Source organism: Gastrolobium bilobum, unplaced genomic scaffold (genome assembly GCF_033153095.1).
Source record: "Gastrolobium bilobum isolate Gb01-03AN ecotype WA unplaced genomic scaffold, APGP_CSIRO_Gbil_v1 utg1204, whole genome shotgun sequence".
Taxonomy (NCBI): Eukaryota; Viridiplantae; Streptophyta; class Magnoliopsida; order Fabales; family Fabaceae; genus Gastrolobium; species Gastrolobium bilobum.
Window position 1 is genome coordinate 1 of NW_026895683.1, and position 72,089 is coordinate 72,089.

At 36.1% G+C, this 72,089-nt stretch overlaps 4 protein-coding genes and 1 non-coding gene across 5 annotated transcripts in view; 4 read left to right on the forward strand and 1 right to left on the reverse strand.

Moving 5' to 3' along the window:
- Positions 1 to 6: 6 nt before the first annotated feature.
- On the forward strand, positions 7 to 1,753 carry LOC133289654 (increased DNA methylation 1-like). Its single transcript, XM_061487646.1, has 2 exons — positions 7 to 44; positions 338 to 1,753. The coding sequence occupies exon 2, from the start codon at positions 434 to 436 to the stop codon at positions 1,730 to 1,732; it is 1,299 nt and encodes a 432-aa protein (XP_061343630.1). The 5' UTR covers positions 7 to 44; positions 338 to 433; the 3' UTR covers positions 1,733 to 1,753.
- A 15,571-nt stretch (positions 1,754 to 17,324) lies between these two features.
- LOC133289598 (uncharacterized protein At2g29880-like) lies at positions 17,325 to 18,313 on the forward strand. Its single transcript, XM_061487585.1, has 2 exons — positions 17,325 to 17,633; positions 17,744 to 18,313. The coding sequence occupies exons 1-2, from the start codon at positions 17,325 to 17,327 to the stop codon at positions 18,311 to 18,313; spliced, it is 879 nt and encodes a 292-aa protein (XP_061343569.1).
- A 769-nt stretch (positions 18,314 to 19,082) lies between these two features.
- Positions 19,083 to 19,204, forward strand: LOC133289662 (small nucleolar RNA snoR77). Its single transcript, XR_009748516.1, has one exon. It is a non-coding gene; the product is annotated as a small nucleolar RNA snoR77 (small nucleolar RNA).
- A 2,629-nt stretch (positions 19,205 to 21,833) lies between these two features.
- LOC133289572 (uncharacterized) lies at positions 21,834 to 26,952 on the reverse strand. Its single transcript, XM_061487555.1, has 13 exons — positions 26,911 to 26,952; positions 25,925 to 26,174; positions 25,028 to 25,237; positions 24,623 to 24,703; positions 24,438 to 24,524; positions 24,247 to 24,342; positions 24,062 to 24,115; positions 23,542 to 23,971; positions 23,343 to 23,456; positions 22,891 to 23,119; positions 22,683 to 22,731; positions 22,548 to 22,587; positions 21,834 to 22,222 (listed from the first exon to the last, which is right to left on the reverse strand). Exons 2-13 carry the CDS (start codon positions 26,165 to 26,167, stop codon positions 22,071 to 22,073), a joined length of 1,785 nt encoding a protein of 594 aa, XP_061343539.1. The 5' UTR covers positions 26,168 to 26,174; positions 26,911 to 26,952; the 3' UTR covers positions 21,834 to 22,070.
- Positions 26,953 to 69,915: 42,963 nt separating this feature from the next.
- Positions 69,916 to 72,089, forward strand: part of LOC133289606 (GDSL esterase/lipase At2g04570-like) — a 2,861-nt gene continuing 687 nt past the window's right edge. The window contains exons 1-2 of the mRNA XM_061487596.1: positions 69,916 to 70,278; positions 71,596 to 72,085. Coding sequence (XP_061343580.1) covers positions 69,916 to 70,278; positions 71,596 to 72,085 — 853 coding nt within the window. The remainder of the gene's footprint in view (positions 70,279 to 71,595; positions 72,086 to 72,089) is intronic.

The window sequence follows — 72,089 nt, forward strand, 5'->3', positions numbered from 1 at the left end:
ATGAGTGGACTCCGACAAAGACCCTCCAACCTTATGCAGTGCCGGTACAGTTTTCTTTAATTATCTCATTATACTTCCTTAAAGATTGCAAAAAGAAACAATCTATTAATTATATGATTTGCTGTTTCTTAATTTCCTTTTATAAATTCCTTTTAAATTTTGTTGTTCCTGGTAATAAATTTCCTTTCAACCAACGATTCATTAGTTTGTTGTTTCTTAATTTTGTTATAGTTATGATTTGCTGTCCTCAAATTTCAATTTTTTTGTAGATATTAATTATATTAAGTGTCACGCATTTTCAAAAAATCTAACCATTGCAATTTCATCTTCTGCACAGGAACAGAAGCAGCCAAGAAAATGCAAGAAAGCAAGGGTGCATCCAAGAAAATGCAAGAAAAGAAAGCAAGTGTCAGATGATGAATACTCTCAACCCATGAGTCTCGTAGGTGGTAAAAGAGCTGGTAAGGTCCTCCGATCGAGCGAAAGGGTAAGGAATGGGGATGAGGCACAAAGTTCTGGGAATCAACGAACAATCATCTCTTGGCTGATAGACAACAATGTGGTGCATTCAGAATCCAAGGTATTCTGTTACAGTAGAAATAATGTGGTGAAAAATGGGAGGCTATTGCATTGTGGAAGAATAGCTTGTGATTGTTGTGGTTCGGTTTTCTCCATCGCTAAATTTGAGGCTCATGCTGATTGTACAAAGCACAGACCATCTGCCAGTATCTTCTTGGAAGATGGAAGGTCACTGTTAGATTGCAAAAGAGAAGCACTGAGTTCGCAACAAAAAAAGAATGATGTTCTGATGCAGAGCGAAAGTGGTTATGAAGACAGGAACAACAACATTTGTTCCATTTGTAGTTATGGGGGTAATCTAATGCTATGTGACCGATGTCCATCCTCATTCCACCTTAGTTGTCTTGGTCTTGAGAAAGTTCCTGATGGTGATTGGTTCTGCCCCCCATGCTGCTGCAAAATCTGCAACCGACCTTCATGCATAGAAGATTGTGCAGATAATTATCCGGATAACTGTTTTCTCTTCTGTTATCAATGCGAGAGCAAATTTCACCTTGGATGCGCAAATAATAATAGCTTTTGCAGTGTTGATTGTGGGGATATATTTTCCAGTCTACAGAAAATGATAGGAAAACCAATTCCAGTGGGTGAGGATAACCTAACTTGGACATTGTTGAAGACCGTGAAAAGTGATAACTGTTGCGAAGATCTTGAGAGCTTAAGTCAAATTGAAAGCAAGCTGAGTATGGCTCTTAGTGTATTCCACGAGTGTTTTGATCCAATTATTGATGCTCTCACCGGAAGAAATATTATATCAGATGTTATTTTTAGTAGAAGTTCAGAACATAAGCGTTTGAACTTTCGTGGGTTCTACACTGTGATTATGGAGAGTAATGATCATGTGGTTTCTGCTGCAACCATAAGGATTTATGGTCAAAAGGTTGCAGAGATACCTTTTGTGGCCACTAGGAGGCAGTTTCGAAGACAAGGAATGTGTAGCATCTTGATGAATGAGCTTGAGAAGCAATTGTGTCACTTAGGAATTGAGAGGATGGTTTTGCCTTCCACTGATAGTGCGATAGAGACTTGGACAAACTCATTTGGCTTTGCAAGGATGACAGATTCTGACAAGTCTCAATTGCTTGATTATGCTTTTCTAGACTTCCATGACACCACTATGTGCCACAAACCATTGATGAAAACTTCAATGTAACATTTTGATAGGATGTAAAGAAATCACAACATATGCAGTTTTATCATAATTAGATTGCTTCATATTTTTCTTTCATTTGTATGAGAGTTGTAGCTAGATATCTCAATTGTGTTATCTCTCCATGCTGCGATACTGACTTGAAGGGAACATCTCCATTTCCTACTTAATCCTAGTGTGTAGCGTCATAACTGCAACTTGAATAGCATGTACTAGACAAAAGAAAATGCAGAGTAAGAGAGCAGTTCTAAACCAAGGATGGTTTTCGATTTATTATGGTTTTCGATTTTAATTATACCTCATTACTGTTAGATATTTAGTTATGTTGAATGTGTGTATTTCATTGGGTACGAAAATTATACTAACTATTGTTTGTTGAATAGTTTGTTCCCTATATGTGAGTACTTCATTGTATGTTTATTTAATTTAGATTGAATGCTTACCTAAGCCAAAGAACCTAGGCTGTTATGTTACTGCCATGTTGATTTGAATTTGCTGCCAGGGATCTTCTTTATAACCTTGGCGGTTTTACGAGGGATATTACAGTGTAATAAGGTTAAGACAATGCTTGTTTCTTTTGCAATGTGAATGGGAAGTTGTTATTACGACACTGTTTATTTAAAATACACATGAAAGATTGATTGGGCAATTGAATGTAGAAGTATTGTGGTTGACTTGATTGTGTATGCTGCAAGAATAAGGAATGAACCCCTTGGAGAACCAGCTTGGTGCCGCTGTTTGGAAAAGTGGGGCTGCCCACTTGTATTGAAAGTGCTTTATGGTGAACAATTGTGTTTATTGTGGTGATTGCTTGTTCGTATGGAAAATTTGTGTGCAATTGGTTGTTATGTGAATAAATTGCGAAGATATTTTCTTGCACTGTGTCTACTTTATCTTGGACTAACCTTGTGCAAGGAAAGGGAATAAGATTTTTGAAAGAATCCATATATTGCTATTCAAAAATACGGAATAAACTTGGGATTCTTCAGCTTACTTAGTTTTTTCACCCCTTTTTGGGTTACTATTTTAGGGGGCTTGATAGTATGGGATATACCCCAAGAGAAGAGAGTTGGTTTATGTACATCTGCCCCGAAATGGAGGATAGATCAAATGATTGTTTAATGGCTGATAGGCAGAGTTTTTACATGCATTTAGATGTTATGATTCTGTTATGGAGATATAATGTGGTTATGATTATATTTTGATATGTTATGTAGTGATGTATGTATATATCATACATGTCATGATCAATCATGGTGTTGTACCTAAAACAGTTTGGGAAAACTTGAATTAAGAGTATGTTACCTTATTAAATGTTCAAGTATTGGACAACATCTTGTAGGCTCAATTTTAGAAGGTATATTGGATAATGTTGCTTGAAAAATTAAATGCTTGTGGTTGTTTGAGACAATGGCTTCTTTCAGAAACGATGTATTTGTGATGAAGTGAAGTAAGCTTGAAACTTGCATAAGTTTCCAAAATTGTTACCTATGTGATGGGTTGCTCTGTGTGTTGGTTAAATAAATTTAATATACACCATAAATTGCTATTTTTCCATTTGGGATATCATAATGTGAATGCATGTACTATTATTGATTCGGTTAAAGTACCATCTAGTTTGCTTTTGCATATTTAAGCAATGAATATGTGAGTGAGGAAGTATTTTTGCTGTATTTTTGGCTTATGTGGGTATTCGATTGCTTATGGATTCAAAGATATTGGATATTGTATAATATGTATTTAGATACTTTGTGTTATATATCTGGATACCACATTGGAAGAAAATATTTAGATAAACAAGATAACTCATCTTGTATTTCAGATCTTTTTCTTTCCTAATCAGAATAGTCTAACGTTCCCCTTTTATAGTTAGAAGTTTAAACTTGTATATTTGTTTGAAATGTTTGCTGTATTTAAATCCTATTTGTTTGAAATGTTTGCTGTATCAATAGTTTAAATCCTATTTCACAAATATAAGGGTCCATTTGATTTGTTTAAACATAATACAATGGAAAGCAGAAAACTTTTTGTCCAACATTTTAAGGAGATAATTTTATTTTTGACATATATATAAAAATATTAAAAATTATATTTATTTTTTTCGTTTTTCTTTCTTTTACATGGCCCACATGAAATTTCCACGTATATATCTATAAGATAAAATTATCTTGTAATGTTAATCCCTAAACATTACGGGACAAAACAAAATTAAGGGCACTGCACAAAATAAAAAATATTTTTTCCTTGCCAAACCATGGGATACTTTTCGTCCCAAAAATCAAAATCACCCTCTCCACCCAACAACTCTCTCAATCCGGCATGCCTCTAGAGCTGGCAAATTGGAGAGCTCGCCTCGCCCCATCTCATCTTATCCCACCATCAATTCGTAAAAAAATGAGCCAGTTCATTCGGCCACGCTTTTGAAATTAGACTGAAAAACTGCCCGTCCCATTTGGCGGATTGGATGGGTTGGCCTGCCAGCCCGAGCCAATTTTATACTGACCTGCCTCGGTCCTCCTATGCCTGCCATCAACCCGCCAAAAAATAAGTCGGCCCCGCCTTGCTCTTCTTTTGAGATGGATTGAAAAACTTAGCCGCCCTACCCCATTTAGCAGGCAGTGTGGGTTGGCCTACCGAGCCGAGCCCGTTTTGCTCTAATGCCATCCCTTTTTTCTGGGCTCTTGCAACGCTGCATACTATGTAACACCGATATCGACACGGGATACATGATACGATACGACACGACACTCCGACACGTTAATTCTAAAAAATATTAGATTTCGACACGTTAGGACACGTTTTGATATTGAATAATATTTTTGATTTATGTTGCGTATATTATATTTCATATTCAATAATTTAACAAAAAAGAAGAAGCTAAACTTATAATACCCATTAATTTTGCAAAGAAACATAAGATATCGCAAATATTTATATTAAATTCAATAAAATGGTAATAGTAATTTAAAGAATCTAATAGTTAGAATTAAAAATGCAACGCAACGCAACTTTTGAATCCTTTTTTAGGTTTCTACAACACACGTTGAAGTGTCGTGGAGTGTCGAACTCGACACGTCGGGATTTTTTCCAAAAATCAAAATCACCCTCTCCTCCCAACACCTCTCTCAAACCAGCATGCCATCTAGAGCTGGCAAACTGGACAACTCGCCCTGCCCCACCCCACTATCAACCCGCCAAAAAATGAGCTAGTCCATCCGAATTGGGTTGAAAAACTTGGTCCGTAAGCCCGAACCTATTTTAAAATATTTAATTTAGGGGTTCATTTTTTCTAAAGTTATTTTAGATAATTTTGTCTAATATTTCCCAATGCAACGTCATTTTAGGACAGAAATTACGGTGTATTTATAATTTTAATTTATTTTAAGTTTATAATAGTCTTTATCATTTTAATTTTTTAACCATAAAATGTCATTACGACGAATATTAGACAAAATTGTCTATAGTAATATTAGATATTTTTTCCCTTAATTTAATTATGACTTGTGATATTTTTACAAAATTTAAAAATAAAAATAATTGATTAGAAATTAAATTTGTTAAATATCATAATAAATGAAAAACACTTGATTGAAAAGATGTTATATTGTTAAAATTTATTTTCTTGGCAAAAACTACATACCTCTATCATAATATATTACACATTCAAAATAAATATTTTATTTATGGGAAATGTTATACGTATTATGTATTTTTTTATTATTAAATTTTAACCGTTAATTTTTGTCAATTTATTGGTTGTAATTTATTATAAATTAATAATTAATTAATAAGTATGACTCCATAAATTACAACCGTTAGATTGACGAAAATCATCGATTAAGATTTGATAGTAATAGATAATAAGAAAAATACGTAATAAGTATAACCTCTTTCTCTTTATTTATAATCATTTGAAAAATATAAAATTTAATTAAAAAGTATTAACACGATTAAAGAGTTATAAATAAAATTAAAGTGCCCAAATAATAAATAAAATTAAATAATATATTATATTCTTAAGGATTAATATGTCTATAACCAAATTTTTCAAAAATGAATTTAAGGTTTTTTTTTTGGTAATCTGAATTTAGGGGACTTACTCTTTTTTTAAAACTGTAAAGAAAAACTTATTATAATCTTCTTCTTCTTATTTTATTTTTTTTTAATCTCCTCATTCAAATGCATTCTAGCTTATTTAACCTAAAAAAAAATGTTTCACAATTTCGTTTCTTTGTTTTAATAGATTTTTTTAGTTTTTTAAAGTCATGATCTTGGTGGGGAAAGCCTCTCATAAGAATTAATGTTTTTATAATATAAAAAATAATTTAATCTCTTATGCATATAAAAATGTATGTATCTATGAAAAAAAAAAAAAAACAGCAAGAACATACCTCCATACATGTGTAGTGTTATCTCCTGTTAAATGTGAAATTAATCCCATAGTTAAGGGTGCTAAACGAGCCAGGGGCCTTGCAGGGGCTTTTGGCTCGACTCGTGAAGGTCTGCCTGAGCTTTTATGTCTAAAATTGATTGTTAGAAGCAGGCTAGGACTTGTATAAAAGCTCGTTTAATAAAAAGGTCTCAGGCTCCAATTTAAAAGCTCGGTCTTGGAGCCTCTCAGGCTGGCCTAATATATTAATTTTTATTTTTATTTTATACTCTTTTATACTACTTGTGATAGCTCTCTCTCATCAATCCATTTCATTCCATTTTATTAATTAAACAAACTTTTTGAATGATTTTGTTTTATATTATGCTTTTTGGATATACATTAAATTTACGAATATTTATGAAATTACTAGTATTGTTGACTGTATATTTTGTTTGGATAAATTTTTGTTGTCTTGTTTTGTTTTAAACAGGCTAAATCAGGCTTTAGTTTTTTGTAAATAAGACAGGCCGCAGGCTGAAATTATATTCATAACAGGTAACAGGCTTGGTCAGGCTGACACATTTAAACACAGGCTTAGCCTTTTAAGACTAAAGCTCGGTTCGGCTCGGCCCGTTAACATCCCTACCCACAGTGAGTATAACAGACAGACACTTAACGAGGGCAAAAAAATTAAAATAATGATTTTTAATTAAATAATTACGCATTTATTGCAGTTTTGGGAAAAATTACGGATCTATTGCACACTGTGACGCCTCTTTTGGGCGTCATGTGACGCCCCATTGAGGCGTCTCACCCTAAGCGGAAGACGCCCAAATGGGGCGTCTCTCATGAGGTGTTGACACGTGTCACTTTTTTTTCCAAAAAAAAAAATTAATTTAATCATAAAACTTCTAAAGGCCATAACTTTTGACTCGAGGATCCAAATCAGGTAATTCTTGTTTTGATTCCACATAAATTTTCTAGATTTACGCAATGACATCTTATTTGACATATTTTATTTCTCACAAACACAATTTTAATTTTCAAGAATGGTATTATAAGAGCGGTTAAACCCAGAAGCCTCTGAGTTCTGGATTTGTGATTTAATAAAAAATAAATAAATAAAATTTTGATTTGTGATTTAAATTTTTTTTATTATAACAAAAATTTGGTTTGTGATTTAAATTCAAAATAAAAATAAAAATTGTTATTAATAAGGAAAACAAAATAAAGATTTGATTTGTGATTTAAACTAAAAAATCAATTTGAAAAAAATCTGTAGAAATAAAGGAAATAATTAAATAAATATTCTAAATTTCTAAGGAAGAAGGATATTATTTTTAAAATTAATGATTAATGCTATAAGCTTCTGGGTTATTATTCGTGGTCTGAAATTAATGATGGTTAATGAATTTTTTTCAATAATAAAATTACCTAAATTAGGCGTGATTGCCTCTTGATTGAAACTCAATTTAGACGTGATTGGTGATGTGTTAGGTTTTGACACGTGTTGACACGTGTCACATTTTTAAACTCATAAGCCTATGAGTTTTGCGTTTGTGATTTAATGCAAAAAATAAATCAAGATTTGATGTGTGATTTAAATTAAAAAAATATTTTTTTTTATTTTTATTATAAAAAAAATTTGGTTTGTGATTTAAATTTTATTAATAAGGAAAAAAAATAAAGATTTGATTTGTGATTTAAACTCAAAAATCAATTTGAAAAATCTATTTTAATAAAGGAAATAATTAAATAAATATTCTAAATATCTAAGAAAAAAGGATTACCTAATTTAAATTTAAATTATGTTGGTGAGAAATAAAATATATCAAATAATATGTCATTGCGTAGATTTCAAAAAGTTATGTGAAATCAAAAAAAAAATTACCTGATTTGGATACTCGAGTCAAAAGTTTTATGATTAAATTAATTAATTTTTTTTTTTTAAAAAGTGACACGTGTCAACACCTTACGGTTGGGCGTCTCCCCCTTAGGGTGAGACGCCTCAATGGGGCGTCACATGTGACGCATAAAAGAGGCGTCACAGTGTGCAATAGATCCGTAATTTTTCCCAAAACTGCAATAAATGCGTAATTATTTAAGAGGATGAATATTCTCACTACTAAAATTTTTCACTACCAACTTACTACCTATCTAATCACTATTAGATTAACATTTTCTCTCTCTTCAAAAACTTTTTAACATTCTCTCTTTGATCCAATGGTGATGTGATGAGTAGTAAGTTAGTAGTAAGAATTTTTGGTAGTTATAATATCCTTAATCATTATTTAATTAAAAAACATTATTTTAATTTTTTTTGTCACTTAACGGGTGTTCTTTTTTTTTTTTTTTGGTATAAATGGAGGGCCTAGCCCAGCACAACTACAAAGACAGATGATGCATGTTAGAGTTCACATGCTCTAACATCAAGTTCACACTGAAAGTATTCCACACATCCACTATACTACCAGGGGGTGAAGCAAACATTCTTGCCTCATCATCCCTGTAATACAAACCTGACTTGGCTAAAAGATCAGCTACACCATTACAATCTCTAGATAAAAAATCAACCTGGACATGCTTGAAAGCAACAACACTTTTCCTGATTTCACCTAACAAGGAAGAGAACCTGTATGCTTCAGATTCCTCCCTAAGGCACAATATTGCTTCTTGGCAATCACTTCCCATCCAAACATTGGATAGCTTTAAATCTGCTGCCAGCTTCAAACCATGAAGAATGCCTATTAGCTCAGCTTCCAAAGGAGAAGATTTTCCTATAGTGTAGGAGAAACCACGAAGCCAGTCACCACTAGTTGAGCAGGCAAAACCACCACAAGCACTTTTCTGATTAGCTAGGCAAACAACCCCATCTACAAAAATTTTCACCTTGCTATTATAAGCATGCTGCCCAGTCCCACTCAGAGTTACAGAATGATTACAATCAACAGCAGCAGGTTCCACTCTTTTACTCATCTTCATCTCCTTCAAATAGCAAAGAATCCTATAAACTGGATCTTGAGGTCTAACAAACAGAACCTCATGGATGGAAGCATTCCTCCACTGCCAAATGGACCAGCAAGTAACAACAAAAATTTCAGACCATGATTGCCAAAGATGAGAAGAGAAGCTTGTGCCTAAATTCAACCTGAACCACTCCAGATCATCAGTTTGAAGGAATGTCCTAGGGATATTGCCCTTAAACCAGATCTCCCAAATTCTTCTAGCAACCGGGCAATCTCTCAGCACATGCATCAAGGTTTCATGCCCCACCACGCAAGTTGGGCAATGAATCTCTCCCCCACTCCATAACCCAGTAATACTCCTCACAGGCAGTTTGTTGAGGCAGGCTATCCAAAGAAACACAGCCATCCGAAATGGACCTCTCCAATGCCAAACAGCAACCCAAATTTTATCCTTAGCACAATTAGAATTCAAGAGCATGCAGTATGCATTCCTCACCAATGATTTTCCCGAGGCAAGGTTTCTCCATTTAAGCCAGTCTTCAGAGCAATTACTATCAGGAATAATCATCTTCCTCAACTTGCTGCAAGCTGACATGTCCATAAACTTACTCAAATAATTCCAGTCCCATTCTCCAACATTATAATCAACTACCTCACTCACCGTGAGCTTAAGGTCAGATTTTGGAGGTTTGGATAAAGCTTTCTCCAACCAAGTCTCCTGCCAGCCACCCCACAAATCTGTCCAAAACAGAATTGATCTACCATTCCCAACAATCCATTCCAGATTCTGACCAATCTTGCCACGAGCTGAGACAATGTTTTTCCAAAGAACTGAATCACTGTTCTTTGCTATTAATCCTCGGTTAGGATCCATCTTCCTCCCATACTTCCCTAGCAAAACTTGAGCCCAAAGACTGTTCTTCTCATCAATAATTTTCCAAGCTAGTTTATGCATAAAAGCCTCATTTTGAGTCCTCAAATTGGTAATTCCCAACCCTCCACACTCCTTTGGTTGACACATCTTTTCCCAAGCTACATAATGAGCTTTTCTTTTGTTCTCCTCATCACCCCATATAAAATTCCTTTGCATTTTTTCAACAGCATTGCACACATGAACTGGGATTATATTGTTTTGCATATGGTAACTAGGAATGGCAGAAATGACACTCTTAGCTAATGTAATCCTCCCAGCCATTGATAGACACTTGGATTTCCAGCCTTGCAATCTTGCCTGAACTCTAGCAATGACATCAGCATAGTGATCCCTATTTATTCTGCCATGCCTCATAAAAGCTCCTAAATATCTGCCTAAGTTCTTAACCACCTTGGACCCACTACCATCAGCAATGGACTGCACAGTTTCCTGATCAGAATTTTTGGAGAAGTATATACATGATTTCTCAAAACTAACACACTGACCAGACATCTTGGAGAACTTGTCTAAGCAGGAAGTTATACAATTAAGCTGGCATAAAGATGCTTCTGCAAACAAGATAATATCATCAGCAAATAAAATATGAGATATGTGTGGCCCAGACCTTCCAGCTCTAAAAGGAATCCAAGCTTTACTCTCCACTTCATCCAAAATCAAGTGAGATAATTTTTCCATGCAAAGAACAAAGATATAGGGGGAAAGAGGGTGTCCTTGTCTAATACCCCTCTGAGCACAGAAGCTGGGGGTTCTAGACCCATTCCAAAGCACCTCCAAAACAGGGCTAGTTACACAGCCCATGATAACATCCACTAGAGATCTAGGAAACTTCAACTCCTCCAAGACTGCTCTAATAAAGTTCCAACTCAGCTTGTCATATGCCTTTTCTAAATCAATTTTAATAGAAAAGAAACCCTTTCTCCCTTTCAACCTATGCATAGAGTGGATCAGTTCCTGGACAACGATTATATTGTCCTGGATGTTCCTTTTAGGCACAAAACTTGCTTGATTTGGGGATACCAGCTCCTCAAGCAAAGGTTTCACTCTATTAGCTAGTATTTTGCTAAAACCCTTGTAGATGGAATTACAAAGAGCTATAGGCCGAAACTGCTTCATCAAACAAGGTCTCTCAACCTTAGGGATTAAAACTAACAGAGTTTGGTTTATCTCACAGATCTGGTTCGGGTACAACAAATAATGCTGCATACTGTTAAAGACTTGGTCTTTGAGCAACTCCCAATTCCTCTGAAAGAAAAAAGCTGGATACCCATCCACACCTGGAGCCTTCAAAGGAGGCATTTGGAAAAAAGCCTTTCTCACTTCCTCTACAGTTAACAATGAGTCTAAACTATCAAGTTGATCCACCTTTAGCCCCGACCAAGAATTATTAGTTTGAAACCAGCAAGCTTCCCCAGCCTCATCCTTAAAAAGCTTTAAGAAAAACCCCCTAGCAAGGTTAATTAAGCACTCCTCATCAGTCACCCAATTGCCTTTATCATCCTGAAGCTTGAGGATTTTGTTTCTTTTTCTGCGAATAATTGTACTAGTGTGATAAAATCTTGTGTTCCTATCACCATCTCTTAACCACTCACCCCTAGACTTTTGAAACCAGATTTGCTCTTCTTGATCAAGAATAACATTAAGCTCCTTAATCAAAACAGCCTCCAACTTCTCTAACTGCAAGCTCATACCAGAACTGATCCTTTTTTGTATCCCCTCTAATCTGGCAATGATTCTGTTTTTTTCTAAAATGAGTGAATCCAAAAACCTTTTTATTCCAGTCCTTTAGCAATGGAACAAGAGACTTCAAATTATCTAGCAAACCAGAAGAGGGAACCCAACTGGCTTTCAGAAAAGGAGAGAATCTGGTATCATTTTGCCAAACATTTAAGTATCTAAAAGGTCTTTCCCTCCAGCAAAATTCCTCTCCCACCATTCTGACCAAAATTGGACTATGATCCGAGAACAACCTAGGCAAAGTAAGGACATCAGCCTCTTCAAAGGCAGCCCTCCAAGCCTCATTCCCAATAGCCCTATCAAGCCTTTTATAAACCCTCTCAAGATGGAGGAATTTAGGGCCTTTCCAAGTGAATCTGTTGCCTCCACCCCCCAAATCCATAACCCCACACTCATTGAGCACCCCAGCAAATTGAATGCACCTGCTACCATCTACAGGACCCCCTCCTTTTTTTTTTCCGAAGACATAGCTATCTCATTGAAATCACCAGACAGCATCCAAGGCTCATCCGAATTTCTGCCAAGGTCTTTTAATTCCTCCCATAGAACCTGTCGTATATTGAAGTGAGGACTAGCATACACTGTTGTCCAGTAAAAGCCTTTCAAGCCAGGAAACTCCACCCAAACATGAATATATTGGTCATGTTTAGAGATGAGAGAGATCTTAACATCTCTATTATTCCACACCAGCCATATACCACCAGCAAAACCATTTGCTTCAACAACTATAGAATTAGAGAAACCCAAACTTCTAATTATTTTATTAGCTTTAGCACCACTAACTCTAGGTTCAAGTATAGCAGCCACACCTACACTATGCTTTCTATAGAATCTAGTAAAAGTACTCTTGAACTGTTTTTTGCAGCCCCCCTACAATTCCAAGTTAAAACATTCATGATTAAGATTGATTTAGTTGCAAGTTTTCTAAGTACTTGCTACTTAACTCTTGGTTAACAAAACATAACCCACTATTACCAGAAATCTCCTGATCACAAACAAGACTGCCATCAACATTCATAGAGGACAAAACAGAAACACCTGAGGTTTTATCAACTTCTATACCTGATTGGATGCCTTCCTCCTTGACTTCCTTAAGCTGGTCATGGTCAAAAGGATCCGGATCTTTCATAATTTCTTCAAAGATCACCTTTTCTTCTGTTATAAGACTAGCATTACTCTCCTCCAATGAAGTTTCAACTGCCATCATCAAATCTCCCCACATCAGTCCTTTACCCAACCCCTCATTAGTCGGCCTTTGCACAGGTGTAGGTACCTGCCCTACCAAATTACTGGCAATGGAATTATCAGTAGGAGACAGGATAGCAACACCCTTGCCATTACTACTAGTTTTCTTGGGGTTGTGTTTTCTGGTAGTCAACACAGGATTTTTAGCTCCTGTAAATTTCCTAGGATGGCTTGATGCAGCAGCCGCGAAGCTCATCCCCCCAGTTTCTGACTTGGTGGCACTTTTCAAATCCTCATTCTCCTTAGACATATTACCCTTCCTACTAGCTGCCATGCCTTGATGACTTGATGTCACTTTCGCAGACTGAACCTCATGAGACTTCATATCAGTCTTAGCAGCAACCTCCACTTCCTTAGTGTTACTCTTATTGGAAATGTATTCTCCAAATTTCCTACCAACAGTTGGTTCCTTTTTCTGATAGTTCTGCTGAAATCTTTTTCTTCTCTGGACCACCATCCAAGGACCTACTCCTTGAGTACACTGGCCTCCAACTGGTTTCTCAGGGACCCCCTCTTCCTTCTTGGTATAAACAGGTTTGGCATAGTCAGGGCATGAATCTGCATTATGTCCGTATTTCCCACATCGAAGGCATATTAGAAACAGTCCTTCATACTCCACTGTTTTCCTACATCCATCAAGAATGTATTCTCCTCTCAACAGCCTAGACAAATCCACCTCTATACAGACTCTAGCAAACCTGGCCCTGTCACCAGTTGATGTCGTTCTATCCACCTTAAGTACCTTTCCTATTACAGTGCCCAGTTGGCTGAGGAATGGATACTCGCAGTACTCCTGAGGTACACCAGGAAGCCTCACCCATGCAGCTACCTTATGTATGTTTGCCTTGTCCGGGTCAAAACACGGTTCCCACTTTCTAGTGGCAAGGTAGTGTCCCAAAATAATCCATGGACCACCAGTAATGGCCAGATTAAGATCTTCCAGCGAGCTAAATCTTACTGAAAAAAACTCGTTACCTAAGTCAGCCACAGTGATGCTACCGGATTTAGCCCAAAAGGATTCTAGCTTCTTCTTCATGAAGCCCACTCCTATTTTCTTCCCCAGCAACTTGACTATAAGAGCATTTCTCCAACGCTGACGCATCCTCAACCTTGCTTCCCTATTGCTTTTAATTTCCACGGAACCGTCTTCCCTGAAGATCGTCTGAAAGCCCCATTCGGAAATTTCACCCAAGCTTGGGTCCAAGGGTTCCAGATCTACGTCCTCTTCGCCAGCCAACCAAGGAATAGATTCCCCAGCCACACCATTTTCCGTTCCAGTGACATCAGCAAAAGACCTTTGTTTAGCTATCATCGGAGAACCAGCTTGGAACTCCTTCACCACATCCCTCATCCGAACCTCAGCCACAATTTCTTCCCCGTTCTTAGTTCTCTTAGTACTCTTCCTCTCCATACGCAAAGACTCAACACAATCATCAGGATCTTCCTCCATCGCAAACCCTCACAGAAAAGAGAAATCAGAAACCCTAGCACAACAGAAATTTTCGCGCGCGTGAGATAACGCGCCTCAAAATAACTTTTTTTAGAATCCAATCCAAACACAACGGGTGTTCTTTTAGTTTCGATCTAAAACTTTTCTATAACACAGAGAACACCAGTTTTCAAATTCTTCCCCTTTGCGGGTTTCAAATTCTTCCTCTTATGGTGCGTTGTTTTCTGCTGCTTTCCCATTTTGTTGAATTTTGTGCATGTTGCTGATGATGGGGCTTCTTGAGCTTGTGTAATATTTAAATGTTTCTGATAACTGCAAACGTTCTCGCTCTGTTTGATTTAACAATATATTCAAATGCTCTTTCCTACATTCTTAAATCTTGACTTTAGGTGGAATTGTTTTTAAAATGAATAAATAAGTACATAATACTGATGGTGGGGAATAAAGTAGGAACGATTGATTTGTATTAAGACGGAATAAAGGACACTTATTTGCATTTGGGTTGGGAGAGTAGAAGTTAGAAGTTGTGCGATTAATTTTTTCTTATTTTACTCTTTCTAGTTTATTTGTTTGTTTTTCCCCAAAGGAGGAGGGTTAGTGTTAGGTTGTTTTTCATGTAGATACTAAGAAAATAATTATTTTTATGAAATGAACCCGTTTTATTATTTGTTAGGGCATACCTTTCTTAGTAATGCATTGCGACAAAGCTTGGCTACAGCGAAAAATTTGCTCTGCTCCTTGTCTTAAAGCAAGGCACCACATCAGTATCCAGATATGGTGAATAGTGAGCTAGTATTCTCACATTTTTATGAGCGAGCGTTGTGGGCAAGAAATGCCAAGGGTAAGTTGGCATTTCTTGCTTGCAAGAAATTATTATGGTGAATATGTTATTGGGAAGCTGGAATATCGGGTAAGCTGAGGGAGATGTTTTTGTTAGAAGCAGAGTGAATATCGCTTGCAAGAGACTAAGTGTAGCAGAAAAGGCTAAAGAAATGGAAGGCACCAGATTCAAGCTGTGTTCCATAGGTACCAGTAAGAGTAAAACTAGAGTTAGGATCATGATTGATAGAAGTTTGAGTAAAGTTGTTGATATCATAGGAAAAGGGGACAAGACTATTTTGGTTAAGCTTATTATGAGTGATTTAATTTTGAATATCCTTAGTATGTATGCTCCCCAAGTTGGACTGCAAGTATTTGATAAGAATCGATTTTGAGACGATTGGAGAAGGTTTTAAAGGGGATACCACACGAGGAGAAGATTCTCATATGAGGAGATCTAACTGGAAATATTAGACAAAATAATGGAGGTTTTGACAGAGTTCGTGTACGTTTTGGCTATGGAACTAGAAATGAGTTTGGCAAAGATATCTTCACGTTTCCCTAGCTTATGATTTGATGTTGGTGAGCACCTTCTTTGGGAAAAGAGAGTCACATCTAATCACTTTTGGAAGCGGTTAGATTTTTAGCTAGATTGATTTCTTTCTTGCTATAAGAGAGGAAAGAGCCTTGTACGTAAAATGCAAAGTCTACCCTGGAGAATGCGTAGCCATGCCACATAAGTTGGTGGTTTTAGAGGTTCAGTTAAACAAAGTACAAAAAATGTGAAAAAATGCTCAGAATCCAAGACGAAGATGGTGCAAGTTAAAGGAGGAGAAATGTAGTTCAAGGAAAAAATGTTTCAAGAAGAACCATGACAATTAGATGGACAAGCAAATGCGATGTGGAACGAGATGTCTATTTATATTCAAATTGTGGCAAGAGGGGTGTTAGGGGATAGTAAATGAACAAACATCAAACAAAGGAAACTTGGTAGTGGAATGAAGAGGTACAAGAGGCAATTAAATTGAAGAAGTTCTAATGTTTGCATAAATGTCGTAATGATGAAATTTTGCAAAAGTTTAGATTAGCTAAAAAAATGCCAAGAAAGCAGTGCAAGAGGCTAGATGCAAGGTATTTTCCGATTTGTACAAAAAACTTGGTAGCGAAGAAGGTGAAAAAGGTATATAAGGATGGATAAGATAAGAAATGAAGATATTTACCAAAAGGTTGGAGTAGTACAAATGGTTGAAAGGATGAGAGAACATAGATTAAGGTTGTTTGTGCATATTATTCGAAGACCCCTATAGCCTCTTGTAAGAACCAAACCAAGAGTATGGCACGAAGAGAGGAAGAGTTCACAAACTTACTTGGTAGAAATAGTGTACAAGACGTAGTCAAGTGTGAAATATATATCGACGTACGATTTGTCTTAGGACGGATTGAAGAAAATCTATTAGCATTATGAAGGAGTAGACCTGTTATGTCCTATGGTTCAAGACGACCCTTTTAAATCCTTTTTCCCTATGTTTATTTATATATTTACTTATTTTTCTCTCTTATTTTTTATTTATTTATTTATTTATTGTTTTACTCTGTTCTTGCTTTTATATGGATTTATTGACTTCCGACTTCCATTAGTTTGCGATAAATGTGACACTATTGTCTTTGTATTAAAGGTGGGGAATGATTGATTAGGTGAGAATGGAATTAGTGATTATGAAATGCATATGTGCTTATTTTGTAAAACAGTCTACTAATAAGAAGCAAATTATGCAGTTTTAGGAAAAGTGTCATTCACTTTAGAAAAAAATGTGATTGAGAAACATTGTAGACTGGCATAATTACAAAATATATTGATTAAATAAATGCATACTTTATTTCAATTTTATTGATATAAATATGTGAGTTACTTGTTTGGCATGCAAAAGCTTATATGATTATTGGGTTAGTGGTAGCATACTTAAGATTCCGGTCCTCACAAATTCTGATTAGTTGAACTTATGATCAAGTTAAACTTTTTGAATGGGATTGTAGTTCTGTATTAGAGTATTTATTAGGGTGATTATTTTTTATAGATGGCAAGTCCTGGCATCTGGAGTCCTGGTAGATGGAGTCCTGAAGTGGAAAAGGTTTTTATCAAAGTTCTAGCTGATCATGTTAATAAAGGAGGGATTCATGATAACTTTGTATGGAAACTGATTTTGGATGAATTAAATATGAAAACTAGACGAAGTTTCTCACTGATACAAATCAAGCTAAAGTTTCATTGGTTAAGGATCAAGTATCATGCTTTTTCTGAACTCCTCCTTACCACTGGCTTTAGTTGGAATGTGGAAACTAACACTCTAACTGCTGAGGATTCTGTATGGCAAAGTTACATACAGGTATATCTTATTAGTTCTTATATTGAACGTGAGAATAGTTGGATATGATATTTACTTGCATATGGTAATGGATGATTATTAGCAAATTGTTCTTATCCTTGTTCCTGTAGAAACACCCTGAAGCTGCACCCTTTCGTAAATGGGGCTTCGAGCATTTTAAACTAATGGCTAATGTCTTTAATACAAGCACAACAACTGGTTTGCTGCATCATGCCTCTACCATAGATCTTCCAAACTCAGATGAAGAGCAGCTTGATAATGAATGTGTCAATGATAGAGTGCATGTAGATGTTGAGGATGAAGCTGTAACTACACATGCTGTTGAGCATACTACTTGTGGTGGGAAGAGAACCACTACTATGGCGGAATGCAAACCAGAAAAAGTGTTCAAGTCTACCCCAATGGGTGATGCTTTGCAAGCACAAGCAGATGCGTCTAAAGCAAGATTGGAGGCTTCACTTGCAAATGAAGGATATAAGTCCAAGAGTGTTGAGGCAACTAGTTCTGTTACGTCAGTTGATTGTTCTGTTGACTATTGTGTTGACGCATTAAATGAAATGGAAAATGTTAGTGATGATGCATATATAAAAGCCTTAGAGAAATTTACTAGCCATGAGTGGAGAAGGATGTTTCTGAAAATGCCTATAGAGAGGAAAAAAGCATGGGTAGAAAGGCTCTAATAGTGTTCTCCTTATTTTTTATTTTTTTCCGACCTTTGATCTTTGTAAGCTTCTTGTTACTTTCTGTTTTGGAATTATAATTTTCATTGCTGAAATCAAAGATAGTAGCACTGGGTTTGTTAGATTTCTTCGTGTGTTTCATAATGCTTTTTATAATTTCTTGATCCCATTCGCAATATATCAGCTTGATTATGTTATGACTTATGCCAGTCTTTCCTTTAGCAAGGGAACTTCGGAGGAGCATCGGAGCTACAATTTTGATTCTGCAATCAATGTAAGAAATCTGGTAGTTCCAAAGAGTGCATGTATGTTTTCATGCTGTTCTTTTTGAGTTGGAAAAATTTAGTTCTGTGCATTTTGTTGTCCATTGATTTTGTTTAGCAAAAGGCGTTCTGAGAATCCTTTCCTTTATAGCATATTTTAATGCTTTGTGAGTGCAAACTGAATCCGATGTGGTAAATATCTGTTTAGTTTTTCGTTCCCTATGAATTGCCTTGAAAGTTTGTTCTTCTTTGCTTAACCTAGTTTGCAATGTATCAAGATTTATAGGTGCCGTTGGAATGATGGAAGTTTATGCATTCAAATGGAGTTGTTCTTGTTTTGATTCTTGCTCCATGGTGTTGTCATTGTAATACTCTAACTCCTACATGAGAATTTGACTAAAATGAAAGGGAAATGCTTTTTTGCACCCAAGATTGTGTTCAGAAGTCTGAGCTGCAAAAGAAGTGTACAAAGTAAAAGTAGAGCATAAAGAGGTCTGCAAATTGAATGGCTTCCTTGCCACAATTGATTAGTTGGCAAGGTGTTGAACTGCTCATAAATTAAATGCATTTGCAGTTCACAGTTGCCGAGATTCTCTTCTGAAGCTGGTCCAGTAAGCTATTGCACATTTTTTGTTGTCAGATTCCCTCCCTATAATCTATTGTTAGAGATTTCAATACTTTCCTTTCCCAGTTGCAAAGTCAACAAACTATTGGTAAGGGAAGGAAATGAATGATATGAATAAGACAAGTTAAAACCCAAAGAGAATAAAAAAAATAATGGCAAATGTAACTCCAGCAAGTAAAGAGAAATCACAGACTTTAAAATGCATTTTTTTTTTCAGCAAACCTACCGTTTGGATGAGTAGGTTTTCCTAAGCATCATGCTCCTTATCGTCTTGCACTAGCTTATTGGCTTGGGAAACAAGAAATGAAGAATAAAAAGTTTGAGGTTTAAGACTTTAGAAGATGGATAAAATGTAGGTCCAGCAACTTTGACAAGGCTAGCAAATGTCAATGAGAGTGTAGAAACTTTGAGATTTTCAAAATCTAATCCCAAATTGAAGAACACTTTGATGATAAACCATAAAGTGGTAGGAGCATTTTATTAAAAGCGGATCGGTTACACAATTAAATCAGTATCAATCTGGTGAATCGGCAATGAACCGCGGGGTGGGAGTCGAACGCTCTTCATGGAAATAGAAAGAATAACAATTACAACTAAGTTACACTGTTGTTAATTAAGACCGCACCATTTAATATATTTATTATATAATTTAATTTAACCTGTTGAATCAATAATTTATTGATCTAATATCTCGACCGAGTCAATAACGAGTTCGAGTTTAATAACATCTGCTCGGAGAACAAACAATGTACTTCTCAGTTCAAGCTTGATCCATCTGGATTTCTTTGGCTGAATCACAATATTAATGTTGAAACTACTTTAAGGATTTGGTGCAGCATCTCCTTAAGTCTTTAGGGGAACAAGATGAGAGGTATACTAACAAGATACACTGACATTTAAGTCACAATTTGTCTAAGTAAAATGGAGAAGATGATGTACCTTGGGACTTGCATACCCTTATTTATAGTATGCGAGATCATGTTGCTTTGAGGTTCTTGAGAATAGTCTCAACAAGTGGGTAAGGCTGTAGAGTCTCCCCGTTGGCTTTGGACAGAGGTGGCATGAGATAACTTGGAGTCCTGTACTGCTATTATCGAGGTATCAGAGCAGTTGCAGACATCAGAATAGTATTGTGTTGCTTGAAAGTGCTTTTTTTTTTTGGGTACATAAAAGTGTTTTTTTCATGGTAAAGAATTAAGGATTGGGCTTTGGATATTTTGTGCAATGGACCTGATATATTGGTCCAGAACAATAATATTTCTCCAAGGAGGAAACATCTTTTGAAGTTTGAAATGAAAGCCTGAGATTTTCCCAAAGGGGTGGATCTGAGTACCTTTACGTGATATATTGGTCACAACAAATAGCATGCATCGCAGTATATCATTGCTATAAAGCTACCCCCTGCTTCAATATTGTGTAATGTGATATTTGTGAGTAAAATATTTGTTTCAATTATATGAGTGAATGATTTGCTATATCAAACTACATAATTGAGCATCAATTTTCTCCCGTCTCTCAACCGTTAAAGGGGAGATTTGGCATAACGGTTACTGTTGTTGCCATGTGAAATTCACTGGTTAGTATATGTAATCAATCTCTTGCAAATACAAGGTGAGATTACCTAAATACTAGAAAGCACCGACACACAATTTTTTTTTAAAATGCGTGTTGGACATCGACATGAGATCAACATTTTTTTTTTTAGATTTAAATTTTATTTTATCTTTTTAATTAAAAATGAAAAATTAATTTATAAATCTAATATTTTCTGTTATGAAATTTGACTTGAGAAATTAACAAGGCATGAAATTTTATTTTTGTTTTGTATTTATGTTATGGAATTTGAATATTTGATTAATTACATGACTTATTATGAGCTGCTATATGTATTAAATATAAACTATATTATATATATTAAAAATATTATTTAATATCAAAACGTGTCCTAACATATCAAAATCTAACATTTCTAATATTTTAAATTTTTTAATATTTTTTAGAATTAACGTATCGGAGTATCATTTCGTATTCCGTGTTAGTACAACATAGCCTAAATATAAACGCATAAAATAGATCTGACCCTTCCCTCGACCAGCACAGAATGGGAGCTTCATATCTTTAGGATGCGCTTTTATCCTCGTCCTTCTTTGTCAAATGTTCAGCATACCCCTAACCTAGGAGCCATAACTTATTGTTAAGCGCTGATGCAACGTAGTTGCTTCACCCAGCTTGTCTCTGCCGATTCCGGAAAAAAGAGTTGGTGAACATGGGAGTATTGCCATAGTCCTAGATCTTTTACTATTCCTAGTTTCATTATATCATTGTGATTATTGTAAATATTTTGTTTCCATATATTATCATTATTTTAGGCAAGTAATTATTTAATGAGTTAACTTTTTCTACAATTACTGCTGATAAGTTATCTGCAGTAAGCCCAATATAATATCATTTTAGAACAAAAATCATGTTATTTTTGTAATTTTAATTTATTTTAAGATTATTATAGTCTTTATAATTATAATTTTTTAATATTTTAATCCCAAAATGAAGTCGTTTTGAAAGTAAATACAGATAACTAATCTGCAATAACTACAAAAATATTTTTCTGTTATTTAATTTCATATAAGTAATTTGTTATTAGGTAGGTAATTATGCTCTATAGATTACAAATCTATATACAAGATTGTTCAAGCAAAAATATACAAATTTCCACGTATTACAACTCTACTATGAGCAACGGTAGTTGAATACTTTGACCCGTACATAATGTCAACCTTTACACCCCCAAATACAACACAAAGGATATCTTCTGTATACTACCATACTTCCACATACAACTTTGCTTTGTCTTTCAGAACTGTATATTGAGCTAGCAAGTTTTGCTTGACTCAAGAATGGACTTAGCTAGCCACAATAATCCAGGATCATCCCGCTTCAGCACCAGGTAAGCTTCTTCCTTCCCAATATCGTCAAACATAACATCTTCGCTGAAGCCAACCAAAAAGAGAATTTCCAAGGCAGCTGTAGCAGTAAAAATTGGAAAAAGTTAGCAGCCCAAATTTGAGCATATACAATGTTAGCATAAGCTGCTGCAAAAAGTTGTTAATTTAACAAATTTTAATCATTGCTTTGGCATTGCTATCTAGAAATACAGCACGTCAAATGATATATTAGTTCTAAGTAGCCTATTATCAGGTTTTCGCCATTCAAATTTTACCAGAATCACAACAAACCTAATATCTAGGATCTTTCAAAAATATTGCACATAGGAAATTTGATGTGTCTGTATGGCAGTTTAACAATATGCAAAATTTATATCAAAACCCAATGGTCAGAATATGCAAACCTTTATTTTTTAAGATATCCCTCTCAATGACCGGATTAGCCTGCAAAATTCATTATGTAGAAATAGAAAATTTTAAGGGAAATCATAGGATAAAGAAATATCCCAGGCAGTATGACAAAAGGTAAAATAGATTACCTTTCGCAATCTCTTATATTTTGTCACCTCAGGGTGTTCAATCACATTCCTGCAATCAGATGGCAACAATGATAAATGGAGAACATAATCCTTAGTCATGACTACAAATAGAATTACTTATTTTCTGGAACTTTTTAAACCTAAAGCCTTAAAGCGAGAGCATGTCCATTCAACAATGACAACTCAATCTTCTTCTGTATAAGCATACCTAATTATTTTCAAGAGACTTTGGAGGATTGAAGCACTTTGCAATGGACTAGCTTCACTTCTTAGCATTTCCAGGGCCTTCGACAATCGGTTGCAAACAGTAGTCACGGAATCATTGATCCTCTGAAATTCTTGGTCATCAGGATCTGGCTCATCAGTTGGCATTGTAGATAATTTTGATGTGGGGACTGCATCATCATCGGGATCAGGTTCTGCCATCACATTTATTTCTGCATAAGATTCATCAACAGAAGATTCTTTATAAACATGGCTTTCATTAACCTGGCGTCCAACATCTAAGGATTATATGGAACCAACTGAATCAAGCAATATACTGTTTCCATGTTTTAAATTGTTCTTTTCTGTTTCCAAGACATCAATGTCAGGTTTATGAATGCCAATCCTTGAAAGAATATATGCCTATTTAGCTACTCATTTCTGAAGAACAATTACCTACAGCTGGAGCAATAGACTTCAAAGATGTTTCTGAATCATCTGGACAAGGTTCTTTAGATACATATGTTGCACCCAAATTCACGGTACTTGTCTGAGCATGCAAAATATGTGCTACACCAAAATCAATAGGCTTTTGTTCAAATACAGTTCTGCTATCAGTAATTCCTAAAACAACATCACAATCAACAGCTTTTACCATAACAAGAATCATCTGGATCAGGCTCATGCTTCATTCCATTGACAATATGATCATCAGGGTCAGGCTCACCATTAAGTCCTTTCTCAACAATGATGGGCATGTCAATGTCTATGATTTCTTTGGAGGCAGATGTCATATGATCTGGTTTTTCACTCATATTCAAACTAGAATAATCAGGATCCAGCTCTTGATTTGCTCCAGACTCTCCTGACTTGTTGGCAGAAATATTAGCCATCCGATGGTAAGCAGCAGCAACTGAAGATTCCCGAGCATTTAGTACCTGACCTGTCCTGTTACCTCCAAGCTTCTGAGAAATATTTCTACTGTCTGCTATAAAATCATCTTCATAGATTTTAGAATTCCTTACTCCACTCAAAGTGTGACTTGCAGATCTAGTCCAATCTAAACTAGCAGCTTCTTGATTTAACTGCCAAAGAAACAAATTAAATCAACATTCGGCACTAAATCGAAGCATAATAATGGACTGAGAGCCAAACACTCAAGCATGTGCTTCCACCTGCTTATCCAGAGCATAAAAGTTTGCATCATGTTCAGAGTATATCATGTGAGCCTGAAATAAAACAGAAGTTAATTCGGTAACTTTCATTTTTAAATACACAACTGTACTTTATTTTTTTTTCATTTAAAATACTTAAGGATCAAGAAAAAACCACGACAGTTGTGGTGCATGTTGTATCTTACGAGTTCATGCAGTAGAGTTTTCTTGATGCTTTCATATTTCCTGAAACCTTTGAGGTCATCAGTTCGAAGACGCAATGATATTTCCTCTCCTTGATTCTGTAAACAAGAATGAAAAGAAGAAGAAAAATCAACAATGGGAAAATGCTGGATGCTTAAAACGTTATGCTCCCTCATCCTGAAGAATACAATACCTTGTTAAAACCAAGAATGCATTTTGGGCTCACACCAACATAACCGACAGGAGCCATCTCAGTCATAATTCCTACACGCCAACGATGCTATAAGATGCAAATTGAACATTTGTCAGAACATGCACCATATTGCCATTATGGCAATCATATATTACCAATGAAAAAGTTCATTTGTTTGTGTGTACCTTGTTCATGACAGCAACAATTCCAGGATCAGCAGCAAGCATGTGCATTATTTTCAGTGCCTCAGGAGGTGGAGGATTCAGCTGAAGATAATGGAAAACAAAATTCATCCATGATCAGTTTACAATTAAAACTTTTACATCATGAGATGGTCAGCAAAGAATATGATGGAAAATCATTAATAATTAACACTATAAGTTAACAAAAACAAAGTGTCATGCATAGGCTACACTTTCACAGTCCAAAAGCAATGTATGATTTTTTTTTTAAAACCAAAATCCCATATCACTTCTTCACTAGTAACAAAGTAAATGCAGAAACATAAGGAGCTATAAAGAATAAATATCAGAGATGCATGATTCTTTGCTTGAGCACAAATATTAATAATCATGTAGTAAATTAAATACCTCTACTCCTGGAAGTTCAAGTGTGCGAAATTCACAAAATATATAAGGCCCTTGTGGAAGTTTTGGTGAAGGACGAGGTCCATGTGAAATTCTCTGTTTCAGTCTCTTTTCCTCATACTCAAATCCAGCTATTCTTAAGTTCGCTTTTGCATTGTGTAAAACTTCTTCAACCTCATTTTCTGACACACCCATCATTTTAATTGACCTGGCCTGGAGATAAAAAAGTAGTAACTTAGGGGAACAATAAGCCAATTATTTTAGTGAACAAATCCACCATTTCCAATGTTAATATAGTGCTAACTACAAGCAAAATTTGAATGAACAAGAAGGACTTTTTATTTGAAAAAACAATTCAATGAATCCTTATGAAGAAATGAATTAGGATAAGAACAAAAGGATCACTGTCGTTACATTCTAAAGTAAATCCTAGCTCCTCAACAGAAAGGCTAATCAGAAGAGAGTGATAATACTTGACCATTAATTCAAATAACCTAACATGACATACCAAGTTCTTTTCATATTTAAAAACTGAGTGCAATTGCAATATAAGATTGAAGGAATAAACATACTATAGCCGGAAGAATAGCATATAAAGAGAACCACAGCCACTCAAGTCTGCTAAGAATATGTGTCCAAGAACCACTTGGATATCATGGGAATAGAGGTTGTCGCTGAGCACTCAATGAAAGCTTAGTTCAAGTAGGATAAATCATAAATATTTAAAATTGTATTTTAGAGAAATAGATCGCAAAAGTATTATCAAATTATTAGGGAAGACCAGCTAACATAATGCGATGTTTTCTAGAACAATAAAAACTAAACTTATGTGAACCACACTAAGAACCACAACTTCTAAAATCTTAATCCATATTATAAAGTATATGTTAATGATAGTACCTCAGTAATGGAAGTTTCCTGCAAACTTAAATGGGAATGCTCCATAGAAAAGGGAGCCAGCAGTTTCGAGGTTCTGCCAGAAATCTGTGGAACAATGAGCCGCATGGTATCTTCTTTGACATTTGTTAATTTTTGCAATTCCTGCCCCAGATCCTTCACAGTGGCACTTACATTCATCTCTGCAACAAACTTCTTTCCCCTCCATGTAACAGAGATGTTGAGCATGCTTGATGCAGGTTGCATGTTTGATCTACAAGAATCAAAACATGTCTTGTCATTTGCCAATGATTATTTATTGTTGGTGGTACAACCAGTGCCCCAAAAGGAATCCGAGACACCTAACATATATATAGGTGGACCCCTTAAAGGTGAACTTTCCATGTAAATTAGCTCCAATAAAAAGCTTTAAAAATTTTCCCCTTCCCCTTTCCAATATTCTATCTTACTCCTTAGCTCTTTTATTATGAGCCCAATCCCAGAACCATTTCGTCCTTTTAGCATTTGTGCCAAGATTTGAGTGTAAATACTTAGGGAATTTTTTTAACTAAAATAGTAAGATTCTTACAAGGGCACGTCCAAAACTCTATACGAACGCAGCCAGGGATCCCCACACAAGGAAATTCTCACAAATTCATAAAGTTAACTTAACTACTACTTCATATAAACACATAAACAACCAAATTTTGAGGAAAAATCTAAGCACACCAACAAACCAAACTCAATATGAGAATCCGTAATTCCACAAAATTTCAAAAGAAACTCTCAGCTTCAAAAAACAATTTCTTGAAATTAAAGAATCCCATATGAGAATCTGCAATTCGATACCATCGTTAAACCACAAACAGGTAAAATGAAAAAACTAAAAATAAAAATAAATGAACCATAACAATTTTGAAACAAAATCAGCTCCAAACATTGATAAAAAAAGAAAAAGAAATCACAATTGAAATTGCAGCATCAAATAATGAAGAAGAAAATCGAATTACCTGAAGGTAAGGAGCAGAAGAAAACGAAGGTGAAAAATGAAAAATTGGAAGTAAGGGCGAAGAAAAAGTGAAGGAAGGTCAATGAAATAATTGGAAAACTTGGGCGGAAGATGGACGTAAGCGCTGACGCACGACCCCACCAAATCGAAAGTTCCAGAATTATTTTGCATTGCATATGGCATTGGCTACTAATTATCAATCTTTTCATTGGAGCAGACGAAATATATAATGTATTAAAACTATATTATTAATTTAGTATGTACATATTAATGTTTATTTTAACACTTTTTAAAAAGTAATAGATAATTGTAGAAGAAATAAAAAAAAAAATTTGTAAAATTAAAAAAAAATGTTATATTTACAAACTCTTACAAATTTACCTATATATGAGTACTAACAAAATTATAAATATAACATGTCCCAATTAAAAATTAAAATTAAAAATTAACTAATTTTTTTTAAAAAAAAATACGTACTTTACAAAAAATATATATTTTACAATAACTTCAAAGAAGGATGTTAAATATCTTTAATTTAGATCGCATTTGTCATCAAATATTAAGAAAGAGGAAATAAGAATAATTATATATTTTTTAACAATATTAACAATTGATTATGAATTAATTATTTTATATTAATTACAATTTTAAAAACTATTTGAATTGCTCTTATGATTTTGAGTGGGAATAATAGATAATGGTTTTGAGGAACTTTGACAGTAGACAAATGAAAATAAATGTTAAAACATAAATTAACTGTAGAGAATCAATTTCTGATAAGAATTAAAACAAAGAATCAAATACACACGATTCAATGAATCAAAGAACCTGGCAGTGAAAAGTAAACAAGCACAGGTCTTTAATGGCGACAACAAGGTCGACTGGAGACAACAACCACGCATAGGTCTGAAACATTGACAGCAAGATCGACCACCGGCAGTAAATGTGCAGAAGGGTTGGCACGACGATGGTGGGTGACAGACAGGGCTAAGACGACACGTGAAAGGGATGTGTGTGGAAGATAGTCGCGATGGAACGGCGTGGACGCAGATGAGGCAATCTACTGTGATGGAGAGGCGAGGCTTGACCGAAGGAGTGGGAGAGGGTAAGAGAAAGGGAGAAAGTCATAGACATAAAGAGAAAGAGACGTACATGTATACGACCTCTCGAACAAAGGTTGTGAGCCTCATAAGCCTTGCTCCAACTTGGTGGTGAAAATCCGGAATCTGATTAATCGTTCCTGGAATGTGGTATTATCCCACTCTTTTAGGGAAAGCAACACGGTTGCTAACTGGATGGCAAATAGCTCCCTTGAACAAGGCTGTATCCCGTTATTGATTAACGATTCAGCGGGTGTTTCTACTCCCAGGCTTGTTAGCCTGTAATTTTCCTTTTGTTCCTTCATTTTCAAAAAAAGAAAGACATATATATATATATATATATATATATATATATATATATATATATATATATATATATATATATATAGGGTTTTACTACTTGACGTTTAGAAAATAAATTCGGAAAATCATAACAATCAATCTTACCGTTGATTGTTATGATTCCTCAAATTTATTTTTTGAACATCAAGCAGTAAAGGCTATATATATATATATATATATATATATATATATATATATATATGTATATGTATGTATGTATAGGTAAAATCATATCTAAAGTTGTTGTACGTGCAGCAATGACAGGTGTATGGTTATGATTCCCCAAATACTTTAACCTATATATATGAAAAATTTGTTACTGCTATCTTTTTTTGCATTGAACGGAGATAAGTTATCTGCATTGAGCCCAAAATAATATCATCTTGGGCGGAAATCAAGGTATTTTTGTAATTACAATTTATTCTAAGGTTATAGTAGTTTTTATAATTATCTTTTTTTAATCTTTCAACCCAAAACGACGTCGTTTTGAGAATGAATGTAGATAAATTATTTGCATTCACTGTAGATAACTTTATCGGTGTTTCAGACCTATGCGTGGTTGTTGTCTACAGTCGACCTTGTTGTTGCCATTACAGACCTGTGCGTGTTTACTTTTCACTGCCAGGTTCTTTGATTCATTGAATCTTGTGTATTTGGTTCTTTGTTTCAATTCTAACTAGAAATTGATTCTCTATTGTTAATTTATGTTTTAACTTTTAATTTCATTTGTCTACTGTTACTTTTTATTCAGAAGACAATGGGTTAGAGAAGAAGACTTGACAAAGGACATCAAATTGCATACGAAACAACTTCATCGAACTTTGCGGTTCTTTGAAGAAGAAAATATCACCTTGTTTCAGGATGGTTTAAATGCAGATAGACAAAGGCAGTGACAGTTTCTAGAGTAAGTGCTGTTGAATTATGAGCAAGAAAACATTTGACTTGTTTCAGTATTTTTTCCCAAAGCCATTCTTGCATATACTTGATACATGAAATGTATCCATTCCATTCCCCTATAAATCCTCTGTACTAATGTGATTATGTAATTCTATTGTATTTTAACTCTCGGATGTAATTACGTTATGCACATTGTTTATTTTTTTCTCTTGTTAGTGAGTATCAAATGCTAGTCCATTCTTATTCTTTCTCTTCATTTTCTTCTTCCTTTTATTTCTTTATTGACTATCAGGATTCAAGTGTCAGATTCTTCACAATGACTTTGGTTATCTAGGATTTTGATATCTGTAATCACAGTGATTTTAGCTATCAATTTATTGGTTTGTTGGATTTTGGAATTCTTTTCCATTGTGAAGATTCTAGACTTGGGCCATAGCGAATCTAAGTTTGAGTATCCATGTGTTGCTTATATTTGAAAACTTGTTAATTAATTGTAGTTGCTTTTTGCAATTGAAGAAATTTAAATATATTTAGCATTCGATTCAATGTCAGGTTTATGTTAATGTTTACTCAACTTTTTGGTCTACTGGGAGTAGGCTATATATCAGTTAAATTATTGAAACACAACATATCCTCCACTGGCACTTGATGTTTAGATTTACTCCTCATGGTAAAAATTATCTTTGTGGCATTGTTTTCTACATGTACGAGACATGTTTTTGACCATTTTGAATTTTGAGGTCTTAAATACTTTCAGCTGTGAATTTCTTAACAATTATCTACGAACCTTTCACTCCTACACGACTTAGGATCTATCACGCTATAATTTATGTTGCTTTCGTATCATACTGGTCTCTTGAATATTTTGCCAGAGTTGTTTGTTAAATTACGCTTATATTACGCTGCTACCTTCTCTGTAGCACAACCTATTGTCTTCTTTATTTTTTCTTTGGGAGAAAGGGGTGGAGAGGAGGTTGTTTACATATTGCTTAGCTTCTTGATCATTTATTATCTAGCGGGTATTGTGTACCACAAATAATTAGATTCGCTATGCTATCTTATTTTTTTTTTAGTGAGAACACCTTTTATGTTGAAAGGTAATATGAGTTTTACAATATTGATCCTTATAATGTCAATATGAGTTTTACAATATTGATCCTTATAATGGCTATTGACTGCTGATAGTTGATATCATTGTTAGGAGCCGTGTAAAACTTGAGATGGGGATATCGAAGTTCATGTAAGAAATCTGCTAGACTAAGTAAATTAGATATTGTTTTCTGTCTTAATGTTGTTAGCGTACAAATGAGTGTAAGGTCCAAACCCTACACATTATTTTCTTGTCTCATTGAAGTCAAGTTGGCATACTATCTTAGATAAATGTACTTTACATATGAAAGACAACATCCTTGGAAAGGACAAGTTGTAATAACATGAAGTTGACAACTTGAAATGCTAATATGCTAGCTTAAATCAACAATCAAATGTAGCTTGCCAAGAATTTGAAAGCACTCTTTCTATCCCCTTCAGTTAATGTCCGATGAGAATCAAAATTATAGATTGGAGCAAAAACATCAACATGTAAAAAGGCAGTAAATCATAATGGCAGCAACAACAACAAAAATAATTGTCTTTTAAATAGCAATTGGTAGCATTAGCAAATTATCATGGATATAAGATAAGGCAACACATCTGCAACATATAAATTGGAGAGGTTAGTTCCTGCAAGACAAGAATAAAACATCATGCCTTTTAATACACACAGGATATGTGGTAAATAAATTTGACGAAGCTAACATCTGCCCATTCCTCATTACTCTCACAAAACATCATCATCTAAGGCTAAGCTATGAAGAACAAAAAAGATCATTTTGCATGTCAAAAAACTAACATTATCTTCTGATGTACTCTTATCATCTTCTTCTGGCATAAGAAACATTTCTTTTCTCAGCATAGACAGAGTTGTTGACAGCAAAACGGGGAACTTAGTTTTGTTTTACTCTTTATTGGTTACTCTTTTGTCAAGTCTTCTTCTCTAAGCCATTGTCGTATAAATAAAAATTAACAATAAACAAATGAAATTAAATATTAAAACATAAATTAATAGCAGAGAATAAATTTCTGGTTAGAATTAAAACAAAGAATGAAATACACAATATTCAATGAATGAAAGAACCTGGCAGTGAATAGTAAACATGCACAGGTCTGTAATGGTGGCAACAAGGTCAGCTGGAGACAACAACCATGCACAAGTATGAAATGCTGGCAGCAAGATCGACCACCGGCAATAAATGCGCACAAGGGCTGGCACGACGATGGTGGGTGATGGGTAGGGCTGAGACGACACACGAACATAATGTGTGGCAGATGATCGCGATGGAGCGGGTGGACGCAGATGAGACAATCTACTGCGATGGATAAGCGCGACTTGATAGGAGGAGTGAGAGAGGGTAAGAGAGAGGCCGAATTTCATAGATGTAAAGAGAAAGACACGTGAGACAGGGTGGAATTGAAAAATTAATCAGAACCATTGATGAATAAATTAATCCAACAGTAATTAATTGTTTAAAAGAGTTTGTAAAATATTTACTTTGCCAATATAACCCACCTTATAACACCTCAACCCTCATAAATAAAATTAGTAAGATTAATCATAATTATTATGAAATTTTCATGAATAATTAAGAGATTTCATTAATTATTCAAGAATGTACAAAATAGAAAAAGGCAGATAGATTACAGAATAGTGAGCCCAGGTTAAATAGAGATATTTGCTCATGATTTATGATGAGTTATGAAAGTACACATTGTTAGAATTATATGAGAAAATACATACTAAGACATGATAAGCGTTGGGCAGATGTGAGAAAAAGAAAGAAAGTTAAGAGACACTATCAGGTCAAGGCTCACAGCTCTGCTCGCTTGAGCGAGCTAAGTAAGTGCTCACTGGCCAGGCTTGCTTGGGCGAGGAGTTGAGCGAGCATTGTAGTTCTCGCTGCCCCTGCTCGCTAGAGCGAGGTGGTCAGCGAGCAATGCAATTACAGAATTAAAAAGCGTGGGTCTCAGGTTGAAATTTTAGAAACTCCATTTATGTTCCAACTACCGAGAGAGAGAACCATTACATCATGCATATATATATATATATATATATATATATATATATATATATATATATAAATATATATATATATATATATATATATACATATATGGGTGGTGTTGATTTAGCAAGTGCACTAGTCAAACAAGTAATAAAATGATGAGTAAAGATCGTTCCCACGAGGATTTGTGTTCAAGCACTGACTACCCATATATACTTAAGTTGAATCAAATGAAAGATATTTGTTTGCATAGATTTCTTGTCACCAGAAATTTAGTTGAATTGCATAAAAACTTGATAAACAAATAGAATGTGACTATAATCTAAACAAGTAGTCAGATGTCAATTTCTCTCAAGCATGAATTTATGGATGAACCAATTTCCATAATGAATTACCTACTATGTGATGTTGATCAACTTTTTTCTTATCATCAAGATGTAATGTCTTACTACCCTAATAGATACATTAATCAGAAACCCCAATGTCTTGGTGATTCCTTTCTTAATACATGCATTAATCACTAAGGTCTTAAGACCACATCAGAATCCTAGCATCAATGTCTTGACAACTAGAACACTAATGATGAAGTTATCAAATATAGAAACAATGTAAACATGTTTGTTCTACACTATTCTTTAACATGAAGAATTAATCAAGACAACTTCATACAAATCACATAATAAATAAACAAGACATGTAATTAACCATTCATAAATTCAAACTTGAGTTCCATTGAATCAGACTACAAAGAACTCTACTTAGACATAATGAAAATATAAACAAGAGAAGAAGAAAGATCAAACTCCATTGTCATGATAATTGAGTCTTCAATCTTCAAGTACAATTACATAAAGAAGTACTAACTATTACATAAACTAATCCTAAGGAATTTTGAAATTCAGAGAATAAGGAATAAGATCAGATCTATGAAAAGTCTGATCTGATCTCCCCTCTCCTAGTGTGATGGAATATGAGATCTGAGATAGGATATATGGGATGGGATCTGAAGGCCCTTGCCTTTTATAGAGTTACAAAATACAACTGAAAATTGCCATGGGCGCTAAAACGTTCATTGATGGGCATTTTAGCGTCCATATTTGACGGATGGCCAACTGCTTTTAACTGATTCCAACGCTAAAACGTTTGACTTGGACGTTTTAGCGTTCAATACCAGAGTCTTTTCCCACATCAGAGCGCTAAAACGTTTGATCAGGAGGTTTTAGCGCCCAAGACCAGAAACGTTTCCAACAACATCGCACTAAAATGTCAGTGTTGGACGTTTTAGCGCCCAAGACCAGAAACGTTTCCAACAGCATCGCACTAAAATGTCAGTGTTAGACGTTTTAGCGCTCGGCACCAGCAACTTTTGTCTTCAGTTTGCAGCAGCACGCTAAAACGTTCTGTGTGGACGTTTTAGCACTCAACACTTGAGCATTCTCCCTTTCTTCAGAATCTTCTTCTTTCTCTCTGCTGCTCCTTGAGCTTCATTTCCCTACAAGACAATGTAAATTTTCCACAAAGCTTTCAGAACTTGTACTTGAGAGATTTCCAGGACATTAACCTCTTTTCCATCCATTTAATCACACAAATTGATATTAATTCATGCTTAAAAACCTAATGAACCAAGGGTTTATCAATGGGTCAGGATCATTTTACACCAGTGTAAGTTACGCTCTTAATCTTGTCCGCTGATCCAACTTATATCTAGGGGCTTTAATTTTTTAGTAATGTGAGCCATTGGATACAAGTGGATCAATGATCAAGATTGAGTGTAAGACTTCTAACTCTTACACGGTGTAAGAATATCCTGCCCCTTGAAAGTTAAATGGCCTTGAAGGCCGAAACATGTGAGAGAGAAAAACAAAATTTTTCAAGCGGAACTACACATGCATTCAAGACTCATGCTTTAAGATAGCATGATGTTACCTTTTTTTGTGATCCAAACAGCAAGGAGATCACTGTCAGGTTTGAAGGGTTCAAACCCTCTAACGTTGATCCACACCACCCACGTCTAGATGCAAGAACTCTTCTTGTCAAGCCACCAATTGACCACCACAAAGAGCCTTGCTATGCGCTCAATAGGTGAAGAAGGAGGCTAGGTAAATCTGTTTAGAAGAGTGAAGTCTTCAGCATGAAAACTTCACAAGAGTGGGAATGGATTGGAGTAGAATTGGCTAGGTCCTTTTTGAAAACCTTAAGGATAACTTACCCCTAGTATGCGCACAAGAGAGTGAGAGAGTTTTTCAATCAAATCAGATTTTTCACTTAAATCAATGATGTAGGTGGCGCACAAGAGAGGAGAGAAAGGTGGAGTTGTTTGCAATTCAAAATTCCCAACAACCTACCTTTGAATCCTCATGAGACTAGGTCTCTACCTAGTCAAAATTCTGATCCAATGGCCATCATATGGCCAGCCATTATGCGCCCATATTCAACGCCAAAAGGGGTCCAGATTCGTTGAGCAGTTGCATTCAAATTTGAACCAACTCACTCACTGATTCTCTCAACCAACCAAATCTGATTGGAGCTTGTTTGGTTGACTAGATGACACTCATCATCCATCCAAAGTGGTGCCCCAAATCAGCCCTTGGAGATCTCCATAGATCTTCTCTTGATACAAGGGATTTGTTCCAACAAGATCTCATCTTATCCTTTTGTTATGAAACAACTTTTCATAGCCAATTCGAATTCGAATTCAACCATTTAAATTCAAACGTTCAAACATCTAAATTCTAAATTCAAATTCAAAATTCAAATTTCAAAATTCAAATTCAAATTCAAATTCAAAATTCAAAATTCAAATTCAAAATTAAAAATTTAAATATTTGATAATTAATTTAACCAATTAAATTAATTAGTAATGTCTTGGACCATCCAAGCCCATTAACCATACCATGCGCCCTCTCCCTCTTAGGTGGGCTTCCAAACTTCATCTTGGGCTAACAACCATTATTAGGCCCAATACCTTTAATGCTATATCATCATGACAATAAGGTGTTAGTGTGTGACCCATTAGGCCCAACATAGCTACTGACATAAACGGGCTTGGGCCTAACAAGCCCACAACCCATCTAATGACAACACAGAGCACTAGCAATGCTTTGTTGCCCTAGAGCCAGTTAGATTAATGACTTGATCATCCTATTACACATATTTGGTTGCCGTATATATTTCCTTTTGTCTCGGTTACCTTCCAATTAAACCTAGGGTAAGGAAATGTATCAACCCTTGCGGTTTAGGGTAAGCTTTATTCGAAATAGGGAATCTTCAACTTACTGACTCTAAAGGCAGATCATCTCATGATCTCTTTTACTATGCATAGATTCCCGAGTCCTTGTAAATGTCATCCCGATTTCTCCGGTTTATAGATAACCTAATCTCTCACAGAGATTTGACGAATTCCTTCAGCTTATCACCCTAGCCCTGTGCTCTTTTAGGACAAGTCCAATAGTGTACCTATGAGTCTCCATGTTTCAGGCAGACGAGGTATACAATCAAAGCATGCCTTCTAGAACATAGTCTAGGTAATAACTTCTGGTCTAAGGAAAGACATACCCAAATATAAAGAGACTACTCTAATGATACTATCTGTGAGATTTCCTCATAGAGTCTTTTTGTGGGTCTGTTCAGTGCGAGCTATACCTTTATAGGTCCTTCCACGACTTTAGCTAAGACATCTCCATATCTGTAGCACATGAGGTCTTTACCTTGTATCCAAATACAAGTAGATAAGTCGTGCTAGTCTTAACCGAGATCACTGATCCCCATTCTTAGAGTGTCTAGACTAGGAACATAAAATTAGGAATAAACGTGTGGTATCCTTGAATCCTCATGATCGTGATCTCATCACAGATACTCAAGAGATACCTGTTCTATTCCAAGGGGTTTATCCATTTACTCATATAAAATATTAACAATAATATTGAGACAAAATATGAAACAGGATAAAGAGTGCTTTTATTTATTTGCGACAATATAAAAGGTCCACATATGTCCTAATCTAATCAAAAGATTGTATCTAGGACATCCATATACTAACAAGCTCCCACTTGGCCTAGAGCCAATCTGACCTAAGTTGTATACCTAAAGCCTCATAATGACTATCATGTTTTCTCTGAGAAACAACCTTTGTCAGAGAATCGGCTAGGTTATTATCTGTGGGAACATAATCCATCGTTACATCCTTCCTATCATTGATCACTCTAATCAGGTGATATCTGCGGAGCACGTGTTTAGATCTTTGATGAGACCTAGGTTCCTTTGACTGCGCAATGGTTCCAATGCTTTCGCAAAGCAACTGTATGGGCTCATCTACGCTTGGAACCACCCTTAGTTCAGATATGAACTTTTTGATCCACACGGCCTCCTTAGCCGCTTCTGAAGCAGCTATGTATTCACCTTCTGTCGTTGAATCTACTGTTGTCTCCTGCTTGAAACTCTTCCAAGATACCGCCCCACCATTTAAGGTGAATGCGAACCCTGACTATGACTTGCAGTCATCTTTGTCACTCTGAAAGCTGGCATCAGTGAACCCTTTCACTGTTAGCTCATCAACCCCACCATAGACCAGAAACGCATCATTAGTTCTTCTTAAGTACTTAAGGATGGTCTTGACTGCTGTCCAGTGACCCTCTCCAGGGTCAGACTGGTATCTACTCGTAATGCTCAAAGCATATGAGACATCTGGTCTCGTACATATCATGGCATACATGATGGATCCAATAGCTGTAGCGTATGGAATTCCATTCATGCGATCCTTCTCAGGCTGTGACTTAGGACACATAGCCTTTGAAAGATGTACCCCATGACTGACGGGAAGAAACCCATTTTCGACCCTTCCATGCTAAACCTCTTTAGCATCTTGTCAACACACATGGATTGAGATAAACCCATCAGCCTGTTGGATCCATCTCTATAGATTTTTATACCAAGTATAAAGGCCGCTTCTACCAAATCCTTCATAGTGAAATTTTCTGAAAGCCAATCTTTCGTTGTTTGTAATGTGGGGATGTCATTTACTATAAGTAATATGTTATCTACATAAAGCACCAGGAAGACAACATTACTCCCACTAACCTTCCTGTAAACACAAGGTTCATCCTCATTCTTGATGAAACCATTACTCCTAACAACTTCATCAAAATGAATATTCCAACTCCTTGATGCCTGCTACTATTGCAAGCATGATCCTAATAAGCAGGGGAGCTTTGCTAGGCCTCCTTCCACTCCGAGATGTGCGGGGTACAGAAAGGAGCATGCTGGTCATTGTGCTTCGGGTCAGTTGATCTGTTTCCAGTGTGGCAAGGAGGGCCACTTCTCTAGAGACTGTCTGTCATCGATGGCAAGAGCTGCAGCTATTCAGGCAGTTCCTTTGCAGATGGTTTCGATGGCTTCTACTTCGGCACCTTCGGTTGGACGTGTGTACACCTTGGATAGGCAGCAGTCGGACCGCGCTCCGAACCTTGTTAGAGGTACTGTGTCTATTGGTGGTATTGCTATTGATGCATTGTTTGATTCCGGGGCTACGCATTCGTTTGTTGCTACCCCGATTGCTTTGGGGCTTGAGTTGCCCATGTCTGTGCTTTCTCCACCGTTGCGGATGACTAGCGTCACCGGAGAAATTTGTGATTCTACCACTGTACATCGCGATGTAGCATTTCAGTGGGACGGCCGTGAGTTCTCGGTAGATCTGATAGGATTGCTGATGGCCAACTTGGAGATTATTCTGAGCATGGATTGGTTGTCTAGAAACTGTGCACTGATTGATTGCTGTGCAAAACGTGTGGTGATGTCTCCGTGTGATTCCACAGCTAGTTCCTCGTTATATATTTCATTGCTGCAGGCTAGGAAGGCCTTGAGAGCATGGGCATTTAGTTATGTCATGTTGGGAGGTTTGGTGAGTGGGACACATGAGGATATCACTGGCATTCCTGTGATGGGGGAATTCCTCGAGGTGTTTCCTAAGGAGATTCCTGAGTTTCCGCCACAGCGGGAGATAGAGTTCTCCATTGATTTGTTGCCTGGTGTGGGGCCGATTTCATTAGCTCCATATCGGATGTCGCCACTGGAGTTGGCTGAGCTGAAGAAGCATATTGAAGATCTTTCAGCGAAAGATTTCATTCGGCCGAGTGTGTCTCCTTGGGGAGCACCGGTCATCTTCGTGAAGAAGAAGGACGGGACAATGCGATTGTGCACCGACTACAGGCAGTTGAACAAGGTGACGATCAAGAACAAGTATCCCCTTCCTCGGATTGATGATTTGTTGGATCAGCTTAGGGGTGCTTGCATGTATTCCAAGATTGATCTCCGGTCCGGATACCATCAGATTCGGGTGAAGCCGGAGGATGTCCCTAAGACCGCGTTTCGTTCGAGATACGGTCACTTTGAGTTTTTGGTGATCCCGTTTAGACTCACCAATGCGCCGGCAGTGTTCATGGATTACATGAATAGTATTTTCCACCCGTTTGTGATCCTTTTCATTAATGACATTCTGATTTACTCCAAGACTGAGGAGGAGTATGCGGAGCATCTGAGGATTGTTCTGCAAGTGCTGAAGGAGAAAAAGCTTTATGCTAAGCCTTCTAAGTGTGAGTTTTGGCTCAAATCAGTCAAGTTTCTGGGGCATGTGATTTCAGCGGATGGAGTTGCAGTGGATCCCAACAAGATTGAGGCCGTACTGGATTGGGAGAGGCCCAAGACTGTTTCGGAGGTGAGGAGCTTCTTAGGTTTGGCAGGTTACTATCGGAGGTTCATCAAGGGTTTCTCCACGATGGTTCTCTCTTTGACTCGCCTTACCCGAAAGGAGACTCCATTTGTGTGGACTCACGGGTGTGAGGATTGCTTTCAAGAGTTGAAGGAGAGGTTGACTACTTCACTTGTGTTGATCCTTCCTGATCCTGAGGAGCAGTTTGAGCTTTACTGTGATGCTTCTGGAAAGGGGCTGGGCTGTGTGTTGATGCAGTCTGGTAGAGCTGTTGCTTTTTCTTCGAGGCAGTTGAAGCCTCATGAGGAGAACTACCCGACTCATGATTTGGAGTTGGCTGCGATTGTGTTTGCTTTCAAGATTTGGAGGCATTACCTATGAGGCATGCAGTTTGCGGTGTTCAGTGATCATAAGACCTTGAAGTATCTGTTTTATCAGAAAGAGCTGAACATGAGGCAGAGGATATGGATGGAGTTTTTGAAGGACTGCGACTTTGAGTTGAAGTACCATCCTGGCAAGGCGAATGTGGTAGCTGATGCTTTGAGTCGGAAATCCGTGAGTCTATCCAGTTTGACGATGGGTGACTTCGACCTCATAGAGAAGTTTCGAGATCTGAAGGTGACAACCTTGTTTGGGGGTGCACTTCTCGAGATGGAGACTGTGAGAGTCAGGAATGAACTTATGGAGAAGATCCAAGAGGCGCAAGTGCAGAGAGAGTGCCTCGACTACGTGAAGAACCAAGACAGTGTGTCTTGGAATGAAGATGGACTTCTGTTGTTTCAGAAGCGTGTGGTGATTCCTCGAGGTCCTTTGACCGAAAAGGTTATGGCGGAGGCCCATAAGGGACAGTTTACTGTTCACCCTGGTGCTACAAATATTTTCCAAGACTTGAAAAGGAATTTCTGGTGGCCGGGAATGAAGAAGGACATAGCTGTGTATGTGTCCAAGTGTTTGATCTGCCAGAAGGTGAAGATTGAACACCAGAAGCCGACTGGTAAACTTCAACCTCTTGAGATTCTGGAGTGGAAATGGGAGAGCATTTCTATGGACTTCGTTGTGGGTTTGCCAAAGACTTAGGTTGGCTGTGACTCGATATGGGTCATTGTGGACAGACTGACGAAGTCTGCCCATTTTCTTCCAGTGAAGGTGAGCTTCACTATAGAGCAGTTGGCCAAGCTTTACGTTCGCGAGATTGTGAGGCTTCACGAGGTGCCCGAGAGTATCATTAGTGATAGGGACCCGAAGTTCACATCTCGGTTCTAGGAGGCGCTGCAGGGAGCTTTTGAGACTCAGTTGAGACTGAGTACAACCTATCACCCTCAGACTGATGGACAGACTAAGCGGACTATTCAGACCTTGGAGGACATGTTGCGGGCTTGCACGTTGGAGCAGGGCTCGGCATGGGATAGGTACCTTCCATTGGTGGAGTTTTCGTATAACAATAGTTTCCATGCTAGCCTGGGCATGGCACCCTACGAGGCGCTCCACGGTAGAAGGTGTCGTACACCTACCTGTTGGTCTGAGGTTGGGGATCGTGAGTTGTTTGGCTTGGACTTTGTCCAAGATACCACCCTGCAGATCCGGATGATCAGGGAAAAGTTGAAGCAGGCGCAGAATCGCCAGAAGAGTTACTACAATGTCAAGCATCGTCCACTGGAGTTTAGTGAGGGTGAGCACGTGTTTGTGAGACTTTCACCTGTCACCGGTGTTGGACGGACACTCGGAGTGAGGAAGCTGAGCCCGCGGTTTATTGGGCCATACCAGATTCTTGGTAGAGTAGGGCCTGTTGTCTACCGGCTTGCCTTGCCTCCGAACCTAGGCAACATTCACGACGTGTTTCACGTGTCTCAGCTACGGAAGTATGTAGCGGATCCTTCGCACGTGGTGCAACCGAATGATGTGGAGGTTCGGGAGAACTTAAAGACTCCCGTAGGACCACTCAAGATTCTCGATCGTGGCGAGAAGCAGCAGAGGAGCAAGATCATTCTGATGGTCAAAGTGCAATGGTCAGGAAGAACTCCTGAGGAGTGTACCTGGGAGCGAGAGGACGAGCTTCTCCGGCAGTATCCCAACTTCCAAGACAGGTATATTCTGATTTTGAGGACAAAATCCTAAAAAGGTGGGGTGAATGTAAGAACCCGCATCATTAATTAAGGAATTTAATTAATAAATTATGAGAAAATAGGAAATGATTCCATAATTGACCCTAATAATTATTATGAGGCTTTAATAATTATAGTAAGTGAGTAATAATACTGAAAGTCGCTTTTCGGAAGAAAAGTGCAGATACCGGTTCTGCTAGTTGGTATAAATGCGTACCGAAAAAGTATCCCGAAAAATTATAATAAGTGCATGATAATTACTAGAATAATGTGTAAGACTTGTAAAACGAGTTTCAAGTCAAAATAATGAAAACAGGTGCCAGAATCTGGTACTGGCTATGAAAAGCGCGTACCGAAAAGGTGCTCCGAAAATTATAAGAAAAATATGATAATTCTTGTAAAATTGAGTAGGTTAAGAATCAAAAGTTTGGGATTAAAATGCTAAGCATAGCAATTAAAGTTAATACTGTGTGTTAAAGGCTTTAGTGGCTATATATATGCATTTTGGGCACTAAACCCTAGACATTCCTTTTGTTCTCTGAGTGTTGGGCGGCTGGTCAGTTTTGTGTTAGTGTGCTACTGCATTCTTCTTCATTTTGGTGAGCCTTGAGTTCCATTTTCTACCTCTTTCCTTCATCAAAACTCTTTGTGGAAGAGAGACTAAGCCTTGGGAGTGGGTGAGAGACTTTGTTTCTGAACTTGAGCCTTTGTTTTGTTGAGTTTTTGGGGCTGAGTTCATAAGTCTTGAGGGGGGAGTCTTGTCATGACTTGATGATGCTCCTAGAAGCCTATTTGGTGTGAAAGAATCAAGCTTTATTGGTCCATTTTCGTTCTCCCCAAAGTCAGAACCTTGAAGCTGACTTGTGAGCTCCAAGAGCACCTTTGGTTGGCTGTTTTGGACTTTGGTGAGTTGTCTAACCTTTGATCATGAGTTTAATGGGTTAAAGTTGATGTCTTGGTATGTTTAATGACTTAAACAAGTAAGCAACAGTTGTATGAACCTCTATGAATCTAAAGATGCATGCTTTAACGTTTGAAAGTGTTAAAAATGGAACCTTGAAAGGATATCTTCGCGAAATGCAGAAACTGCATTCTGTCGCGAAATATCCGGATATGGGGATCTGGATATCCGGATATTGATATCCGGATATTGCTAGAGTGATATCCGGATATTTGATATCCGGATATCGCCTGTGAGATATCCGGATATTGGATATCCGGATATGTCCCCGAGGAATATCCAGATATTCTGGGTTTGCGAGGTACTGTTCATCCAGAACTGATCTATGGGTTTGTGGATCCTAGTTGAGGAAGTTGAACTTCAGTAATTATTTAATGTAAGTCAGAATCGTATGATTAAGGGCTTATGGCTTGGTGAGAAGCCTTAAGACGTAAAACGTAATGGAAAGGCGTTGTCTTAATATTGTATGCTTGCGGTGCATGTTATTGATATATTGTTGGTCCATAACAGATTGTGAATCTGCTGTGTTTGGACTTTGAGCTGTGGACTCTTGGCTTTGGGTGTTAGCTTGCAAGGTAAGCTTTCGTGTCCTCGGTTTAGCCATGTTGTGGTTCCACCATGTCCCATGGGGGTGTGGTTATATGCATGCTGTGTTACATGCTTTAAATATTTGAAATGCCGTTAGCTTTATGTGTAATGGCTTTTAATATGCATGTGTTGTTTCATCTTAACGGTAAACCTGAGTATATGGCGTCATACGATATGGTGATCCGGGGTGAATGCAAGTGGCATCTTGCACTATGTGTGGGTATTTGGCGTATATAAATCTTGCATTTCTCTGGCTAGTAGAATAGAATTGACACACATGACAAGATTATCTGCTGCATTGCGCTGTTTTAGAAATGATATTGATGAACTGCTTTTAAACTTATATTGCACATGTAAGTGAGCTTGGGGTGGAAGATCCGTGAGGACCCCTTGTCTTACTAAGATTTCTTGTTTAGAGATCTCACCCCATGTTTGTGGAATGCTTATTTCAGGTTCAGGTAGTATGGTGACTGATGCCTCTGGTGGCAGGAGGCCAGAGCTTAGCTGATTATGATATTTATGCTGTATTGCTGCCATGACTAGATTTGGATGATGTTTATGTTTTCCGCTATTTATGATTATGTTGTTGTTGAGACTGATGTTGGGCTTGTTGCCTTATTTGAGTGAGCATGGGGATTGTCCATGACACTTTCTGTTAGTACTTTTAGATTGGAGTTGTATAACCTGCTAGTTGGTCCGACCTACTTGTGGTAGTCCCGTGATTTCTAGAGACACACTTATATTATCTATGTTATGAGATATTTCAGTTAGCTATTTTATTGCAATTACATACAGGCGATGTTTTATTAATTGATTAATAAGCAAGTTGGTAATGATAAGGACATCATAATTGGAAAGAAAAAGATATTCCGCATTTTTAATTAAGCGCAGCTTAATACGGTAGTATGATAACATTATCGAATATATACGAGGTGTTACACTTGAAATGTAATCCCCCAACACGGGATAAGATAATAATCTTAGTAAACTAAGGATTCTTGGAGGATCACTTCACCCTTAAGTTTTCTTTATGTGCAACAACAATGATAAAAACATAGCATAATTACATCATATAATCATTCATAGAATACAATCACATAATCCAGTCAAATAATCCTATCATATTACCTGGTCACAATGTACAATCATGATACCCGATCAAATACCTGGTCACAATATCAAATCATGATCCCCATATATAACGGCTTGTAGTCCCGTATATAACGACAAAATATGCACCCCACCATGCACTAGGATCACTCGTGCATCCAGCACACTCAGTGTCCGTCTGAAATTCCCAAGAGACAAATGTGCACATCCACCGTGCACTAAAGGAATTTATATATCAAATGCGTATATAACGGGAAAATGTGTGTTTTGAGCTCAAACACGTGAGGCATCTGTCGCAATAGTAACAGTGGTACACACACACACACACACACACACACACACACACACACACACACACACACACACACACACACACACACACACACACACACACACACATATATATGGGCTTATCGTTTCTCAAGCTGCTTGAGATATCTTTATCTCCGGCTACTAAATCATAACCGTACAAAGATGAATCAACGATGATAAAGGAATAGAGAGAAAAAGGAAATCATAACCATTCAAAGAAAAATCAATTAATATAAGGAAATAAATAAATAAAACGACGTAGTTTTGGGTTGACCAGAGATAAACTTATCTCCAGCTGCTCGAGAAATGTTTCTCTCTCTCTCTCTTTCTCTCTCTTTCTTTCTCTCTCTCTATATATATATATATATATATATATATATATATATATATATATATACTGATCAAATGAAATAGTCCATTACTTTATCCATCCACCACTATACAAATCAAAAAATATCAAATCATCACATCATTTATTATAAGTCATCATATCAAATATCATTGATTAATATGTCATCACATCAAATATCATTGATCAATATGTCATCATGCTATGATCTATTACCACCATACACAGTCATTAATCAACCACTACTCCCAAAGAAGCATGGTGGAACAACAAAGGGGACTAACCTCAAAGTCCAAAAGTTTACCTTTACTATATGCCTTTTCTTGTCAAGCTTCCTTGGTATCCAAGTAACCAATCCTCATAGTTGACACTATGAAAACCTATGTCAAAGAGCATGGATATAATCATAAACATATGTTATATGTAACAGCCCGTTACGTACCGGTAATGTTATCATTGCATATGGTATTAAGCGCAGTTACAATCACAGTAATTGAGTTAATTAAATTACGGGTAAACTTTTTCTTTTATTACATTCCTTTCTTTAAACATTAACCATTTCCGTAATCAATTAAAACAACGCCATAATTGTAAATGCAAAACTCGCGGAAGCATAAAATATACTCAACATCAACTCTATAAGCAATACCATTCATTTTAGCTTTTAGAAAACACATTTTCAAATATTCACACAGTGGTAATCGATTACCATCCTTGAGGTAATCGATTACCAAAGGTTATTGTAGAAGTCAGAACCTCAAATTGGGCTCCCCTGTTTTCTGGTAATCGATTACCAAGGATTGGTAATCGATTACTGAACTAGGTAATCGATTACCAATCTCTGGTAATCGATTACTTTGAAGACAGAAGCTCAATTTATGAAATCTGACCCTCCTATAGTGTTCTGCCCATAACTTGAGTTATACAACTCCAATTTACACAATCTCGGTCTCATTGGAAAGCTAAGAGAAAAGCCTAAAAATTTCATGAAGGCCAAAGGGTTCAATTCTATTATATAAAGAGTGAAATGCTAGCAACAACTAGGTTTATTTTAGAAATTTCGGCAGAACCTCCTTTGTTTTTACAACTTTCCCAAATTTTGCCAAAGCAACCTAAGACATCAAGACATATATATATCAAATGGGTGGCACACACAAGGACCAACAAGCCTTGGGGCACTTACAACCCATCACAATTCATCATTCCTATACTATATTGATTAGGTTTCAATCATAAGGTCCATTTGCATGCATTTTAACATTATTCACATATACAATCTTGAACTAGGCCTAAAGCCCTTTACATTACATTACATGCTTCCAATACATTATAGGTGGCTATGGACATGTTCTCATGCTCACCCCAAATATACAAATGGATCAAAACATAGTTATACATCATTTATTTGCAAGACTACATCTAGTCATGAATATACACAGCAGGGCATTTCAACATGTACAAATTCATAATCTAAATACAAAGCATAAAATCCTATACTACGCATATTCAACAGAATCTTCTAACATGCTAGGCCCTCCAAATGATCCTCACGCTATACTCTTCCACTAAGCGGGCTTCTTGCCCGAAAATCCACCATGCTCAACAGGACCTGAAATGATGTCCCCATACGCGGGGTGAGATATACAAATATATCTCAGTAAACCAAGGGTACTAGAGGATCACTCCACCCCATGGCTCACTCAATGTGCATACAATGATCATCATATAAAATGCATAACATACAAATATCACACAACAACAACTGGGCACAAATCCAAGGACATCCACACCAGGATTCCCTTAAAGGACCCCATCGTATAACTCCCGAAATCTTCCTGGTGCCTCTCCCATGGTTGAGACGACCCCATGGCAAAACCCAACTGGAACTCCTCATGAGCCCTATCCAGCGGAAGTCCCACGTTTGGATCATCCTGGTACCGCTCCCAGAGTCGGTTCCACGGCAAAACCCGACCGGAATCCCCAAAGGATATCTCCAGCGGAAGTCTAAACCAACACACATCTACTGGCCAGAGATCACAATTTTATCACACAACATGCTCCAAGCATGTCACACAATCATGTCAATAATGCATGAACATACATTTATACATAATCAAAGGCATCAAATCCAACCACAACCTTCCACTAGGTGTGGTGGAACACACGAGGGAATAAAACCCAAGTTCCAAAGGTTTACCTCAACTTTGAAGCCCATGCTCCACAACGTAAGCTCCAAGCTTAATTCTCCTCTATTGAGTCCGAGAGAGGAAACCTATAATGATCAATCAACATGATCATCAATACAATTTCAAGACAACCAATTCACTTTCAAAATACAATAATTCTCAACAAAACAACTTAGGCCCAATGGCCAATTACATTTACTCCAATTACTTCAACCATTTTAGTCATTAAACTAAATCACCATTTATGCACTAAGGCATCACTCATTGGTTATACCACATTTTCACATCATTTTCCTTATTTCCTTCAATATGGTTGAAATCTCACACACACCAATCGTCCAACATTCCTCCTTTCAATTTCACTACATCAAACCAACCTGCCATTCATTTAAACACTAGTCATGATCATATAACATCAACTTTATTATTTTTACATCATCTAACCATGTATCAACCATTGATTAAAACCATATTTTCACTTCAATTCTTCCTTCCCACTACATGGTTCGAAAATTACAAGGAATCATCCAACAAGGTTCTCAATCCAATTCAACACTTATACTCATCATATAATCCTATTATTTACATATACCAATGGTTCATGATTCAATTGTTCAATTACAACACATACCAATTTCATAAAGTCTTGAAACTCATTACAAAATTGCCTAAGTTATAAATTTACCATTCACCATAATTTTTATTGCATCAATCATCATCATTTGTCATTCTAAGCATTTTATTACAAAGGAGACATATCATTTGAAGCTCCTAACTATCATCACTCAACATACCACTTCAAAACCCTCATCACTATTATGATCTCACCAAAACAAAGTGAGGGTGAGAAACCTTACCACCAATAGCTTGCAAGTGGTCCAAGGAGTGATAATCAAGCCTCCACTCAAGCTAAAGCACCATCAATGGCCCTCAAAATCCACAAAACCGCCACCCCTTCACCATGGAAGATCTCATCACACACTCACTTTCAAGACTCTCTCAAGAAGGGACACATACTCACAACCTCAATGCAAACAACTTTGATGTTGGAACTCTATTGATTTGATGGCTAGGTTTCAAGTTGGCAACAATCAAAACAAACTCCCCTCCCACCCATGGAGGTGCTGTCCGTCGAAGAAGAAAGGAAAGAGAGGAGAGAAAGAAAAGGCGTGACGGAGAGAGAGAAAATAAGGGATTTAAGTGACTTTTGGTGGGGCGGGTCCCACACACGATTTAACTTTGATTCAAACATCAATTTCAACCACAAATTCATAACCTACATATTTTTCTCGTTCATATCATATTTTGTTTCCTAAAAATACTGATAAAATTTTCATTCTTATCGGTACCATTATACCGCAGTATTTTTACACCGGTAAAATCACTATTTATCAAAATTTTCAAAACTTGCCTATTCACTCGATTTTTCGTCCTGAATCCATTTCCGGCCTTATTTTTATCATTTGAGGTCTTCTACTCAATTTTTAATGCCTAAGGATACGTGTTTGGTAAATTACCATTTTGCCCTTTTCACAAAGTTTGGCCTTAATTTCTGGATTTTCACTAATCCATTCCTTTTTAACCCACATTATAGCATATAATTTCATATTTAGATTTACGAGGTGTTATATTATACATGAAACATCACTCCAATATTCATCATTTTTCTAAGAAGCTTAAGTTATACAACTTAACCTATATTTGAAGCTTCAAGAACTCAAATTCAAGTATTTTATCCACACTAAGTAATTCTCACCTATGTAACCTATTCAAGACATAATCTAATTAATTGAACATTTATATATAACAACATATTCAATATGCTCAAACCTTCCAATTTCCATCAAATCATATAACATATAATACATCACATCAATACTTGAATACCCTTAAAGCATGTATTTCAAATTCTCACCCTAATCTTAACAAGTTCAAAAATTGATGTTTTCACCAAAAGATTGATCTAATAGTTGGTCTTCCACCAAACTATATCTTGGCTCAACAATACATAGTCAACCAAATAAGAAATCACCATCCAAATCCAATTCCAAGACTAAAGTCACATGAATTCAACACTTTATTCATGCATCAAATTTCGAAATTGGTACAAAGGTGATTGTCTTACGTTTCATTTATCAAGAATACTTTCGTTGCATATTTTACAAAGACATCCATAATCATATCATAATTCACTTTTCACATATTCCACAAAACCTCAATAACCTTACTTTATTCTTAAACCATAATTCCAACAATGGTTCAAATGATTATATCATTACTTTTCCTCCTTTAAACACCATTCCTCAAGATATATTCTTACCAATTCAAGCCTATTTCAAGTCAAGACCATTTAATACTAATCATCAAGAATGACAACATTGTATAATCAACCATGAAAACTAAAGAAAAGTAGGACTTTCTCACCTTGTAATTACTTGAAATAATACTAGAAGTTGATTCCAAAATCAAACAAGCTTCCCATGTCCAAAAACAAGAATGGCGCCATACTTTACAAGCTGGATTCATCATGATTTTAAGCTTTTCAACAACCAAAACTAGGTGGATTCAACACTAGAATAACAAATGAACATATTCCACATTAAAATCACTACTAAAACCAATGATCATCAAATCCAAAATTCACCATAACCTAGAATTAAGATCTTCAAGAAATAACATGGTGAGCTTAGGTTTCTCACCATTAAACTTCTCAAAATCAAGCTAGCATCAAGTTTTCAAGCCAAAGTGAACCAAAGCTCTTCCATAGCTCCATGAACTCAAGTTGGACGAAATCTTTAGGTTGACAAATCTCCTAACACAAGGATTTTCTAAGCAAACTAAGTATAGGGTTTTCTTAGTTAGGTCAAAATCTCCAACTTTTGTCAAAGGACCCAAGTGTTTTGATGGAGAAATGATGAAGTTCAAGCTTTGCTCTTGTCTAACAATAGAGGTGGCGACCAGGCATGCTTTCACAAGGAAGAAGAAAGTTTTTCAAAAAATATCTAGGTCTCATAGTCATATAAGAAAAGTCTTTGACGAAAGTATTGACCTAAACTTTCTAATTTTGTTAATAGGTCCTTGAAACTTATTAATTTATAACTTAATATATAAAATTATTTAGCTTTTAATGACATCATTTTCATACCATAAAATTTTCTAAACTTCCTTATTATGACATCATAATTAAGTTAGGGAAATTTTTTGTATATTTGCAATTTGGTCCCTAAACTTTCCCATAATTACACTTTGGCCCCTACATTTTTCATATTTATATTTTGATCCCTAAATGACTTGAATGGCAAGAATTGTATTCTTAAGCGCATAAGTCTCCTTAAACTCTTACATAATTTCCATTTACGCAACTTGATAATGTGGGTTATTATAAATACAACCTGAACATGACACAAAATTTTCATGATCGTCTCAACCCATATTTATATTCATGTCGTATTCGTGTCGACTGATAAATGACCCCAAAAAATTGTGTCATGTTCGTGTTAAGAGTATTCGTATTTGTGTCGACCCATTTAAAATGAATAATTATATAATTATATATTTACCCACTTATTCCACTTTTATTTATTAATTTGAGGTTATTTAAGTAATTCAAAAATTAAAATTAATGGGTTATTCGTGTCGACCCAAACATAACCCGCTAGATTGAATTGCCACCCCTATTAAAAGACACATTTATACATGAAAATATATTTTCCACATCTTGCATATTGTCACCAAACCCCTTCACATTCCTGAAGCCTCACACGTCACACATCGCTCTTTCTCCATCATTACACGACAAAAATCACCACACTTCACCCTTGATTGACCTCAAAGGGACCTACCTGGTCTTCATCTTACTAGTACCTATCAATAGTTAATCCTGAACTTGCAAATTATTGATCACTCTTGATATGCATTCATCATATAAGGACATCTAAGCCAAAAAAAGAAAGAATGTTGATTAAATCTTAAGCAAAAAGGGCAATAATCACTGTTGATCTGTCAAAATCTTAATCAGAGGTTGCATATTGATTTTATGTTGATTTCGTAGGAAAAATAGACAAACTGGAGCTAAAAAGGAAAAGGCTAAACTGAAGGCCCACGCTCACAGCGTGGGTATGACGCTCAAAGCATGAAAGGAGCTTTTCAGCCAGAGGCATCCACGCTACTAGCGTGGGATTCACGCTAGTAGCGCCAGAGATCAAAAACAGGTAGAAGCTACCAGACTACTAGTGTGGCATTGACGCTAGTAGCGCCAGACTCTCAATCAGTCCACGCTTGCAGCGTGGAAACCACGCTAGTTGCGTGGAGCTCCAGGATTCTGAAGAAAAACTCCCACGCTAGTGGCGTGGGAGGTGCGTCAATCAGCATTAAATCTGTTTTAAATCAGAGACAGATCACACTGAGATTACGACAAGGATTCAATCAAGATTCTACACCAGGTCAAAGACTCTATAAATAGAGACTCAGACCTCAAGAGAAAGAGAAACTTTTACACAGAGAGGAAGACGGAGGCAGAACGCAGAGCAAGCTTCTTCTCCAATTTTCTGGTTTTATTATTTTATTTTATGAATTCTTTTCAATTCTTAGAATTGTCAGACATGAATATGTCTGGCTAGTTTTATTATTGTGGTAAGGGTCACAACCCTTGATGTGAACCCCTTGTAGTTTGGTTAAATTTATATTTAATTATTTCAATTGATTTATTTTATCCTGTTCTTCATCTATAATTCTTTTAGAATTGATCACTCTATTAGGATTGCGAGGGTTAGGGTTTTCAATAGGAATATTGGGATTCTAGTTCCTGACAAGGGGAAAATGACAGTTCATGTACGCACTAGGGATAGGCTACATGAACTGCAAACGTGGAAAATTCACTGGGTTAAAGGATTAACTTGGAAAAGGATTTCTAAGGGATTAGGATTCTAATAGGGTTAATAAAGTTAAGATCACTAAGGGATTAGGGCTTAACTAATTAATTAATAGATGGTGAATTGTTTGATCAATTGGGTAATTAAATGTAAACATTAATTAATATTACAAGGTGGGGATCGAAAATGTGTTGGCGTCCTTTACTGCAATAGCTTTTTAAATATTTTTCTCAAAAACCTTTTATTCAAAGTTTTCAAATCATTCTCTCAATTGTTCACAAGTCTTGAATAGTTCACAATTTCACAAACACAATTACTCTCAAAACCAACTTTTGTTCATCCAATAAGAAAGGAATAGTTAAAATAAATTTGGTGCCTCAATCCTCGTGGAGACGATCTCTACTCACTATTTTATTACTTGGTACGATCGGTGCATTTGCCGATTTTACGCAACAACTCTTCACACCAAAAATAGTTACTATAATATATTTCTATTAAAAAATTATTAATAAATAATCTTCGCCTCAATCAAATTATGAGGGTTAAAGTTATTCATCAATTGAATGAGTTACTTTAAAGTGTTAAATAAACTTTTATTTGATGTTTTGATCTGTACTACATAAATCATATTTTTTTCGCTATTTTAATTATTTACATGAAAGAATATTCATATATCAATCACATGAAATATGTACATCACACAATTTTTTTAACATAAAAGTATATTGATATTTAAATCACATGTTTAATTATTTACACATGAAAACATATTAATATAAAAACTCGAATAATTAATATATAATATTTAAATCATATAATAAATATTTATGCAAGACATGCATAAAGATTTTACATAAAATATATTTAAGGATAGGATCAAATTTAACGTTGATTTCCATGAATCCAACGGTTGTAATCTATTGGGAATTAATAATTATTTAATGAGTGAGATCCAATACATTATAATAATTAGATATACGAAAAGATTTGGTGTAAAACTTATTATTCTTGAATTGGTATAAGTTGATCATGTTGGACCAGTAGGGGGAGCTCATGGCGAGGATAGATCACCATCCATGGGCTAAGTGAGCAACGACATTAAGTGGGCTTAAGACACCCAATCAAATCCAAAATCTTAAGGCATTAGGTGCACGAGTCATTCCATTTATATGATGCTCTTTAGTCCATTCTTAACTAATGTGGGACTTCACACATTCGCACTTAGATTCCCCAACATCTCCTCCTCAAGTGTGAGTCTAGGCCTATATTCTTTCCCTTCAAGGTTAAGCTTTTTCGAGTATTTGTGGGGTTCATCAATACTTAGTTTTTCATCAAACATTGGTTCTTTCATCAAGGCTTGTCCACACTCATCAAGACCTTGGCTTTCCATATCTTCAAATACTTAGATCACCATAGGCCAATCCACAATTGGCTCTGATACCACTTGTTGGACCGACAGGGAGAGCTCCTACCGGGGAAAGAACGACATCCATGGGCTAAGTGAGTAACGATATTAAGTGGGCTTAGACACCATAATCAAACCCAAAACTTTAAGGCATTAGATGCATGGGTCTCCACTTATTCTTAAATGAGTGTGGTTCTTATGCAGGGAAGTCATCTCCTCCCGCATAGCATGCATACAATTGTCTTTGTCATTGTGGATAACTGCTTCCTGAAAGCACTCAAGCTCCCCCTCATTAGTAAGGAGAATATATTCAAAAGTGACATATCTCTATGATGGTTGATGTTCTTTTATGAACCACCTGATCTGTAGTTCTACAAGCTCTTCCTGTAAGGGATGTTCCCCTTGCTCAATGATCTCATCATCAATATAATCCACTGCCAACTATAATGATCAACATACTCTTCATGGTCATTTTCTCCTATAATGGCACCATTCGAGCATTTCTAGGTTTAGCAGCTAACTTGGATCTTGAGGTTTAGCAATTAGATGTGAAGACTGCATTTCTTCATGGTAATTTAGATGAAGAAATTTATATGGTGCAACCTTAAGGTTTTGAAGTCAAAGGAAAAGAACACGTGATTTGCATATTGAAGAAGAGCCTTTATAGCTTGAAGCAGGCATCGCGATAGTGGTACAAGAAGTTTGATTTGCTCATGAAGGAGCTTTGATATAAAAGAACTCATGCAAATCCTTGTGTATACTTTAGCAAGTTCCCTGAATTACGCTTTTGCTATATGTTGATGATATGATGATTGTTGAACAAGATGCCAGTATAATCAAAAAATTGAAAGAACAATTGTTCAAGGCCTTTGATATGAAGGACAACTACGCAAATTTTGGGCATGAGAATTGTTCGTGATAGGAAAGCTAAGAAGCTATGGTTGTCGTAGGAAAAATTTGTTGAGCAGGTGCTTGAAAGGTTCAATATGAAGAGTGCTAAACTAGTTAGCACACCTCTTGCAGTCACTTTAAACTGAGTAAGAAGTCATATCCATCTATAAAGGAGGAAAAAGATAACATGTCATCTATTCCATACTCATCTGCAATTGGTAGTCTTATGGATGCTATGGTTTGTACACAACCTGATATAGTTAGTATGGTGAGCAGCTTTCTTGATGATCCAAGTAGAGATCATTGAGAAACTGCGAAGTGGATCTTCAAATATTTGAGAGGAAGATCTAAGCAGTGCTTATCTTTTGGTGGCGCAAATCCAATCTTGGAAGAGTAGACAAATTCTGATATGGCGGGTAACCTTGATTATAGGAAGTCTAACTCCGGGTACTTGTTTACTTTTGCAGGGGAGCTGTGTCTTGGTAGTCTAAACTGCAGAAATGTGTTGCATTATCTACAACTGAGACTGAGTACATCGCCGCTACAGAAGCTGTGAAATAGATGTTGTGGTTGAAAAGATTTCTCTAAGACTTGGGATTCAAGCAGGATGAATATGTGATCTAATATGAAAGTCAGAGTGCTATTGACTTGAGCAAGCATTCAACTTATCATTCTCGCATAAAGTATATTGATGTGAGATACCATTGGCTACGTGAAGTAGTGGATGATGATTTACTAAAGATTGAGAAGATTTACACTGACAAGAATACCTCATACATGTTGACAAAAATTATTACTCAAGAGAAGTTTGAGTTGTGTAAGGAGTTTGCACATATGGGCTCCAAATAAAGAGTTAGATCGTGGTTTGCTCCTTCATGAACATGGAGGGGGAGATTGTTGGACCCTCAAAATTAATGGTGGGGCCCATGGCCCATTTGTCAACAAAAGAAAAAAGAGAGAGAGGGAAAAAGTAGTAGAAAGAAGAAATAAAGAAGAAAGATAGCGACAGAGCATATATAAGCAGCGAAAGGAAAAATAGAGAGAGCATCGCGAGTAGAGATTAGAAAAGAGAGGAGAGAAAGAGGGTTTTCTCCAGCAGATCCAACGTGAGACTTCATCAGAATGAGCTCAGATTTGAAGAAAGTGTTCGTGGCATCTATTACTTCACATCCACCGATCACTTTGCGGTTTGGAGATCTCTAGAGCCACAGATCTGGTTTCTGAAAGTTCGAAATGGCCTTGAAGGCTGATGCATGCAAGAGGGAAAAACAAAATTTTTCTTTGCCGAATATACATGCACATCAAGATCATGCTTTAGGAAAGCATAATGTTACCTTGTTCGTGAAATCACCAGATGATCAAGGCAGGTCAGAAGGGTTCAGACCTTCTAACGTTGATCCACACCACCCACTCGTCTAGGTGCAAGAACTCCTTCTTGTGAAGCCACCGAATGATCACCACAAAGAGGCTTGCTAGGCGCTCTATGTGTGAAGATGGAGGCTAGGTGAAAGTGTTTGAAAGAGTGAAGCTCTCAACGTGAAAGCTTCACAAGTGGCGCAGGAGAGAGGATAGAATAGGCTAGGTTTTCAGAAAAACCCTTGGAGGAACAACTGAACACTTAGGCACATAAGAGGAGAGTATTTAAAATAAAATACTAATCAGATTTTTCTCCTAAAAATCTGATCATTAGGCGCCAGATAGGAGAGAGAGAAGTGGAGCTGTTTTATTTCAAAAATTGCTAACAGTCTCCTAGAATATTCTCTTGAGAATTGGTTCAAAACCTATTCAAAATTCTGATCAGAAATCTTCATAAGATCAGCTATATGGTGCGCCCCATATAGCCCAAAAAGGTGACCAGATACATCTGAGTAGTTGCATTCAAATTTGAATCAACTCACTCAGATTTTCTCCCAACTGACTGAATCTTCTGGAGCTAATTTTGATGAGCAAATCTTGCTCACCAACAACCCAAATCAGCGCCATATATGGCCTTGGATCTTGTACAAAAGATTCTCTCACGATACTAGTGATTTGTTCCAACAAGATCTCATCTTATCCTTTTGTTATGAAACAACCTTTCATAGGCAATTCAAATTCAAATTCAAATTCAAATTCAAATATTTGAATTCAAACATTCAAATATTCAAATTCAAATGTTCAAACATTCAAATTTAAAATTCAAATTCAAAATTCAAATTTTCAAATTTCAAAATTCAAATTTCAAAATTCGAATTCAAAATTAAATTTTCAAATTTCAAATTTCAAATTCAAAATTCGAATTTCGAAATTCAAATCCAAAATTCAAAATTTCAAAATTCAAATTTCGAATTCCAAAATTCAAAATTTAAATGTTTGATAATTAATTTAACTAATTAAATTAATTAGTAATGTCTTGGACTATCCAAGCCCATTACAATGAACCATGCGCCCTCCACCCCTTTAGGTGGAGTTCCAAACAACTTCTTGGGCTAATAACTATTATTAGGCCCAATACCTTTAATACTAGAGCATCTTGACAATTAGGTGTTTGTGTGTGACCCATTAGGTCCAACTTAGCCACTGACATAAATGGGCTTGGGCCCAAAAACAAAATGAAAAAGATTGAGATATTTCCCTGTTTTGGCTCATCAATTTGTGTGACATCTCCATGATGTTTGCATGCCATTCATTCACACCCAATTCCCAGATTTAAACGTTGCTGTCCCCAGCAACTAATTCAAATCTGAAACAGCAATGGATCACTGAAACACATTCATTTATAAACCAATAGCATCAGTACTATCATAATGTGCATCATGCAAAAACAGTGAATATCCCAATGTACTTAACTGAATTACAAAACTAAACTAACAGCAAAACAAAACTAAGAGAAAACTACCCAGAAACATGTAAATCATATGAATGGACCAGCGCTAAAACGTTGAAATCAAGCGTTTTAGCGCTGTTCTCCAGAGACATGTGCACATTGATGTGCGTCGCATCGCGCTAAAACGGTCACGTCTGAACGTTTTAGCGCTCTGGACCAGAAAGAACAAAAATTCACACATAAATTTAAATTGCTGAAAAATAAAAGATTCAATCTCAAATATTAATGGTGTCTGTCAATGTTGAAGAACAAATCCCCGGCAACGGCGCCAAAAACTTGTTGCGGATCTAGCAAGTGCACTAGTCGTACAAGTAATAAAATGATAAGTAAAGATCGTTCCCACGAGGATTTGTGTCAAGCACTGACTAACCATATGTACTAGAGTTGAATCAAACAAAAGTTCATAGATTGCATAGATTTCTTGTCACCAGAAACTACACTGAATTGAATTAAAACTTGATAAATAAATAAAATGTAAATTATAATGTAAACAAGTAGTCAGATGTCATTTTCCCTCAAACATGAATTTATAGATGAACCAATTTCCATTATGAATTATCTACTATATGATGTTGATCAACCTTTTTCTTATCATCTCAAGATGTAATCCCTTACTACCCTGATAGACACATTAATCAGAAACCCCAATCCCTTGGTGATTCCTTTCTTAATACATGCATTAATTACTAAGGTCTTAAGATCACATCAGAATCCTAGCATCAATCCCTTGACTACTAGAACACTGATGATGAAGTTGTCAAAAATAGAGAAACAATGTAAACATGTCTGTTCTACACTATTCCTCAACATGATGAATTAATCAAGACAACTTCATACAATCATATAATAGATAAACAAAACATCTAATTAACCATTTATAAATTCAAACTTGAGTTCCATTGAATCAGACTACAAAGGACTCTACTAAGACATAATTGAAATACAAACAAGAGAAGAAAGATCAAACTCCATTGACATGATAGTTGAGTCTTCAATCTCCAAGTACAATTACATAGGAAATACTAACTATTACAAGAACTAATCCTAAAGAATTTGGAAAGTCAGAGAAAATGAGGAGTCATATCAGATCTATGAAAGACCTGATCTGATCTCCCTTCTCCTAGTGTGATGGGAAAAGTCAGAATGAGAGGATTATAGGATTGGATCTGATATCTGGAATATCTGTCAGAATGTGAAGGCCCCTTGTCCTTTTATAATTTACAAATTACAACTGAAAACTGACATGGGCGCTAAAACTCTCATTTCTGGACGTTTTAGCGCTCAATCTTGACGGATGCCCAACTGCTTTTAACTGTCTTGGGCGCTAAAACGCTCAGTTTTGGGCGTTTTAATGTTCAGGCGCTAAAACGCTCAGTTTTGGGCGTTTTAATGTTCAGCACCAGCATCTTTTGTGCAACAGGGCGCTAAAACGCTCAGTTTTGGGCGTTTTAGCGCCCAACACTTAGAATTTTCCCATTCTTCAGAATCTTCTTCCTTCTCTCTTTTGCTTCTTGAGCTTCATTTCCCTACAAAAACAATGTAAATTTTCAACATAAGCTTCAGAACTTGTATTTGAGAGATTTCCAGGACATTAACCTCTTTTCCATCCATTTAATCACACAAATTAATATTAATTCATGCTTAAAAACCTAATGAACTAAGGGTTCATCATTAATACTGTGTGTTTAAGTGGCTTGGGCTATAAATACCCATTTTAAGGGCACATAGCCCTAGAAAACAGAATTTCCAGCGTGAGTGTTGGTGGAGGCTGACCAGAATAGTGCTCCATTGCTATTCCCTTCATTTCTTGGCCAAGTTATCACCTTTGATGCTTGTTCCTTCTTTCTAAACAGTTGGTGAGGGTGAGTGCTAGCTTTGAGACTGCTTTGTTGGTCCCTTTCTGAGTGTTGGTGGCTGTGTTGGGCTTGTGAGGGGGCTGAGTTAGTAGGTTGGAGTGTAGAGGTTTTGTTCTTGGTTGTTGAAGCTCCAAGTGGTCATCTTTGGGAAGAAAGGAACCACCTTGTTGTGCATTTTCGTGCACTCCTCCAAGTCAGAGTTTGGGAGCTGGTTGTGAGCTCCAAGAGCACCTCCAACCTCTGTTTTGAGCTTTGGTGAGTTGTACCTACCTTGAGCTTGTGTTTTGATGGGTTAAAGGTGTGATCTTTGCATGTTTAAAGGGTTAATCAAGTAACCAACTGGGGTGTGGACCTTAATCAGTATAAAGATGCATGCTTTAACGTAAGTAAGTGTTAAAAATGGAACCTTGGAAGGATATCTTCACGAAATGCATTTTCTGCATTCTGTCGTGAGATATCCGGATATGTGCCCGATGAATATCCGGATATGTGATATCCGGATATGGGTTTTGTGTATCCGGATAATAGATATCCGGATATGGGATTCTGGATATCCGGATATTGCTTATCCGGATATGTCCAATGAGATATCCGGATATTGCATATCCGGATATGGTCCCGAGGAATATCCGGATATTCTGGGATTTCGTAGAACAGTAGTTGTGCTGTGTGTACAGTAGGCTATTGGGGGTTTGTGGACCCTAGATTGATAAAGTTGAACTTCTGTATTTAATGGATTAAGCCAGAATCATGGGATTAAGGGCTTGTGGCTTTGTTAGAAGCTTTAAGACTTGAAAACGTAATGAAAAGGCGTTGTCTTAATATTGTATGCTTGTGGTGCATGTTGTTGATGTATTGTTGGTCCATAACAGATTGTGAATCTGCTGTGTTTGGACTTTGAGCTGTGGACTCTTGGCTTTTGGAGTTAGCTTGCAAGGTAAGCTTTTGTGTCCTCGGTTTAGCCATGTTGTGGTTCCACCATGTCCCATGGGGGTATGGTTTATGCATACTGTGTACATGCTTTTGGATATTTGATATGTTGATTGAACTTTACATGTAATGGCTTTTAATATGCATGTGTTGTTTCATCTTGACGGGAAGCCTGAGTATGTAGCGCCATACAAGACGGTGTACCGGGGTGAATGCAAGTGGTACTTGCACGGTGTGTAGGTGATAGACGTATACCTGCACTGTCTCTGGCTAGTAGATTAGTATTGACACACATGGCATGATTATCTGCTGCATTGCATTGTTTTAGAAATGATAAATGATAAACTGCTTTTGAACTTATATTGCACATGTAAGTGAGCTTGGGGTGGAAGATCCTTGAGGACTCACTGACTTACTGAGATTTCTAGATTAGAGATCTTACCCCACATTTGGGGAATGCTTATTTCAGGATCAGGTAGTATGGGTACTGATGCCTCAGGCGGCGGGAGGCTGGAGCTTAGCTGATTTTGTTGTTTCTGCTTATTTGTTAGCATGACTGTATTTGGATGCTGTTTATATCTTCCGCTATTTATGATGTGTTGTTGTTGAGACTGATGTTGGGCATGTTGCCTTATTTGAGTGAGCATAGGGATTGTCCATGACACTTTCTGTTAGTACTTGTAGTTTGGAGTTGTATAAACTGTTAGATGGTCCGGTCTACGTTGTTGTAGTTCCGTGACTAGAGCCACACTTTTGTTATCTATGTTATGAGGTATTTCAGTTAGCTGTTTTATTGCAATTACATACAGGCGATGTTTTATTAATTGATTATTAAGCAAGTTGGTAATGTTAATGGCATCATAATTGAAAAGAAAAAGTAATTCCACATTTTAATTAAGCGCAGCTTAATACGATATTATGATAACATTACCGGATATATACGGGGTGTTACATACACGTACCCAAATCTTGATTTGTCATCAGTAAAGGTAATGAAATAAGAGTATCCTCCTCTAGCCTCTATAGACATTGGCCCACAAACATCAGTGTGAATGAGTTCTAATAACTCACTAGCCCTATGACTTTCTAGCCCCTTGGGCTTGTGACAAGTCATTTTCCCAGCTAGACAAGATTCACATTGTCCATAGGATTCCAAATCCAAGGAATCTAGGTATCCATTTGCATGCATCCTAGACAATCTTGTTTCATTTATGTGCCCTAGTCTACACTGCCAAAGATATGATTGATTATCCATCCTAGGTCGTTTCACATCTATTTTGAGCATTTCAGTTCCCATTTCCAGAACATACAATCCATTTATTAAGGTAGCAGTACCATAAACAATATCATTCATAATGATAGAAAATGTATCATTCTTAATACTGAAAATAAATCCATCTTGTTCTAAACAAGAAATTGAAATAATGTTTCTAGAAATACTTGGAACATAAAGACATTTATTCAAATGCAAAATAAGGCCCGTAGGCAAAATGAGGTCGGCTTCTCCAATAGAATGAGCAGCAACCCTTGCTCCATTTCCAATGTGGAGGTCCACCTCGTTCCTCTCCAATCTCTTGGGGCTCCTAAGTACCTGCAACATATTGCAGATGTGAGAACCACAACCGGTATCCAATACCCATGAAGTAGGATTAGCACATGAATAATTTATCTCAATCATGAAAATACCTGAGGTAGAAGCATCACCATGCTTCTTTTCCTTCACACTCTTCAGGTAGTCTGGACAGTTCCTCTTCCAATGGTCTTTCTTGCCACAATGGAAGCACTCAGCATCGCCTTTGTCCTTGGATGCTTTCTTACCCTTCTTGTTGCCCTTCTTCTTCTTGGATTTTCCGTTGGGCTTAAGGGAGTCACCTTTAGCAGGCCCCTTACCCTTACCCTTGGCCTTGCTAGGCCCACCAATCAGAAGAGCTTGTGTCTTATCCTTCTTGATAGACACTTCAGCAGTTGTTAACATACTTAACAACTCAGGCAAGCTCACTTGCATCTCATGCATGTGGTAATTCATGATAAATTGACTAAAGGAAGGTGGAAGTGAGGTGAGCACTAAGTCATTACTTAAGCACTAAGTCATTACTTAGTTCGGCATCCATGATAAAGCCTAGATTTCCTAGCTTCTCAATCAGACCGATCATCTTAAGAACATGACTGCCAACAGACATGCTCTTAGACATCCTGCAAGAGAACAATTCTCTTGAGGCCTCATACCTCTCATGCATGCCTTTAATGTCATACAACTCCTTGAGATGTAAGAAAATAGAGGGAGCATCCATATGCTCATGCTGCTTTTGCAGTTCAGGCGACATGGATGCCAACATGATGCAGACAACCAACACATTGTCATCCATGTGCTGTTTGTGGGCCTCGAAATCAAATTCCGCGAACCCATCTTCCCCTTCCCTAGGAGCTACGGGTAATTCAGAATCTAGGACGTAAGCAATCTTTTCGGCCCTTAGAACAATTCTTAGGTTCCGATACCAGTCCATAAAATTTGGACCGATCAGCTTGTTCGTATCAAGTATGGAGCGCATTGACAGTGTATTAGTCATACTAATTAACTGAAAAATGTAAAGATAAAAATTAATTAATATTTGGACATGTAGTAAAAACAAATTATTAAACACTTTTATTAATTTGCCCCTCTCACTATTTTATCTAAGTCAATGACCCTTCCTTTTGACTTAGGGTTATTCTACTTTTAGAATTTACCTTAGTGGGATTAAGAATGCGATTATTTATTTTAACCCCCGTCTGAGACCACAAGATTAATTTAAATAATGGATTGATCTTTATCAATGGTATCTCATACCCTTTCTTAACATTAGGTTGACAACTCCTTGTCACTTAGTGGTGCATCTCATGCAACAAACCTAGCGCTATTACCCTAAGCACATAAGCCCGGCTGGGCCTGCAGCTTATGTCTCAGTTAAGCACTAACCAACACCCCAAGTGTCTTACACTTCTAATACTACTCTTACTCAACGAAACAGTGGGTCCCAACTGGGTTGTAGAGCACCACTATTTAGAGGAGGTTTGAGTAATATTGGTAGTGGGAGGTAATCATGCGCTTAATAATTTTATTCCTTTTAAGGGTTCATTTTATTAAGGGTTTATTAAGTCTCATCAAACGCATTAATATATTATCATGCTAGTTGTAACCTATGTCATACATCTAACAGTTTAAACTAGTCGCAATTGGACTTACATAATAATCATACAAACGCGATTTAGTCCAACTCATGCATACTAGACGTCATAAGCCATAAAGCATACATATCGCGATACTCTATCTCATGCATACTAGTCGTATAATAACATACATGCAAATAAAACAATTTTATTTTGAGATAGTCATGGTGCTCGCTCTTTTGTCCATCTTGCTTCTCAAGCCTCGGCTTCTTGTCGTCTATACGCCACTAGCCTAATTTCTCTAATTACAATTAAAGAAACTCCAAAACATCTTGGAGGGACAAAATTTAAAATACAAAATTTAAATTACAAAATTTGAAATTCAAATTACATCTCTTTTAAAAGAGCCCAAAATTACACATTAATTTAAATTTGAAATTTCAAATTCCGGGCACCATGACCATCCCCTTCCTCTTTTGCACCTGAAATGTTAGACAACTCACAAGTACAAAATATTATCACATAATATATATTTTTCACGTATGTCTTGATATTTAAGAATTAATTATCAAAACATATTTAAAATTTAAAATTTTCCTTAATTTTTCAATTGGCCGAATTATATAACAATTAATATAATTCTAATTTTGTTGACTCTTTCTCAAAGAACACAAAATTAAATCATGCATATAGCCATCAACACTTAATGGCCGAACCATATACTCATGTATATGAGATTAATTTTCGAAAAATTTAATTGCATGCTCATGAAACAATTCATGGAGAAAAAATAAGAAAACAATCAAGGTGTTCAAAACACCTTTCATGGTCGAACTCCACCCTTCAAAAAGGTGCGTCATTTTAAAACTTTTATAAAGAAAAAGACAACCATGAATATGAATGGATGCATGAACATGGCATTCGAAATAACATGTTCATAAAAACGAAAACTTTAATCGTTTAAAGTATTGTAAATTAGAATCCATCATAAAAAATTGAAGCTTTAACCTTTAAAGAGATTTTAACCGTGAAAAATATGATCACAAACAAGGTACCATCACCCGTCGATGGTAAAGCAACCGGGCTCTGATACCACTTGAAAGTTCGAAATGGCCTTGAAGGCCGATGCATGCAAGAGGGAAAAACAAAAATTTTCTTTGCGGAATATACATGCACATCAAGATCATGCTTTAGGAAAGCATAATGTTACCTTGTTCGTGAAATCACCAGATGATCAAGGCAGGTCTGAAGGGTTCAGACCCTCTAACGTTGATCCACACCACCCACTCGTCTAGGTGCAAGAACTCCTTCTTGTGAAGCCACCGAATGATCACCACAAAGAGGCTTGCTAGGCGCTCTATGTGTGAAGATGGAGGCTAGGTGAAAGTGTTTGAAAGAGTGAAGCTCTCAATGTGAAAGCTTCACAAGTGGCGCAGGAGAGAGGAGAGAATAGGCTAGGTTTTCAGAAAAACCCTTGGAGGAACAACTGAACACTTAGACACATAAGAGGAGAGTATTTAAAATAAAATACCAATCAGATTTTTCTCCTAAAAATCTGATCATTAGGCGCCAGATAGGAGAGAGAGAAGTGGAGCTGTTTTATTTTAAAGATTGCTAACAGTCTCCTAGAATATTTTCTTGAGAATTGGTTCAAAACCTATTCAAAATTCTGATCAGAAATCTTCATAAGATCAGCTATATGGTGCGCCCCATATAGCCCAAAAAGGTGACCAGATACATCTGAGTAGTTGCATTCAAATTTGAATCAACTCACTCAGATTTTCTCCCAACTGACTGAATCTTCTGGAGCTGATTTTGATGAGCAAATCTTGCTCACCAACAACCCAAATCAGAGCCATATATGGCCTTGGATCTTGTCCAAAAGATTCTCTCATGATACTAGTGATTTGTTCCAACAAGATCTCATCTTATCCTTTTGTTATAAAACAACCTTTCATAGGCAATTCAAATTCAAATTCAAATTCAAATATTTGAATTCAAACATTCAAATATTCAAATTCAAATGTTCAAACATTCAAATTTAAAATTCAAATTCAAAATTCAAAATTCAAATTTTCAAATTTCAAAATTCAAAATTCGAATTCAAAATCCAAATTTCAAATTTCAAATTTCAAATTTCAAATTTCAAATTCAAAATTCGAATTTCGAAATTCAAATTCAAAATTCAAAATTTCAAAATTCAAATTTCGAATTCCAAAATTCAAAATTTAAATGTTTGATAATTAATTTAACTAATTAAATTAATTAGTAATGTCTTGGACTATCCAAGCCCATTACAATGAACCATGCGCCCTCCACCCCTTTAGGTGGAGTACCAAACAACTTCTTGGGCTAATAACTATTATTAGGTCCAATACCTTTAATGCTAGAGCATCTAGACAATTAGGTGTTTGTGTGTGACCCATTAGGTCCAACTTAGCCACTGACATAAATGGGCTTGGGTCCAATAAGCCCACAACCCATCTAATGACAACACAGAGCACTAGCAATGCTTTGTTGCCCCTGAACTAGTTAGATTAATGATTTGATCATCCTATTAAACATATTTGGTTGCCGTATATATTTCATTTCGTCTCGGTTACCTTCCCATAAAACCTAGGGTAAGGAAGCGTATCAACCCCTGCGGTTTAGGGTAAGCTTTATTCGAAATAGGGAATCTTCAATTTACAGACTCTAAAGGCAGATCATCTCATGATCTCTTTTACTATGCATAGATTCCTGAGTCCCTGTCAATGTCATCCCGATTTCTCCGGTTTACAAATAACCTAATCTCTCACAAAGATTTGACGAATTCCTTCAGCTTATCACCCTAGCCATGTGTTCTTTCAGGACAAGCCCAACAGTATACCTATGAGTCTCCATGTTTCAGGCAGACGAGGTGCACAATCAAAGCATGCAACACAGTCTAGGTAATAACTTCTGGTCTTAGGAAAGACATACCCAAATATAAAGAGACTACTCTAATGATACTCTCTGTGAGAGTTCCTCATAGAGTCTCTTTGTGGGTCCGTTCAGTGCAAGCTATACCCGTATAGGTCCACCCACGACTTTAGCTAAGACATCTCCATATCTGTAGCACATGAGGTCTATACCTTGTATCCATATACAAATAGATAAGTCGTGCTAGTCTTACCCGAGATTACTGACCCTATTCTCAGTATCTCTAGACTAGGAACATAAAATTAGGAATAAACATCCGGTATTCTTAAATCCTCATGATTGTGATCTCATCACAGATACTCAAGAGATACCTATTTTATTCCACGGGGTTTATCAAGTTATTCATAATATATTAATATTAATATCGAGACATAATTATGAAACAAGATAAAGAGTGCTTTTATTTATTTGCGACAATATTAAAAAGGTCTACATCTCTGTCCTTATTTAATCATAAGATTGTCTCTAGGACACCCAAATACTAACAGTTTCCCCCGTTGAAGCTTCTTTGGTGACTTTTCTCCTTACTCTATCTCTTGATTTCCATCTATTTGATGATGTTGTTGGATTCCTCTATTGTTTTATAGAGATAACATTATATATGTGTACCCATTATTATTTATTATTGATAATTGAGATTTGGGTGGACTCTGATAAAGGTCCCGTGATTTTTCTTCCCATATTGGGTTTTCCACTTAGAAAATCTTGGTGCCATTTATTTTTCGCCGTTGTCTTTATTTGATTTCTAAGTTGCTTACTTCAATTTGCACTTGCTTTATTTGTTGGCCCCCAACAAAGTGGTATCAAAGCCAATGGTGGATTGGCCTATCGTGATTCGAGTATTTAAAGATATGGAAAGTCAAGGTCTTATTAAGTATAGCCAAGCTTTGATGGAAGAGGAAATGTTTGATGAGAAGTCAAACTTTGATGAACTCCATGAATACTCGAAAAAGCTTATCCTTGAAGGGAAAAGAATGTGAGTCTAGGACTCACCCTTGAGAGGGAGATGTTGGGGATCTAAGTGTGAGTTAGTGAAGACTCATATTGGTTATGAATGAATTAAATAAGTATCATATAAGTAGAATGACTTATGCACCTAATGTCTTAAAGTTTTGGGTTTAATTATCATGTCTAAGGCCATTTAACGTCGTTGCTCACTTAACTTATGAATGACGGTCTCTCCCTGCCACGAGCTCTCCAGCTCAATAGATCCTGCCCTATATATTTAATATATTTATTTCGTGTTAAACATTCAAAAGTTGACAGGTAAAGCCATACATCGTGTGGGGAGTTTTAGGTGGTGTTTTGTTGGGAGCTTTTCAGCGGATATCTATCTTTCTCAAGTATGGCTTTTTGAAACACCATGTTTGTTTCAACGTTTTTCACCAAAAACCCATCTATCCAATTTGTCTGGATTTATGAGAAACATAGATATCCGCACTGTTTAGAAACCCAATTTGAAGGTGGGATTTTTCGGAAAACTAGTTATCTGGCTTTTAATGCACTGTTGATTTCATAAAGCTACCTAATTTTCCCAGTAAAGTTTTTCCCCACCAAACAACTTTTTTTTACATTTTTCTACCTATCTCACTTTATCTATCTTTCCAATTATTTCTCTATCTATCTCATTTCTCTACTATTCCAAAAAAATTTCCTGAACCAAAGGCCCCCTTAGGGTGATTGATGACACTTACTGTGCAACCTTATGAAGTACGGGGACTTTTGTTTGGTTCCTTCTTTTCATTGTTGAAATAGTCATTGATGCAATCGCGTCTTCATGTATGATTTTTTTATTATTGAAATGTTTCTATGTATATTTTCTTTCTCTTGATACTTATTAATAATAAGTTAAATTTAATTGGTAATTTAAATAATATTATTCTCGTATTAATATATATATTTTTAAATATATTCTCCAATTAATATTTGTTTTTAGGTAAATGCCAGGGGACTAGGGACAATTGTTTCACATGATATATTCTCTATCACCATATGTTAGAGGATGCAAATATACGTTTTTTTTTTTTTTTTTTTTATAAACTGCAGATATACGTCTTTTCAAGCTTACTTACCTTCAATTCATTGCATCTCTCCACTCTCCTCGTATTTATTCTTTCAACTTTTGCTTCATGACCAATTATATCAAATGCGAAATGGTGGTATATATATCTTTACAAAGGAGAAATAATGTTAAAAAAAACACTAAGATATTATAATCTAGGTAAAATTGTAACTAGGGGGTGAAACTGGATCGGGTCGGCCTACAGGGGCCTACGTCAGGCCAGACCTGACCTAGTATATTTCGTAAAATAGGCCGGACTTGGGCTTTGAAAAAGCTTGTTTAATAAAAAGGCCATAGGCCCACTTTCACAAGGCCTGGCCTTATTGTACTATTTATTTCAAATAAAATAAAATATAATAAGTATGCCTTGAAGAAAAAACAAAAAGATATAAATTTAATCAATTGCAATTATTTATAACTTAATTATATTCGATTATATTTTAAAAGAAATTTGCTTTAATTCTTATTAGGAAGAATCAACATCTCAGCATATTAGATTATGTATATGAATATATTAAAAGGTTTTTGGGAGAGGTTATACTTACTACAAGCATTATGATGTGTTTGTTGGATTCATGTAGTTATTTTAATTTACATAGTATGGATTGTTTGTTGGATCTGATGAAATATTTGTTATTTAGTTTGAGCATTTTGCTTTTGAAAGTGACTTAAATGTAGATTGTATAAGTTTTGTTGTGATTCATGATTCTGTTTGGACGTTGAAATTATGATTTTGGGTTTAGCAACATAATTTGAGTATTCTGTAAAGTTGATTCATGGTTGCTTGGAAGTGAAAAAATTAACAGGCTAACGAGCTGGGCCAGACAATTTGTTTTTTTTATAAGTGGGGCAAGGCAGGCTAACAGTTAGACTCATACCAGGCTTGGACCAAACCAAATTAGAATTTTTTAACGTAGGCTTGGGCTTTTCGGGGCAAAGTTTGGCCCAGCCCAACCCACTTTCACCCCTAATTGTAACGCACAAATTCTTTCTTTCTTGTACACATTTTTCAATTTATTTTATGTGCAGGCAATAAAGAGACTAATAAATTTCTTTTACTAACAATTTATTCTTTTATGGCCAAACATCGTCATAAACTTCGTCCAAAATTTGGTTAGCATGGGCTCAGTACTACTTCATAACAAAACAAACACTAGATGTGTATTATATATAATAGGGAAATACATTTGTGATGTTACATGATAAATAAATAGTCATTATATTAAGAAAAAGATAAGACCAATTTATTGTGCCCTTTTTATTTTTTTTAATATTATATAACTTGTCTTTTTTCCTAACATAACAATTATTCATTTATCATGTAAAATGACAAATGCATTTCCCTATATTATAACAACAAATCACATAACTCAAAGTTAAAATTGCATGAAAGATAAAAATGTTTCAAAGTCTTAATCATGGTACAAATAATAAAAGATTATTTTTTTTGGTATCCTAATAATAAAAGATTATTATTAATTACTTTATACAAAAATTTAAAAAAATTATAAATTTATAAATTACAAACTTACCGAGTTCAATTATATTTGACGCGTCTACCAACCATATATATTAAACTAAAAAACTTTCTCTTAAAAAATAGTACATGTTATTTTATTTTATTTTTAAATTATTTTATATTAATTATGCATATAATATCTTCCTTAAAATTTCAAATATTCTTCTCTTTCAATCTATAATTTTTATATTTTACTTAAATGAATTACGCTATCTCTTGTTGATTATAAATATTTTTCTCTTAATTTATATTTTTAAAAAGACTTTAAAAGTAATCGTGCTACCACTAGTACATCAATTATTCGAAACTGTTAGCACTTTTTGGTGGTGTGGTCCTTTTTTTGCCAAGTTACACTGTTCGAGATAGTAAATTTATCTAACCCTTGACCATTGCACTAAATTTTTTTGAGCAACTTCCATATTTGGAGTACAAAAATCCCAAATTCACACTTCCCATTACCACGCACTCTGCAACTATGTCTCTACTTAAAGAAACATCCCCAGTCATTATCACACCAAATTTGTGCAAACTTCCATTGGTACCATAAAAAGTGCAAATGGCCATCCCATTTAAAAAAACACATAACTCATCCCTTAGACATTATGGTTCCAACAACTTATTCACCTAAAAATCCAAGTTCCATTAATATTCCAAACCAATATTTATTCCATCACAAATATCTACAACTCAAACCTCACTCACATCACACTTACCCTAAACACACACACACACACACACACACACACAATGGAAGGGCACATATTGTGCATCATTTTGCTTCAATGTCTCACCGTGGTTACCATAACTAGTGCTAAGGTTCCAGCTATCATTGTCTTTGGTGACTCGTCTGTTGACGCAGGGAACAACAATTACATAGCCACGGTTGCTAGGAGCAATTTCCAGCCATATGGTCGTGACTTTGTAGGTGGAAAACCAACTGGGAGATTCAGCAATGGGAAAATAGCAACAGATTTCATATCTGAAGCATTTGGAATCAAGCCATATATACCAGCATACTTGGATCCTAATTATAACATCTCACATTTTGCCACTGGGGTCACATTTGCTTCTGCTGCTACTGGTTATGACAATGCTACTTCAGATGTGCTAGTAAGTAACGCGCGTCTCATTATTAAAATTATTTTTATATTTATTTATTTTTTATAGATACCAACTGGTATTTGAAGCCCTACTCGACTAATTCAATTTCGGATTTGAGTCTTTTCACTATTCCCACGAGTTGTGTGCGACTCTATGAATTGAACTCACTATCCTTTAGGCTGAAGTCTAGCTGATCGCCACTAGATCAATAACTCTTGGGTTAAAAGTATTTTTTTCTATAGAATGGTGGCATTGGCATTCAAATCTATAATCTCATGCAAACTACCTAAATCCCTCACCAGACTAATACTACGTACTTATATTCAATAGCGGACCTAGAATTTTTTTTTAATGTCTGTACAATTAGAATAAAAGAATAAAGTAAAAAAAAAACTAAAGAAAATTTTAAATATATTAAAATACAAAAGAATATATATAAAAAAAAATTTAACTTAATATGAAAAAAGTAATCAAGAGTCAACTAAACTGTTATAATAGAACATTTTGGGTTCTCAACAAAAATTACGGGCCTCAATTTAATCTCTTAGGGGAAAAAAGTCTACTCGTGATCCTCAGAATTTAAAAATAGACCCAGATAATCAAAATCATAGTCCTCTAAAATTCAAAAAGATTTACATTAATCCCTCAAAAGGACTAACATGGGTCTATTTTGAATTTTAAAGAGATCACGAGTCGACTTTTTTTTTAAGAGATTAAATTGGATCCTGTAACTTTTGTTCATGACTCAATATATATATATATATATATATATATATATATATATATATATTTTTTTTTTTCTCCAAAAAATTTGTGTGTGCACTTGCACACACTAAAACATATGTAGGTCCGTTACTGCTTATATTTAATGTGTTTTTTAATATCAGTATCAATTTATTTATTTTTTTGTGTCATTTCATAATGTTTGATATGTTGCATGAGTTGGATTATACAAACCAAGCTTAATTATTTCCTTTGGTATAAAATAAGCCCATTTCTGATGATGACGATGAAGGTTGTTTGAAAATAAATGGTGCTATTAAAAGGCATTTGGAGACATAACTTCTATGTAGATCTGAATTCAACTTCAGAAATGAAATTTTAGATGTGGCACCTAAATTCAGGTAAAGACACATTTGTATTGTGATGACAATATTTATGTCAATAATATTACTCTTTAAATAACAACTCTAGCATTGTTTATGCTTGATAAAAAGGACTAGAGTTTAAATTACTTTGACAGTTAATTAGTTATGCAATGTGTACAAATTCTGTCCCATTTGGATAACATTATTTATTAATTTGAATTTTGGGTCATAAATGCAGTCTGTGATACCATTATGGAAGCAGTTGGAGTACTACAAGGGATACCAAAAGAAATTGAGTACCTATCTCGGAGAAAGAAGGGCAAATGAGACAATAACAAAGTCATTGCACGTGATAAGTTTAGGAACAAATGACTTTCTAGAGAACTACTATGCAATCCCTGGTAGGGCATCACAATACACACCAAGGGAGTATCAAAGTTTTCTTGCTGGAATAGCTGAGAATTTCATCCACAAACTCTATGGTCTTGGTGCTAGGAAGATATCCCTAGGAGGTTTACCTCCCATGGGGTGCTTGCCCTTAGAGAGGACCACAAATTTTGTTGGTGGAAATGACTGTGTTCCTAGTTACAATAACATTGCATTGGAGTTCAATGATAAACTCAATAAATTGACCACAAAGCTGAAGAAGGACCTTCGTGGAGTCAGAATAGTATTTTCAAATCCGTATGATATTTTGTTGCGTATTGTAAAAAAGCCTTCCCAATATGGTAA

Coding starts and splice junctions, on each gene's coding strand:
- LOC133289654 (XM_061487646.1), top strand. CDS start 434: ATGAGTCTCGTAGGTGGTAAAAGAGCTGGTAAGGTCCTCCGATCGAGC.
- LOC133289598 (XM_061487585.1), top strand. CDS start 17,325: ATGGCAAGTCCTGGCATCTGGAGTCCTGGTAGATGGAGTCCTGAAGTG. Junction 17,634..17,743: donor TATGGCAAAGTTACATACAG/GTATATCTTATT, acceptor TTGTTCCTGTAG/AAACACCCTGAAGCTGCACC.
- LOC133289572 (XM_061487555.1), bottom strand. CDS start 26,167: ATGCAACCTGCATCAAGCATGCTCAACATCTCTGTTACATGGAGGGGA. Junction 24,704..25,027: donor TTGAACTTCCAGGAGTAGAG/GTATTTAATTTA, acceptor CATTATCTTCAG/CTGAATCCTCCACCTCCTGA. Junction 22,223..22,547: donor GGATATCTTAAAAAATAAAG/GTTTGCATATTC, acceptor TTACTGCTACAG/CTGCCTTGGAAATTCTCTTT.